This window comes from Apostichopus japonicus, chromosome 9, assembly GCF_037975245.1.
Source record: "Apostichopus japonicus isolate 1M-3 chromosome 9, ASM3797524v1, whole genome shotgun sequence".
NCBI lineage: Eukaryota > Metazoa > Echinodermata > Holothuroidea > Aspidochirotida > Stichopodidae > Apostichopus > Apostichopus japonicus.
This window is the reverse complement of record NC_092569.1, coordinates 16,930,064-16,993,276: the sequence shown is the minus strand read 5'-3', so window position 1 is coordinate 16,993,276 and position 63,213 is coordinate 16,930,064. Positions and strand designations below refer to the sequence as shown.

General features: G+C 34.9%; 5 protein-coding genes across 6 annotated transcripts; 2 read left to right on the top strand and 3 right to left on the bottom strand.

Moving 5' to 3' along the window:
- Window positions 1–5,420: 5,420 nt before the first annotated feature.
- Window positions 5,421–12,990, bottom strand: LOC139973646 (uncharacterized). The gene is made up of 8 exons (XM_071980464.1): window positions 12,856–12,990; window positions 10,381–10,426; window positions 9,662–9,831; window positions 8,916–9,180; window positions 8,472–8,686; window positions 8,062–8,370; window positions 7,352–7,616; window positions 5,421–6,130 (listed from the first exon to the last, which is right to left on the bottom strand). Exons 1-8 carry the CDS (start codon window positions 12,934–12,936, stop codon window positions 5,823–5,825), a joined length of 1,659 nt encoding a protein of 552 aa, XP_071836565.1. The 5' UTR covers window positions 12,937–12,990; the 3' UTR covers window positions 5,421–5,822.
- Window positions 12,991–17,103: 4,113 nt separating this feature from the next.
- On the top strand, window positions 17,104–48,064 carry LOC139973647 (uncharacterized). 2 transcript variants are annotated; one of them, XM_071980466.1, is made up of 8 exons: window positions 17,104–17,183; window positions 43,334–43,379; window positions 43,944–44,113; window positions 44,387–44,651; window positions 44,895–45,109; window positions 45,264–45,566; window positions 45,924–46,194; window positions 47,427–48,064. In XM_071980466.1, coding segments are annotated over exons 2-8 (1,530 nt in total). In that variant the 5' UTR covers window positions 17,104–17,183; window positions 43,334–43,378; the 3' UTR covers window positions 47,732–48,064. The 2 variants fall into 2 exon arrangements, with proteins under 2 accessions (XP_071836567.1, XP_071836566.1); XM_071980465.1 differs by lacking the exon at window positions 17,104–17,183 and adding an exon at window positions 39,792–39,916.
- Window positions 18,650–19,846, top strand: LOC139974444 (angiopoietin-1-like). Its single transcript, XM_071981608.1, has 3 exons — window positions 18,650–18,798; window positions 18,954–19,259; window positions 19,559–19,846. The coding sequence occupies exons 1-3, from the start codon at window positions 18,727–18,729 to the stop codon at window positions 19,649–19,651; spliced, it is 471 nt and encodes a 156-aa protein (XP_071837709.1). The 5' UTR covers window positions 18,650–18,726; the 3' UTR covers window positions 19,652–19,846.
- LOC139973644 (uncharacterized) lies at window positions 24,546–31,999 on the bottom strand. The gene is made up of 8 exons (XM_071980462.1): window positions 31,842–31,999; window positions 29,398–29,443; window positions 28,770–28,939; window positions 28,029–28,293; window positions 27,604–27,818; window positions 27,195–27,503; window positions 26,492–26,756; window positions 24,546–25,223 (listed from the first exon to the last, which is right to left on the bottom strand). The coding sequence occupies exons 1-8, from the start codon at window positions 31,920–31,922 to the stop codon at window positions 24,904–24,906; spliced, it is 1,671 nt and encodes a 556-aa protein (XP_071836563.1). The 5' UTR covers window positions 31,923–31,999; the 3' UTR covers window positions 24,546–24,903.
- A 4,694-nt stretch (window positions 48,065–52,758) lies between the features above and the next one.
- LOC139973645 (uncharacterized) lies at window positions 52,759–60,592 on the bottom strand. Its single transcript, XM_071980463.1, has 8 exons — window positions 60,467–60,592; window positions 57,814–57,859; window positions 57,091–57,260; window positions 56,353–56,617; window positions 55,934–56,148; window positions 55,524–55,832; window positions 54,814–55,078; window positions 52,759–53,476 (listed from the first exon to the last, which is right to left on the bottom strand). The coding sequence occupies exons 1-8, from the start codon at window positions 60,545–60,547 to the stop codon at window positions 53,166–53,168; spliced, it is 1,662 nt and encodes a 553-aa protein (XP_071836564.1). The 5' UTR covers window positions 60,548–60,592; the 3' UTR covers window positions 52,759–53,165.
- Between the last annotated feature and the right edge of the window lie 2,621 nt (window positions 60,593–63,213).

Below are 63,213 nucleotides of genomic sequence, written 5' to 3'. Positions count from 1 at the left end.
TAACAGAACCATAAATTAATCTACGTGTGAAATTTTGCCTCATAACCTTTTCTTCCTAGCTTCATATTACCCAAAAAAAATCGTATTATAAAATCCGTGGCCGTCGATCATACCTCATGTCAGTCTCATCCTGTTTGTGTGTTTATTATGTCAACTATTATTTCAAACATTTAGTCCCTGGACTTTGTGCCAAAGACAATTCGTAACAGATTGGTAAAGAAATCTCCAACCCTCAATGTCCATTGAATACTGTGGTAGAGATTACTTTGAGTTTAATTTTGATTGCACGGTACAATGATAACACATCAGTGTATATAAATATTATGGATATTTTTGGGAGGATTGTTACCATCTCTTTCTTTAACCTTAAATATGGAAGTTAAAGTTATTTCTCCTTTAATGAGTGTGAGACTCGCGCATAAAGAAACGTCTAATGCCGGTAATCTGAAATAGTTTCGAATGAGGTGTAACAGAAGTATTAGACACCACCATCGATCCCACAAAATACACACATCTTGCTACCGTCGGTTATTAGACACTAGTGTACAGTCAGTACATACAGCTGCGGTCAATACCCACAGCACAGTGAACAAACGATACAGCGATGGACATCTCAGGTCCAGCTAATGATAACAAGGTATCACGATTCATTACTATCTGCATTTTGTAGCGACAAGAGAAAAACTTCGCTTGCAAGCAACGGAAAGTCAACTTGTTAGAGATGGCGGCTCGCTGTTCGGGGAGAGTCTTCAATGCCTTTAAATTTCGTGCAGTATATAATATTTTATTCATAGCCAAGAGGGAGCGGGGGGGGGGGGACGTCGGATTATTTATAAAATGTTTATGTATTCTATTACATCGATGCTTACAAAGACCCATAAAATCAAAAGCGTGGGAGTGGATGTAAGTCGGATTACTGTAATGTAACCACGTATTGGTGCGTCCTGCTTTTAGGGAATCTTTAGCGAGCCGCAAGCTCTGTCTTAACCGACATTATAGTAGAAAATAAGACTAGAACCTGACAAACCATAATTAACCAAACATAGAGTGGTACTTTTGAAAATATCTCGATTATGTACGACACACAAAATAATTACCATCTTATAACATACTGTGAGACGAGCGAGTGTACATGACTCAATGTCAATCCTCTAATACTAATTATTCACATTTCACGTTGAATGATGAAACCGGTCATCTAGACGGCAGAAAGATATGAACACATTTTTGTGTATGACAATCTTCTTAGAATCCCTGGCCGTCTGGCTATAGACGAGATATCGTATCATGTTCTTCGAGAGATGAGGGGCAGGCTGGTGGAGGATCCAAATCTCCCATTGTCAGTGCAGATAAAATGACTCTTTGTATTTTTCCAGGAAGACTCACATCATGCACTTGAGGGGTGAAACTGCCCCCCCCCCATACCCACTCAACCTAGGCCTAAGCAAAGTTTCATTCGCACAATTTTACGTGGGTATTTTGTAATAAAGGCTCAACATTTTGAGATTAAATGTCGAAACACTCGCTCCATCCCTCATTCCCGATCCCCTCACCTCCTACTTCCAAATAGATTTATACATTTGCCATAAGACCTACATTTAATAACACACACATTAAATTAACACTTGTATAACACATAAGTAGTTAGAATTATGCGACATATAGGCTTTCTTATCTATACAATAATTTCTTTAAAGAGGAAGGGATATCCTACCTCTTAGACTCAGCCAAGGGTGGTAATCAGCCAGCATTATCGCCCAAACTTCCTAGAAAAAATAATTTCTGGCCACGAGCTTGGTAGAACTATTTGGGGGAAAATGATGATCTGATATCGAATAAAATGATAGTTTTAAACCTTCAATTAACGATTTTAGATTTTACAATTGCAGCGATTGTCCTCAACGTCTCATTATGAGCTATAAAATTACCAATTCGTTCCCAAAACACTGGGCAAGCCAGAAACTACTCGATCAGAAACCTGGTTGGATCATTTTACATGTTTTCGATAACTATTTTTCAAACTGTTTCACGATTATATGATCAAGCGCAAGTTGGATCGACAGGCCTTCCACAATCTTAGCGATGTTCCTGGTTGTGGATGTGGTAAAGTGTCGTGGATTTAACGGAAATAACTAGTTTGAATATGCCGTATGTTTTTCATGATGAATTGTTTAAGCAACGGTTTGTAGAACGGAATTAAAATAATTTTGAAGTAATTCCACGAAAAAATCGTATACCGGTTCTAAGGACGAGTGGATAAAAGCGGTGGCATGTAAAGCAACGAGGCTTAGCAATTGAGAGGTTCATGGTTCGATACCCAGCTGGGTTAAAGGAAGGAGCAATCTACGTGTCCCATCGAAAAAGACTTTATAATTGCAAATGTGAGTTAAATTGTTGAATTGGAAGCCACCCGACGTCATCATCATCATCGTCATCGTCGTCATCGTCGTCATCGTCATCGTCATCGTCGTCGTCGTCTTCGTCGTCGTCGTCTTCGTCGTCGTCGTCATCGTTGTCGTCATCGTCATCATTATTATTATTAGTAGTAGTAGTAGTAGTAGTAGTAGAAGTAGTAGTAGTATTATTATTATTATTATTATGATATTTTTGGCAAGAACATGATGCATCTATCTCTCTGAGTATTACAAGCATTGTGCTCCATAACATGTGGTATCCGTACGAAATCCATGCATGTGTTGCTTGATACGTCAAATATTATTAGTTTTATTGCATATAATAGTAACATAATACATTGAAAATGCATATTCTTGGTGCAAGATGTTTCAATAGCAATCAATATATGAATTTTATTAGGGAAATAAAAGCAAGGTATGAGCTGACCTGACAATATTTTAGTTTTGTCGCAGTTCCGCATATACTTAAACAACTTACAAGTCATGGACGTAAAACTCCCCCCCCCCCCGTCCGTCTTTGCCAACATAGACGCTACAGAAAATACAAATGGTTCTTCAAGCCGTCTGGCTTGATAATGTATATTTCACAGAGTTGGACGTAGAACACTGACGTTAAACATCTCAGCAATCTTTAAATATTCAAAACTTTGCTAAAACAAATATGAATCACCTGTAAATAAACGCCAATCAGCCTAATTGAGGCCAAAATGGTTTATTTTTAATTATACAGTTTAACCTACTGCATCTTACACTAGCTTTATAGCCTAGCCGGTAACTGAAGACCAACGAAAAAAACATGTTCATAAAGAAGAACAAATCATACCTTAAATTTATCTACAATGTTTCTTAGTTACTCTCAGCCTTCAGTCACCAATGAAAATATTTGTGAACAATATGTCTTAGCTGTAATGCTCTTAACCTCGGGATCATGACAAATTTTTCTTCGAACATGTTTACAAATTGTCCTTATATTTAACGTTACTACTTTCCTTGTCTATAGTCAACACACGATGCATGGTAAACATGTTAGTTTTGCGTATTTAAGAATCAACTTTTAAGGTTACTATAAAGCGGTTTGTCATATCCAATGGTGAATGACATTCATTTCTACAATTGCAAACGTTTTTTTATTAAATGTATTTTTCGTACGTTCAAAGTGTACATCGACAGACATAAAACATAGAAGCCAATGGCCTATGTTGATAATAAATATTGTATTTTACATCTCATTTCCCTCCCCCATCTCACATCTCCTCCCAACCAACCACCCACATAAACAATTATTACAGCAAATTTGCGTTCCAAGTTTGAATTCTGACCAATGTACGGATTTAAGTACAGAATCTCCAATCGATAACGCAATGAGGGACTGTACTGATTACTAATTTCGCTTCAAAATATTTTTTTAAAAGGCATTTATTTATGAAAGCTACCCCGTATTTCCTTCCATGCAGTGTATCACATGAATAGAAACTAACAAAAGAGTTGATATATTTTTATTCCGGTAGAAACAACATTGTTCTCACAAGTAATCTCTACGGGGTGGTAAATGCCACCTCTACCCCACTCCCCCTCCCCCTTGGTTTTTATTGTCCGGTCTGGCTACATGACTGGACGTAACTTGGGTGATGTTTGTTGGAACTATTTGAGATTATCTGCAGACAAACAATGTGTAGATTAGTCTAGATCAGGGGTTCCCTCACTGGGGTGCATGAACCCCCAGGGGTGCGTGAGTCCATCCTAGGGGTTTTGTGAGACGTTTCTGAAAGTCAAAACTCGGGTACTTTTTGTTGATATAAAGTCTGATATATCATATAATTTAGTAATGTACAAAAGTCGTACCTATTGAAAAACTGTTTTCGCGTTCCATACGCAAATTTTGCCATAGAAGTACCGTACCATACATGTGATAAATAACTGAATTATGAAACAGACACAGCACGCAAGACTCTGGTGAAGTTGGTGTACGCATGACAGTACAATATTACACTATGAACTTGATCTTTATGCGCATTATAGTAAAATGATGACTCAGGTGGTGTCGAAGCGTTGGGGGTTCGTGGACAACTCTGATATCCACATGGGGTTTGTGAGGGGATAAAGTTACAGAAACCCTGGTCTGGAAGGTTTCTTAACGTATAGGCAGTGTCATGTATATTATTTATTCCTTTTCGAAGGGCCTCGTGATACTCCAATTATCATAATAATTGTCGATCACCTGTTTAGGGTCTCACTGTGAAAGGACGTTGGTTGAGGGTGAATCATGTTGTTTGGTATTTCGTGCACATGCTCTATCTTGGGTGACTTTAGTATTTAAAGGGGAACCATGGCTGAACAATTCACTTCTCAATTATAAAAACTTGATTCCCCAATGGGCCCTTCAATTTTACATTGAGGGCAGTGTCATATCGGTCCTATACTGTGCGTTATATGTACGTTTAAGGATCTTTGAGTCAACAAAATCAGTTAAAAGACGTGACAGTTATACAAAGATGCCGTGTGACCTTTCCTAAAAACACGCTGTGTGATTGATTAGTTCAAGTTAACACGTATGCAGTTTAACCGAACAAAAGAGAAGTGCACAAGAAAGCACCAAGATAAAATGATTAGACAGGTAGTTTGATTTGCAAGCTTGACCATACATACTTCAAAGATTCCTTCTACCAATAACTACGAACCGAATTTTGTTAGCTATAGAACTGATGCTCAACTCCCGATACCTTCACGAACGGTACTATAGATAGGAAATATATGACAGCGCCCTCTTTTAAGTTTGACCACACGGTCAATACAAAACAGGCACGGTTGCAACGTAAGTGTTTGATATCTGAGTCTGATAATCTAAATCATGAGTAGTTCTTTAAAAACAATTGGCCACCAAATAATTTAATATACCTGTTGTACTGAGGAATACATTGTAATGACTCCATGTTAGAATTTGCGATAGTATCGTAAACAAAGCATCATTTCAGCGGTATTCTAGTAAAAACAAAAGAAGATACTTGCTGCTACTAAACGTTTTTATTTAAGACAACATTTCGCATATAAAGAAAATTACATGTCTGTTTTTATTTATTCATATGTGACACAAAAGAGGAAATCATAACATGCTTCAATTGTTCTAAGATGGCTTCATCATGTTTTATATGCACCGCTGTTTCTTCGAGCGTTATTGTCGAACATAAGGAAATGCGTTGCTACTGCTGTTTATCGGTGTATAAATAAATTAACTTTTCACTAGATTTAAATAATTCATATATTTCTGATACGACTGTGATATGTACTACGTCGACTTTCATAGCATCCAATTTTCCATAGTGATCGTCCACTCTTCTTTTCAATTCGTGTTCAGGCTCTGAAATCAGTTGTTGTGAGTAAAATCCGATGGTCCGTATAGGTTTCCTCGTCTCACGAAGGTCGAATTTTCATTTCGACGGATCCGATGTTACAGTTGTAGATGTAATCAGTGAAAATCTGTGTTCCCCGTTCACCGTTATAGACTCCATTGAGGTTGTCATCGGTACAAATTGATTGACAGCTGCTGCTGTATTGAAAATGATGACAATAATTTGAACTATAACAATAAGAGCAATGATTATTAGAGTGCCACCAGCCGCTTCTATGTAGCTGTGCACAGTGGAAGTTACCGCAAGCATCGTTGTCTCGGTCATGTGTACTGAATTGTTTACCTCTGTTGTAATTAACAAAGTTACCACCTGAAAGACAAAAACAGGAAAGTCGGTTGGTACATTGATTACGGTAACGTGCAGTAACAAATAATCCCAATGTTTTCTAATTGCTATAAGTTTAGATTATAGTTTACCTTAAGTCGACATTACTGCAATTTACGCAGTGGTATTCTTATTCTTATTTAAATATGTTATACTATGTATTAGCATATTACTTCAGATTTGAATGTATTGTTTGATCTATATGTATCAGTTACGTGGCTGTGAGAACTACGCATAGTTTTAGTGATAATTTGAATGAATAATTCCAGTATTTACCATTTTGGTATAACATAGTGGACAGGAAACATCTAACTATTCGAATGACACACTAGTATAGGATTCTTAATTATACTATACAAATGACCATTGAATCATGTTTGTAAGGTCAGTTTTCTTGTGTGCATCTCATAATGCATGTATGTTTTGTACGGTTTGATGATTCGAGCAGGGTGTGTGTTTGTGTGTAAGCATGTTTCACTTGTGAAAATGTCAGCCGTTTGCTGTAGTCGTTTTCCGATCATGAGTTTGTGTGAAGATTGTAATTTGCTATCAACGAATCTGATGTAGCATAATTGTTTAGTGTTTAATCTCCATCTGCTTCGAGATGATTGAAAAACGAATCTTTTGTGAGTCTTAACTTTAATCAATCAAGCTGCCAAATGTTAAACACTTATAACTGTATTAATATTGTGATGAACTAAATTGCTTCAGGCTATGTTCATGGTTGTATGTTAAATTAACGCAGACTCCAAAGCTACTGTGTTAACATAATCAGCCCGTCCTTTACATGATGACTCTAACTTTAGCTCCCGAACCGGTTAAATGTAACTTTTGTGTAGGATAACTGGTATTAATTCATTACCAGTTAAAAATCGAGAGAAAGTAAAATTAAAACTCGGTTTAAAATTAAAACAATGTGCCACTGCTTTCTCTCACACGAAAAGAACAGTGTCGAACTCATGACCCTTGACCCATATCAGCTCTTCCTCAAACAGCTGTACTTCCAGGGTTTAATGTTTGAAGCGTAAGAATTACACATAATGGTTACATATCGTTTATTGAAATTGATTACATTTGTTATGCACAGAAGGGGTATTAACTATAAACATTGCAGATGATCAGCCAGCACGTGCTTTTATATGAATATAATACGCACCAAACTCTTGAAACCGAAAGGCTAAGAGAAGAGGAAGAGCATTTACAAACCTGTATTGCCACTACTCCTATCTCCGAGTTTATTCAATCTGTAGTTGTTGCTTTCAGACTCAACTTGAAACTCTGGATATTCAGCATATTTAGGTGTCCCGTCGGAGGTAGTGACGTCAAAGCGAAGCTTGTAATTTTTCCGATTTGTCATGTAATGAAGCTTTTCATTACCTAGCCAGAAGTTTTCACCGTCACCAAATCCTTCCTTGTAAGATGTCCAGTCCTTATAGAAACTAGTAGAATTATCAGTGCGACGTTGAAATACCTGAAAGTGTGTGAGCAAATGTGTAAAAAAGTGAAAACCTTTTATTACCGAGCAATCAATGGGTTTAAAGAAATTGTAAGTTTTGATAATGCAATATCAGTAAATGCATGACATTTAACCGTATGAAACAGCAAAGCAGTTCATTTTGTGTTTATAAGCTGTTCTAGAGGACGCATTAGAATAAGCTTGTATGTAAAGTTCTTGTCTCTTACTTTTATAGATTACTCTGGACTGAGTAAGTTTACTATTATTCAGAGTTCCTTTAGTATTTTCAATAATGTATTCGAATTGTATCTTGTAAATTTAAATATTGTAAATAACTCGGAAATGTAATTTCTGTAGCGAAGTGTATATTTTGATAATAAATATTAGACAGATCATCTGCTAAAATTAAAACTAATACCTCTTAACACGTTTCAACAGTCAGAAAGAACAAAAGACTTACTGTCCATCCTCCACCATTATCCATTTTACAGTACACACTAAATGATGAACCCGACCATCCAGACGGAAGGATTGTATAAACACCATCTTGTGTATGGCCGGCGTCGTAAAGACCTTTACAGTCTTCATATAAAGGTTCACAACTTAGTCCGTCACCTCCATAACCTTCATTACAAGAACAATGTCTCACTCCAGCGTTAATATCACATACGGCATTAGCACTGCACATGTAGTCATCTTCACAGCTTAATCGGTTATTGCTGCACGAACACTTCTGTGTGCAGTCATCGTTGACATATGTTTCCCCATTCTAAAATACAAAACAGTAACAATATATTAGACCAAAAATAGTCATTGCTTTCGTGAGTAGTCGCAATAGTAATATATAGTTAAATAAAATGATGCACTCACTGGTATAACCAAGTTCTCATCTCTTATGAAACAACCACAGTCACTGGTAGGGATGCAGTCACTTCCATGCATTAAGAACCCTGTAGGACAGTTACAACCTTCACTACCCAGGCAGTTATTATTACATCCACCCGCTCCATTGGGATCATCGCACGTTGCTTGGCAACTGCAGGTGTTGTAGATCATATTCGAAGGACAGGTTGACAGTGCTGAGCCTGGATGTGAAACAAATATGTAATATTTCTTATATTATATTATATATATATATGGCAAAACCAGAATTTCCGGGCTAGAAATAACGCAATAAAAATGTGTACACAATGATCAAACGAAGGAAACGTGTTTGCATTGTATTGATGGGAACGAATGTAAAATACTTGGAGATGAATGTAAACGATCGGTAGTTCTTGATTTAAGACTTTATCAATCATCTCAACCACTTACCTAAATTGCTTTCCAATACTCCGATACTGGATATCATATATTGACTCCATCCGTCAGTGATACGGAAACCTTTGTAAATAGCATACAAGGCTGACCCATTATAAAGAGTAATATCCACACGAAGTTCATACACTTCCTGATTCGTCAAATACGACAACCTTTCATTCCCGAGCCAAAACTCAGAGGACAGGAATCCAAATCCATCTTCATACTGTGACCAACTCCTGTTAAAATTCACAAAGCCACCCTCACGTCGTTGAATGACCTACATAAAGAAACGAGTTTTAATACATATTCCTGTTGCTTGTTGTTTTTTCTGGTGGTTGCAATTGATAGCTAGTGAAATTGGTAAAATATTGACATCGTTTGGTCAAACTATATACTCATAACTCTCTGTAAAAATAATTGTTCACGTTCAGTGTTATGATATGAATGCAACAATTATGTCATCTTGGTAACTGAGATAAAACTATGTTTGCTTCTCTTTACAAATCCATTTCATTTCATCTTCATGAGAAACCAAATATTTTTACAAAAAATATGTACTAATGAAATCCAAATAGTTACACAATAGTTACATATTGATAGCTAAGTAAATATTTCAACTGTAATATATTACAGTGATAAATTAATCATCAAATTGTTTGAAAAATTGACATGCATTATGTATCTCCGAAAATAGCAGCACGACACTTATTTTAAAGCAAACTCTTGGCAGCATTTGTTTGAAATAGTCATGGACGTACCGTCCATCCTCCTGTGTCTACATCGTTGTTGCAGAATACTTCAAATGGTTCTTTATAACCATCTGGTTTGATGAGGTATACTCCACTGGAACTTGATGTACAACACTGACGTAGGACATCTCGACAGTCCTTGGGATATTCAGAACTTTGATAAAAGAAATACGATCCACCTGTAAGAAAAGCGACATAATTTCTGCACTAATTTTGCAGGTGATAATAATAATTGCAAAAAATGGATATATTTGAATTAAGTTATAATCCTCACAATGAATATCTCAAAAACATACCGTTAAATGCACATTTTAATTTCCACTTGTTTTGGACATTAAACCGAAAAGAATTTCTTGACAAGGACGTCGTCCAAATACAGTTTGACTAATAGGAAAAACGCCTTGCATGTTATTGACTCTCGTTAATTCGATATGTTTTTCTTATTATTTTTATTATTTATGTTAATCAAGGTTTAGCCACTTGGTTAATATGTCTCTCACATGTGTAAATTAATTATAATATTAAACTTAGCTAAGCTGCCGTTTTCAACTGCTCTTGCCTCTTTGCATTGCCAAGAGCATTGCTATATTGAGATATAACATGATGATTAAATTTGTAGCATCATGTACTCTCAATTACTGAAAAAAAATAGTGTTTCTCACCTAAGCAAAATTAAACGTACTGTAAACATAAATAAAGTAACTTATAAAAAGTAACATATATCTCACTTTGAGTGTCATCTGTAGTTGAAGGCAGGCTGTGCTGATGATTACTCTGCAAATAAATAATATATGATATCTTGTAGATATGGAAAAAAAACAATGCACGTGTTCTCTCATAGTGGAAATCGTGAGATACACCTGACCGTTATTAAACGTGCGAACATTATTGTCAATGCAACCAAATTCGTTCTTTGCATCCTAACATAACTTTCTGTTACCTTTGTTTGAAGACTACATTGATCCGGTGGTAGCCTTACAAAATGAATACATTGATCAATTGAGTGATATATACTTAAAATGTCCATAGAGAAATCTTACAAGTGTAACTTTATTGAATATTGACAAATTCGAAGAAGCACCGTTCACGTTTATCCATGGTGTTAAACGTTAACAAGATCGAGCTTGTTGAATGTAACTACTAGTAGTCTGTTTTAAAGACATAATCATTGTAAATTTTGTTATTTCACATTTCGCCCTAACTTTTCAGGATACTAGCATGTTTAAAAACGATATTTTTGTGCCCATTAGTATGGTTATAGAACTTATCCATTTGTCTGTATGCTAAAAATCTAGAGAGAGATAAAGTCAGTAACGTCAAATTGTTAGCACTATTAATTATCATTGCGTAACCTCATCAGAGTAAGATACTTTACAACTCAATCCTCTTGGAAAACAATGTAGTGTACTAACTCCAAATCCGATCCATTATATTACCGGCCCATCAGCCTTATCCCTGATCCAGGTATTCATTTATATCTTCTTAACAATTATTTGAGCACTTTTATAACAATATTATCACTCTCTCTAACTCTTCCAAGAGAGGCCTCAGAGACAAAAAGTATATTTTACGTCCCACATTTTGAAAGAATCAAAGAATAAAAGAAAATGGCTTTCAGGAAACCCCATACAAATTTGATACTGTCGCTCTTTTCTAAGTTTCGTTGTTGTATTTTAATTAGCAAAGTGGATGACATAATGCATAATATGTATCCAACGACTAAATATGTAAATGTTATTCGTAACAATAAGTTGAATTTAGCCAGTTCGATGACGATCTCGCTAATTAGTATTCTGGTATGATTGAAATAAACATAATGTTACAACTGAATATTTTTTCCCAGATTACTGTTTACATCTGAGGTTGGTAATTGCTTACTCTTTCAACTATTTTGTCGACAACTTATATTACCATAGAACAAGTTTATCAACCCAATATTCAGCCAGTTGTATGCTGAGTTCATGATGGCCGTGAACACCAGTTCATAGGAAACATATTTCTAGCAAATAAACGTATATCAACATATTGCTAACGATATAATGGAGATGAGTTAACATGATATTTTGGTTATCATTTGTAAAGAGTCATTATAATTATTTTACTTCTTTCTAGTCCGACTATTTTATTCAAAAAATTGTTTATAGTGATTTTAACCGAAAGTTGAGTTTACGTCGTTAAAGTTGTTACTGGAATCATCAGAGAATTTATATAAAATAATTTAGATGAAAACCATGAAAACATAACTTTATTTATATATAAGACAAGAAGTGAACTTATTTGTTTCTAACTCTACTAGGAAATGCACGAGGCTTTTTTTTTTAATGAACAAATGAAAGCAATGTCTTATTTTTGAGATAAATACATCATTTGACTCATTACATAAATTAATATGAAATTTATACAACCATATAAAGCTTTCTTTGCGTGAATCAAGAAACAATAGCAAAAAATGTTTTCATCTAAATCCTCCTTGCTCTTGCTAAGTTTAATAGGGATATGAACGGTACATTTTAGTAAACAAATGAAAGTAAATACATTTGTTCGACTATGGAATATTAGTAGTAATGGTAACTTAAGAAAATCTAGGTATAAATATATATATTTTAAACATGTGAACATTTTTTGACATTTCAATGTGTCAATCTCAATGTGTGCTTTACGTAAAATTATATGTTCACGATATCTTAGGTTGAATTTTATTAATTTGCGGTACTCTGTTAATGAATACAATATATTCTTTTATTGTTAAGAAAAAAATATGTGGACAAAATGTGTTACATTTAACATACGAACAAATGCACAAAGTGAAGAAAAAGCAATAATGGCAATTGGTGTAAACGGTACAAACTACTTTTAGAGTAAATAATAGAATTTTCCATTTTTCTTTTGTTTGAATTAAATGAATGAAAGGAAAAAAATCAATTACTCTAATGCTATTCACATTCAGATAGTAACAATCTGTTTTGCCCTATGAGTTGTAATATAAAGATCATTTACTATGCCTTCAACATTGTGAATAAAACAACTTTTGAAAAGTGAAACGTTATCGTTCGTATCAACCAATAATCATATTCCTTCTATACATTATCTAGAACACCTTCTCTTGTAAATACAATAATTACAAACTATTTGGATCTTGAAAAATATATGTAGAAATTTCATATGATGGAAAATCAAATACTATTCTAGATTATGTAACTCACCGTTTGATCTGACGACGCAACGTTGACAATCGTTGTACACGAAAATGCAAAAACTGCGCTTACAAGCAAGAGAAACTCCATCCTTATGACTTTCGAAGAAGATCAGGAATGACAGCTCGGGTAGAACGTATCAATGGTTCCCAAAATTATACTGAACTGATTTTTGCTTCGAGAAACGACGGATGACTTGATGTTTCTTTCTGATAAATTGACAAGTTTACTGTAAGCTCATTCTATATCGCATTTTATATAGTTTATTTAAAGTTTTCTAATACAATAAGCTGATGGTGTTCGTCGAGATGGATCAACAGGTATCCGTCAATCAGATATTGAAATGTTATTGATTGTTTTTTGAACTTTCACTAGCGTGCACGTGATTTCACGGAAATACATACTCACGTGTAAGACACCGATTCGCGACCGTTGTAGATGTAGACTCCTACAGGGATGACATATTATATTGTAGGTTGACGACAGTCCATTGTTTCATTCTAACAATTTACACCTTTCTTTTTTTAACGTTTGAAGGTATTGCGTTAGTGAAAGGTATTCGGCTCTTGGTTCCAAATGTTTCGCGGCAGTAAAAGACATGCCGAACATTCTTCCAGACATGGGAGGTTGAAAATAGGATAAACATATACTACCAAGTAGTTTAAACATTTGTGTTTGTGTGTATATTTTTTTTTTAATTTTAATATTACTGAAAACAGTTAACTGTGAATTACACCACTGGATACATGTAAAGTAAGCACATATGGAATTTTAATGGTAGGCGTTTTAATGAAGGCCTAGCTAAAGAAACAAGTTCATTGCACCTCTTAAAGACAATAATCACAAGAACCAGAATGTGATCTTAAAGGGGTCTTAAATAAGTCTCGTAAAAGTCATATCAATGACATCAAATATGTAATATTATTACTTTGATTATAATGAAATGTTGCATAACGGTATTTCGTGTGAAGTCCCCATTTAAATCGATATTTGTGGTGTGTACTACCTTAGGTCGGCGATTTTTTGATGAGTAATTGTCCATCACTTGTAATATATTGGATGTTTCAGTCAATGCTTCATTTTATTTGCATTTTTTTTTTTGTTTCTCGTCAGATTTATCAAAAGTAAGGTACAACTAAAACAATGGAGCTATACACCATATGAATTTAAAATATATACTTATTCTCATACTAGCATATGCAAACAATTAATATTATGTTATGTTATAATTACAAATGAAACTGCACGTTTAGTTTGTGGGTAGTTTCATGTCTTGTGCCCGTCTTCATCTTGCAATGAGTGACTTTATTCAGCAGTACTGGCTCTACTCTGTTGGGTTAGTTTAACACATCCAAACAGACTGTAGTACGGAGGAAAAAGCGTGCCGTCGGATGAGGAAAATACGGTTTTCTCATTCAGAGATGATTTTCAAGATTTTTGTTACCAGTTAACAGGAAGAAACATGTTTTACTTTTTTTTCGCGTTCCGCATACTCACTGCAGAGTAAAGTTATTTGTGTGTGTGTGTGTGGTGAGGGGGGGGGGTGGGGTACATTAAATGCTCAACTGCGATCTGGCTATCCCAATTGTAGGACCAAAGTACTGCAAATGTTAATTAAGTAACAAGCGCTCGAAAATTTACTACAAAACTCTTAAATATGCATTCAATGGATCAAAGAATCATGGTGATAGGTGGCGTATAACGTTCTCTTTGGTTGAGTATAGTTTAATCAAATTGATCACGGAGATATTTTAGCGATTTCTTTTGGCCTCGTTGCGTATTTTATCATTCGGTTTTCATATCCTAAGAGCCTGAACGAATTAACGCAATTACACGGCACACCGGGAAGAAACATTTTCTAGATACCGTAAAGATGTGTCTAGACTTCAACATATACTAGTTAAAATACCACTGTTATTGTTCGGAAGTTTTTATTTGTTTACGCTTGTAATTCTTTCCGCTTATTATGAACTTTTCCAAAACAATAATCTGTACAATGTAAGGAACGTAAGAGTAAATCACGATTGAAGAGAGACAAATTTATAAATTTCAAATATGCAATATATTTTGGAAAACATAGTTAATTTCACGGCTGTTAAGTAAATATATTTTACAATGTAAGTATGCCAGTTTGCAGGCGTTGGCATATATAAAAGTAGCATAAACGATAGTGCAATATTACTATGCACGTATGCAGATGTTGGTATCTAGCTACATATTTTGTGTTGTCGAAGCTGCGAATTTTCGCTTTGGTGATATCGATGCGATCATGTATAGCCTAAGCGCGACAGGACAATACACGGATAGGGTTCAGTTGTACACAATCTAGCAAGGTGCAAGCACACTTGTTGTATGATGTTTAAGGGTTATATAATTGATAGTATCCAAGAAAGCAGGTAGCCAGCGTTATATGGTGTGAGGGAACAATACGGAGTGCCAAACGTTCCATAAATGTCGAAAAAGAAAGTGAAGTGTCCAAGTTAATATATATATATATATAGCCTATATATGTCCAATTCAACATGTTACAATTCCATATGAACATGTCGAAACAAAATACCAATATGTCATCAACGTGATCCCTGTGGCTTGAATATTTTATTTCCTTCTCTCAACATGCTGACACAAGTTTTGGACATTCTCATATAAATCTCGACATATATATACAGTTTTGGGCATTAACGAAACGTTGGCGCGCGCCGACGTTCCAAAATTATAGCACGACATCAATATTGTATCTAGCAAGCAATGTTGACATGACCAGTTTAGTACGTGTCATGCTGTTACAAGTTTTCGACATGCTGATGTTGAATTTGACATATTGATAGACGCAATTCATATTGTATTTTGTTTCGACATGTTCATATGGAATTGTAACATGTTGATATCGAATTGTAACATGTTGATATCGAATTGGACATATATATATATTAACTTGGACACTTCACTTTCTTCTGCGACATTTATGAAACGTTTGGCTCTCCGTAGAACAAAACAAATTTTGTCACCACTCTAAGAGTCCGACAACTAAAGTTTCATGATGCGATTAAGGTTCTAACCTAGCGGCGCAAGGATATTTTTTGTAGTGGGAGGATATTACTTTTGGTGGTCCAGAGTGGTTCAAAGGGGACGTTTGTCACCTTCCTTTGGGATTTTTTTGGTAAAATCGAGGATCCTTAGATGCAACACGGTGCAATATTTTGCAACTTTGCACAAAAAAAAGTATTGAAGGGTTTTCGACTGCATATATTTACTATTAAAGGAATACTTCAGGATATGTTGTAATTGTCTGTGTGCCAATAGAGATGGGTTGGTTGGTCCTCCAGGTTTCTTCTGGGGATTGAAAACACCAAATGGGTGCGTGGTTGCGCCCTTGCTCTATCCTCTGTATCGCTTTCAAATTTTAGATGGGGCACCAGCACAAAATTTGGCTTACATTCGTTATGGGGAAGGATCTAAGGAACATGTTTACGTTGTTAAATGGGAAACGATATTTTTTCGATCATCTATCATAAATTTTGTAGTAGAACTCCAAATCTTCTTAATGCACCTTCGCAGCTTCGTCCCCGAAATGTTATGTAGGGAAACACTCAATAAATCAATAAATGGATAGAGTAGAGGAGGTTGATTCCACGAAATGATTTGAATAAATTTAGTAAAGCTTGTATACCAATTGAGTACCGTAAATTTAGCAATTTTGCATGCTGATAGTATAGACTGTGGCAACTCAAGTTTAAATAAAATGGAATTTCATTGTTGTTTCCTTACATTGTTCAACTTTTCAATTGATCTAGGATCAACTGAATGACAAAATTCTACACCATATTTCGTAAGAGCTGCTTTTTGTGACACTTAAAGACGTATGGTTAAGTGTCTTATAAAAGAATTGAGCATAATCTTGTTATACTCAACCCACACTTCTATACATTGAATACACACAAGTCATCTACAAACATGTAAATTGCAAATTCCCGTACAATGTATAGATATCTCGGCAACGTGACGTAACGAATCCCCCTTTCTTGACCGACTGGAAGTTTCCATAGTGGATGGATGCCTTTGAATACTTCTATGTTACAACTGACAGACGGTAAATCACAACGTACAAGTACAATGCGATCTGGCTGTGAGACATCAAAATTTAACAACTTTATAAATGCACTTCGGGTCGTCCGTTGTTTTTAGGAATATTTCTTACCTCTAGAGATACATTTCATTTGAATTGTCATTCGTATTTTACCAAGACATTCATAAATATGGAGCTTTCCGTGGCTGTTCGAGCAGTATTTGCATTCTTGTTCACAACAACCAACGCCTTTACGTCCTCGTAAGAAACGGTGAGTTAAACATTTACAACAATACTTGCATGGGTAAACTTCAATGGCTATACTTTACTTGCAATAATATACCCTGAAATTGTTGTTTAGTTTAAACTAATAATATCTATGTATATATGTTTATCTCGTTTGTTCAAATATGTCCTTCTTGTTGCCTTAAAAGTACTTAGAAGTTACAAATACCGGTCTCCCAGACGTTTAAGACTAATTCACAATTATTAAGTTAATTTCTTAAACTATCACAAAAGTAGTTTTTAACTTGACAATAAACCTTTAAGTACGATATTTTGATATTCTTGGAATTTGCAAAGTATCTGCATTGGTACTATACTATAAACCTAGTTCCCAAAGACTTCAAGTTATGACGTTTACAACAATTTCACCCTTAATTCGTTTGACTATTTCTTTAATGTAACTTTAATCTGTTTGTAACTCAGATATATCGATATCAAATATCCCTAGATACTTTCACATGTATTATTTTTAGTTTATTTGCAATTTAAAGCATATTTTTTTGTTTACACCGGCCAATGTCTCATGTAAACCTATTGCATGCATTTGGTACATTCAATACCGTGCCGTATTTCAATGTCAGCCAATATACTCAATTGCATAAGACATAACGTGTTTACTGTGGTTGTTTTACACATTAACTCGTATACTTTATTCATTGAAAAAATGTATATGTTTTATCAAGCTAAAAACACTGGCAAAAACGTTATAAACAATAGGCTTAAGTTATTGTTAGTAATTGCTATTTAAAATATAGCAAATAAAGATGATTTGATACGTTTTCTTCATTTACTAAAGTTACAACTTGTACAAACAAATTACAGACAAATGTCATATCGAACTTTATGATATGCTGAGACGACTGTTAATATGAAAATTAATGTATACAAACACATTTTGTTCACATTTTTCGTTAATGTAAAAAAGTAAAAGTAAAAGTCTTCATTAAGTTTTCATCGCTAACATAGTTTTGCAAACAATATATTTTAATTTGATCTGTTTTCCCTGAATGTAAAACCATTACCTTTGCAAATATTTCTGGTGCAAATAAGAAGAAGGAAAACTTCACAAATAGATTGAGTTTAAATTCTAGTTAAGGTTTAGTCAACCAACCTAACTCCCCCCTTCCCCCTTAAAAAAATATATATATATGTATACATATATAAAATTTATTATGGCAAATATTTACAGTCATTTCTGATTGTTTTTTACCCATTTCACCAAGTTGGGTACACATTTCAAAATTAAAATGGAATAATTGTATAACTCTAATGGATGGAGTTCTCTAACATCATGGCGTAGGTAGGAATGTTCTTGAATAGCCATTCAGATTATTAATCATTTTGATTTTTACAAAATGCTTAATATGCCTGTAAATGATTATTTGATAAATGAAATTGAGAAAATTTGATAGTTCTTTACGAGCAGCTACAATCAATAAACAGAACATTTTGAAAATCCCAACGGACAATCTGGTTGTAATAGTGACTGCTTGGGTACTGAGGGTTGCACCTGTCCAGCTGGTTTCTTAATGCAAGGGAATGACTGTATCAATAAGAGTGAATGTGGGTGTTTCGTAACAGAGGCCAACCTGGTTGTACCGGTGAGTATTTTGCACCAGTAATTTCAATATCAAGTGACAATGCAAACGAAACAGAAATAAAACTTAAGTTAAATAACGTAACGATGATGCAAAGTGTAAGCACAATCACCAATTGAAATATATGTCTTTTTATATGTTCATCTATTTCATTTTAGAATGGAGAAGCATCCGTAAACGATGAATGCACGCAAAAGTGTTCTTGTAACGATAACCAACTGACCTATGCAGTCTACAGCTGTAGTACCAATGCTTTGTGTGATGTCGAGAATGAAGTACAACAGTGTTATTGTAATGCGGGATATGAAGGTGGCGGTGAAACTTGTGAGCCCTTGTATACAGACTGCCAGGATGTTTATGACGCTAGACAAAGGCAAGATGGCGTGTATACAATAAAGCCTACTGGATGGCCTGGTATACCATTCGACGTAAATTTTAAAATGGAAAACGGAGGAGAATGGACCGTAAGTCTTCATTGAAAAACACTATAAATGTTTCAACTATGTTTCTGTGATTTGTTTATGAATAATTCTTTTTGAGGTACGTATATTAAGAACACTTGAGTAGATGTAAATGATGACAACCCTTAACATTACCCTCCTCCTAAGAGAAACAGCGCAAAAATATAGCTTAAGTTTATCAGACTGAATATCATTTTGTATATATATATAGTCGGTATTCTTCGATTGAGTTTGGTTGTTAGCATGCTTCAACTACTCCCATTATTATCTTTCCTTTATTATCTTTTCCGATATTCTTCCAGGTGTTTCAACGTCGTAACGATGACTCTACGAACTTTATCAAAACTGGACTGATTACAGAGACGGGTTTGGTGACAACAGGAACTTTTGGCTAGGAAATGAAAAACTTCATTACTTGACGAATCAGAAAAAACTACAAGCTTCGAATTGACATCACTACTGCTAGTGGATCGGCTAAATATGCTGAGTATACAGAATTTCAAATCGAGTCTGAAAGCAGCAAGTACACAATGAATAAACTGGGCACTCACAGTGGAACTACAGATTTGTTTCATATTTGATATTTGCGCCTTGCCTTGGTAGGTCAAGTTAAAGTTACTACAGTGTTCGTCAACACATCTTGATGATAAATATTACCTAAAAAATATGCTCTAAATACACTGGATCATAAACCCTCACAAAGAGGGTTTGGTGTTACACCCCGGGCCGCCCGCTCCTGCCCACCACCCCCCCCCACTTTCACAATTCACGCACACTGATATACTTTATGAAGTTTATAATCCATTTCTGGGTATATATGATAATTTTCACGCATTAATTAGAACACAAAATAGATAGAAACAGTGAAGAAATAATACCACGCATAATCAGGTTATCTTTATTTGTTGCGATTGATGTGAAGAACCTTCTTTGCATTCGCTAGTGTTGGCGTTATAAACTTTAAAAAGGCAAAGAAGGTTTTGTCTTGAACGTGATTTGAGCCAATGCTCTGAACAATTGCAAAATGATCGTCCCATCTAGACCATTTACTGTAAAGAAACAGTACAAAATTATCGTACTATCTGGATCTGTTACTTTTAATAAACAGCACAGTGTTAGATTTTACTATGCCACCGTACCAGCTGGATACCGTTGGTATCATAGACAAAACATTGAGGTAGTCTGACTAGCCGATGAAAAAGAACATATGCTGAATGAGCTAGCATCAATATTAGAACAGGAAATATTATGGAAGAGAAATACGACCTTATATCTTCACAGAAAAATTGTAAGGCAAATCAAACCCGATTGAACACACACTACTAACAAAATAATGTTTCTTATAAGATCTGTGAAACAATAACACCAAAAAGAGCCACACACTGTGTTTGAAGACAAAGAAAACCTTAGGCATAGACTGAAATTACAATGTGAAAATAATAGCTAAAAATTAGTCAATGGAAAGACAAGGATTTAGTTCTCATTAACAATCAAACACAATAGTGACTAATTTAATGATCATATTTAATATCATTAAACAATAATTTCCCGTAGGCAAGCCTATTTTTTTTATATTAAACATCATTAATTTAAATCCATATAATCGTCATCTCCTTTGAGTAGTAATCCTGAATAAAACAAAGATCAATACAGAATAAATATGCAACAAGAAGTATATATAATGATCACGGAATTACCCCATTAGTTTTGAATTATGAATCTCTATCAAACCCCTTCACCCCCCCCCTACTCTTCCCATTATACTGTAAAACGTATTCTATGTCCCAACCAAAGTGTGCAATATATCAGGGTACTTACGTTATAGTTAAATGGCCAAGTCTTTACCACTGGTGGTCCTCTCTGTTTTACTTCGCAGGTTATAATTTCTATCTTAACAAAGGAAAACAATTTAGCACGCATGACCAAGACAATGACGCATGTGGCAACTTCGACTGTGCAGAGAAGCACAGAAGTGGCTGGTGGCGCACGAACACCTACTGCTCTAGCTGTTATGGTGCCTATTGTCATTATTTCCAATACAGCAGCAGCTGCACGTCTATTTGAACTTACGAAAACCTCAACGGGGACTACAATGGAGGCAACGGAGAGAGGATCTTTTCTCATTATTATAATAACTGCAACCCCCAAACTGTTGAGATGAAAATTAGACCAATCTCTTGAGTTGATGGCGTATAATCTATCACGTGGTTTCTATCGAAACCATTGTGGAAAATATCAGCTGTAAAACGAACATATATTTTTCGTTATGAGAAAGACATGCCAACTAGTCTACACGCTCCTTTTGTATTTTCGATAGATAATGTATCATCTTTGAGAATTAAAACCTCTCGAGGAAACTTGAATGAGGAGATTATCGTTTCAAATGTGGGACGCAGACTGCAAAAAAAAAATATATTCATTAATCTTTAGACACATTGTTGAATATTCCTTTAACTGCTATGATTACCTAAACTGATTGTGCTTGAACTGTAATAAATATGAATAAACGAAATGATCATATATGTGTATTTATTTGGTTTATTGCGTAACCAGCAGGGGTGGGAGGGGTTGGGGACAGGTGACGAGAGCTGTCATTGCGTTTGAATGAAATTACCTCGATAGATGTGCAGCGCATCTCTTCCCTTTGGCTGCGTTTCACTACAAACATTTCTTTCTTTTAAAATTAGTTTATTGTTTTTGGCAATCATTCCCAAGAGAAAGCACCATAAATTGTTCTAAGTTTGAAATTTTGCCTGATGACTTTGTCTTCCTAGATTCATTTTGGCAAAAAATATCGTATTATAATATCTGCGGTCGTCGACCATATGCTTATGTCAGTCTCATCCTGTTTCTGTTTTTTTGTTATCAACCAGAGGGGTTATTAACCAGAGGGGTTAAAAAGAAAACATTATATACTGCACACGAAATTTGAAGGAGGAGCAACTTTAACTTTCATATTTAAGGTTAAAGATAGAGATGCTTAAAAATCTTCCAAGCAAATTGCAGAGGCGTGGTGAAATAATATTTTGATATATACTATTGTGTTATCATGGTACCGTGCAATCAAAATGCCTCTCAAATAAATCTCTACCACATTACTCACTGGATATGGAGAGCTAGCGGTACTTTTTCCTTACCATTGCCTTACGAATTGCCTTTGGCACAAACTCAAGGAACTAATTGTGTGTAATAAAATTTGAATTGAAAACCATCCGAGGTGTATGTTGTAAGACCTAAGCCTTTGCCGGTTTCCCCCACATTGTGGTCGCTTCAGCGTCGTTAAAAGAACTGCTGATTACTAGTATTATTCTTATTATATCGGAATATCCAATTTTATCCACCACATTATCCAATTATAGCTGCCATCTGCAGCTTAATGCCCCAATAGTACACGAATGCCACTAAAAGCTAATGTGTCTCTCAGACACAATGTGTCACTGTTATCGCACGAGCCATTGTCACGGTCATGCGGGCTAAAGTATTTGCCATATACTACCAGAAGGAAATTCTAGCATAAAGAATTAGAGATTCTTCAAAGTTATAGGTAATTGAATTTCAAAGTTTCGAGTGTCCATTAGAAAATGTAGTATCCGCACGAAATGCATGTTTGTGTTGCTTGATTCGTCAAATATTATTAGTTTTAATTGCCAATTCTAGCTACCTGATACATTCTTGGTTTAAGATGTTTCAATGTTAAATAAATGCATTAATTTTATTAGAGAAAAAACTATTGAAAAAAATCGTATGTTACTTTGCCTTATGAGCCAACATGACAATATTTTAGTATATTTAGCAATTCCGAATATACTTGAACAACTTTAATAGTCCTGGACGTACGACCCCTCCCAATTTGCCAACATAGTCGTTACATAATATACGAATGGTTCTTTAAGCCGTCTGCCTTGATAATATATATTCCGCAGAGTTGGACGTAGAACACTGACGTTGAACATCTCAACAATCTTTAAAATAATCAGAACTTTGCTAAAACACAGGACGTACTAAACTTTTTGACCTTTGACAGTCACACGCAGTAAACGGTAAACATGTCAGATTTGCGTTTTTTAGAATCAACGTTTAGGCTACTATAAAGCGGTTTGTCATATCCGATGATAAATGAGAGTCATTTCTAGAAATGCAAACGTTGCCAAATTATGTTAAGTGAACCACGGTATCGTGAACCAAGTGTCTCAGTTTTGTTTTAATTTTTCTTAAACGTATTTTGATCGTACGTTTTAATTGTACATCGACAGACATCAAAAATGAAAGCGAATGTCCTCTGTTGATGATAACTATCACCCTGGATTGTACACCTTCTTTCCATCCCCTATCTCACATCTCCTCCCAACCAACTACCCACATTAACAATTACGTTCCAAATTTGAATTCCGATCTATGCACGGTTGTAAGTACAATGTCGCCAATTCATAACGTGATGAAGGATTGTACTGATTGATAATTTCACTTAGATGGCTTTTGTAAGAAAGCTACCCAAAATTTCCTTTTATGCAGTGTACCACCTGAATAGAAACTAACAACAGAGTTGATATATTGTTTTATTCCTAGCAGAAACCACATTGTTATCTTAAATAGTCAGTACGGGGTGGACAATGCCACATCCACCCCCACCTTGTTTTTTATTGTCCGGTCTGGCAACATAACTGTATCTATCTTGGGTGACGTTTGTTAAAACTCTTTGAGATACTCTGCAAACAAACAATGTAGATCAGTGTAGAAAGTTCATTAACCAACAGGCAGTGTCATGTTTATTATTCATTCCTTCTCGAAGGGCCTCGTGATAATCCAATTATCATAACAATTGTCTGTTTAGGGTCTCACTGTGAAGGGCGTTGGTTGAAAGTGAAACATGTTGTTGGGTATTTCGTGCCCATCCTCTATCTTGGGTGACTTTAAGTATGTAAAGGGGAACCATGGCTGGACCTATTCGCTTCTCAATAAGAAAACAACTTAATTCGCAATGGGGCCCATCAATTTTATATATAGGGCACTGTCATATCGGTACAAAATCAGTTGAAAGACGTGATAGTTATACAAAGACGCCGGGTGACCTTTCATAAAAACATACCTTGTGATTGACTAGTTCAAGTTTTACACTTACGCATAATAAATATACCTGTTGCACTGTTAAGTACATTTTGTACTCACTCCAAGATCAAATTTACTATGGTATCGTAAAGAACCATTCTTTCAGCGGTCGTCTAGTAAAAGAAAATAAACTTGCTGCTACTGGACGATTTCATTCAAGACGAAATTTTACATTTAGAGAAATTTACTTGCATTTTTATTTATTCATGTATGACAAAACAGAGGAAATGATAACATGCTTCAATTTTTCTAAGATAGCTTCATCGTGTTTTATTTGCTCCGGTTCTTCTTAGAGCGTTATTGTCGAGCATAAGGAAATGCATTGCTACTGCTGGTCATCGTTGTATAAATGAATTAACATTTTACCAGATTAAAAGAATTCATATATTTGTGATATATTTTACGACTGGAATATATACTACGTCGACTTTCATGTCATCCAGGTTTCCGTAGTGATCGTCTACCCCTCTTTTCAATCGTGTTCAGACTCTGATATCAGTTGTTTTAGTAAAATCTGATGGTCCGTTTAGGTTTCCTCATCTCATGAAGAAGGTCGAATTTTCATTTCGACGGATCCGATGTTACAGTTTTCATAGTAGTCAGTGAAAATTTGTCTCCCCCGTTCACCGTTGTAGACTCCGTTGAGGTTGTCATCGGTACAAATTGAATGACAGCTGCTGCTGTATTGAAAATGATGACAATAATTGTAACGATTGTAACTATGACAAGAAGAGCACTGAATATTAGAATGCCACCATCCGCTTCTGTGTAGCTCTGCACAGTTGAAGTTACCGCAAGCATCATTGTCTCGGTCAAATGTACTGAATTGTTTACCTCTGTTGTAATTAACAAAGTTACGACCTGAAAAACATATACAGGAAAATCGGTTGGTACATTGATTACGGTAACGTGCAGTAACAAATAATCCCAATGTTTTCTACTTGCTTTAAGTTTAGATTTCAGTTTACCTTATGTCGACATTACTGCAATTTACGCAGTGATATTCTTATACTAATTAAATATGTATTAATATGTATGAGCATATTATTTCAGATTTGAATGTATTGTTTGATCTGTATGTTTCAGTTACGTGGCTGTGAGAACTACGCATCATTTAAGTGATAATTTGAATGAATATTTCTAGTATTTACCATTTTGGCATAACATAGTCGAAAGGAAATATGTAACTATTCGAGTCTAAAAGAATCGCACACTAGTAAAGGATTCTCAATTGTACTATACAAATGACCACTGAATCATGTTTGTAAGGTCAGTTTTCTTGTGTGCATCTCATAATGCATTGATGTTTTGTAGGGTTTGATGATAAGAGCAGGGTGTGTGTTTGTGCGTTGGCATGATTCACTTGTGAAAATGTCAGCCGTCTGCTGTAGTTGTTTCTCGAACTTATGTTTTTGTGTGAAGATTGTTATTTTTATCATCGAATATAATGTAGCATAGTTGTCTATTGTTTTAATATCAGTCTGCTTCGAGATGATTAAGCAACAAATCTTTTGTGATTTTCAACTTTAATCAATCAAGCTGTCAAATTTAAAACACTAATAACTGCAATTATATTGTGATAATAAAATTGGTTCGGGTTATGTTCATGGTTGTATGTAATATTAACGCTCACTTCAAAGCTACTGCGTTGTCATAATCAGACCGTCGTTTAACATGATAATTCCAACTTTAGCTCCTAAACCGGTTAAATGTAAATTTTGAGTAGGATAACTTGTATTAATTCATTGACGGGTTAACATCGTTTTAATCCATTACCAGGTAAACATCGAGGGAAAAGAGATTTGAACTCGAACTTAAATTAAAACATTGCACCACTGCTTTCTTTCACATGACAAAGACAATGTTGTTCACAAGACCCTTGACCTGTATCAGGTGTGCCTTAAAACTGACGTACTTTTAGGGTTTAACGATTGAAGCGTAATAAATTACATATAACTGTGACATATCGTTATTTGAAATTGATTATATTTTTATTGCACGGAAGAGGGTATAAAATATAAACATTGCAGATGGTCAACCAGTACGTGCTTTTATATGACTATAATTACGCCTCGGAACAACACTCCCGAAACCAAAAGGTTAAGAGAAGAGGAAGAGTCTTTACCAACCTGTATTGCCACTACTCCTATCTCCGAGTTTATTCAATCTGTAGTTGTTGCTTTCAGACTCAACTTGAAACTCTGGGTATTCAGCATATTTCCGTGTCCCGTCGGAGGTAGTGACGTCAAAGCGAAGCTGGTAATTTTTCCGATTTGTCATGTAATGAAGCTTTTCATTACCTAGCCAGAAGTTTTCACCGTCACCAAATCCTTCCTTGTAAGATATCCAGTCCTTATAGAAACTAGTAGAATCATCAGTGCGACGTTGAAATACCTGAGCAAATGTGTAAAAAAAAAAGCGAAAATCATTTATTAACAAGCAATCAATTGGTTCATAGATATTGTATGTTTTGATAATGCAATATCAGTTTATGCATGACATTTAACCGTATGAAACAGCAAAACAATACTTTTGTGTCTATAAGCTGTTCTATAGGGCGCATTAGAATATGCTTTTGTATATAAAGTTATTGTCTCTTACTTTCATAGATTACTGTGGACTGAGTAAGTTTACTATTATTCAGAGTTCCTTTAGTTTTTCAATAATGTATCCGAATTGTATGTGTAAACTTAAATATTGTAAATAAGCCGGAAATGTAATTTCCGTAGCGAATTGTATATTTTGATTATATATATTAGACAGGTCATCGGCTAAAATTAAAACTAATACCTCTTAACACGTTTCAACAGTCAGAAAGAACAAAAGACTTACCGTCCATCCTCCACCATTATCCATTTTACAGTACACACTAAATGATGAGCCCGACCATCCAGACGGAACGATTGTATAAACACCATCTTGTGTATGGCCGGCGTCGTAAACATCTTTACAGTCTTCATATAAAGGTTCACAACTTAGTCCGTCACCTCCATAACCTTCATTACAAGAGCATTGTCTCACTTCAGCGTTCATATCACACACGGCATTAGCACTGCACCTGTAGTCATCTTCACAGCTTATTCGGTTATTGCTGCACGAACACTTCTGTGTGCAGTCATCGTTGACATATGTTTCCCCATTCTAAAATACAAAACAGTAACAATATATAAGACCAAAAATAGTCATACTTTCGTGAGTATTCGCAATAGCAATATATAGTTAAATAAAATTAAGTACTCACTGGTATAACCAAATTCTCATCTGTTATGAAACAACCACAGTCACTCGTAGGGATGCAGTCACTTCCATGCATTAAGAACCCTGTAGGACAGTTACAACCCTCACTACCCAGGCAGGTATTATTACATCCACCCGCTCCATTGGGATCATCGCACGTTGCTTGGCAACTGCAGGTGTTGTAGATCATATTCGAAGGACAGGTTGACAGTGCTGAGCCTGGATGGGAAACAAATATGTAATATTACTTTATGGCAAAACCAGAATTTCCGGGCTAGAAATAACGCAATGAAAATGTGTACACAATGAACAAACGAAGGAAACGTGTTTGCATTGTATTGATGGGAACGAATGTAAAATACTTGGAGATAAAGGTAAACGATCGGTAGTTCTTGATTTAAGACTTTATCAATCATCTCAGCCACTTACCTAAATTGCTTTCCAATACTCCGATACTGGATATCATATATTGACCCCATCCGTCAGTGATACGGAAATCTTTGTAAATAGCATACAAGGCTGACCCATTATAAAGAGTAATATCCACACGAAGTTCATACACTTCCTGATTCGTCAAATACGACAACTTTTCATTGCCGAGCCAAAACTCAGAGGACAGGAATCCAAATCCATCTTCATACTGTGCCCAACTCCTGTTAAAGTTCACAAAGCCACCCTCGCGTCGTTGAATGACCTAACATAAAGAAACGAGTTTTAAAACATATTCCTGTTGCTAGTTATTTTTCTGGTGGTTGCAGTTGATAGCTTAGTGAAATTGGTAAAAATTGACATCGTTTGGTCAAACTATGTACTCATAACTCTCTGTAAAAATAATTGTTCACGTTCAGTGTTATGATATGAATGCAACAATGATGTCATCTTGGTAACTGAGTTAAAACTATGTTTGCTTCTCTTTACAAATCCATTTCATTTCATCTTCATGAGAAACCAAATATTTTTACAAAAAATATGTACTAATGAAATCCAAATAGTTACACATCATATTGATAGCTAAGTAAATATTTCAACTTTAATATATTACAGTGATAAATTAATCATCAAATTGTTTGAAAAATTGACATGCATTATGTATCTCCGAAAATAGCAGCACGACACTTATTTTAAAGCAAACTCTTGGCAGCATTTTTTTTTAAATAGTCATGGACGTACCGTCCATCCTCCTGTGTCTACATCGTTGTTGCAGAATACTTCAAATGGTTCTTTATAACCATCTGGTTTGATGAGGTATACTCCACTGGAACTTGATGTAGAACACTGACGTTGGACATCTCGACAGTCCTTGGGATATTCAGAACTTTGATAAAAGAAATACGATCCACCTGTAAGAAAAGCGACATAATTTCTGCACTACTTTTGCAGGTGATAATAATAATTGCAAAAAAAATGGATATATATTTGAATTAAGTTATAATCCTCACAATGAATATCTCAAAAACATACCGTTAATACACATTTCAATTTCCACTTGTTTTGGACATTTAACCGAAAAGAATTTCTTGACAAGGACATTGTCCAAAGACAGTTTGACTAATGTGAATAACGCCTGGCATGTTATTGACTCTCACTTGTGTAAATTAATTATAATATTAGACTTAGCAACTGCTCTTGCCTCTTTGCATTGCCAAGAGCATTGCTATATTGAGATATAACACGATGATTAAATTTGTAGCATCGTGTACTCTCAATTACTGAAAAAAATAGTGTTACTCACCAAAGCAAAATTAAACGTACTGTAAACATAAATATAATAACTTATAAAAGGCAACATATATCTCACTTTGAGTGTCATCTGTAGTTGAAGGCAGGCTGTGCTGATGATTACTCTGCAAATAAATAATATATGATGTCTTGTAGATATGGAAAAAAATCAATGCACGTGTTCTCTCATAGTGGAAATCGTGAGATACATCTCACCGTTATTAAACGTGCGAACATTATTGTCAATGCAACCAAATTCGTTCTTTGCATCCTAACATAAATTTCTGTTACCTTTGTTTGAAGACTACATTGATCCGGTGGTAGCCATACAAAATGAATACATTGATCAATTTAGGGATATATACTTAAAAATGTCCATAGAGAAATCTTACAAGTGTAACTTTGTTGAATATTGACAAATTCGAAGAAGCACCGCTCACGTTTATTCATGATGTTAAACGTTAACAAGATCGAGCTTGATGAATGTAACTGCTAGTAGTCTGTTTTAAAGACATAATCAATGTAAATTTTGTTATTTCACATTTCGCCCTAACTTTTCAGGATACTAGCATGTTTAAAAACGATATTTTTGTGCCCATTAGCATGGTTATAGAACTTATCCATTTGTCTGTATGATAATAATCTAGAGAGAGGTAAAGTCAGTAACGTCAAATTCTTAGCACTATTAATTATCATTTCGTAACCTCATCAGAGTAAGATAAAATCCTCTTGGAAAAAAAATGTAGTGAACTAACTCCAAATCCGATCCATTATATTACCGGCCCATCAGCCTTATCCCTGATCCAGGTATTCATTTATATCTTCTTAACAATTATTTGAGCACTTTTATAACAATATTATCACTCTCTCTTAATCTTCCAAGAGAGACATCACAGACAAAAAGTATATTTTACGTCCCACATTTTGAAAGAATCAAAGAATAAAAGAAAATGGCTTTCAGGAAACCCCATGCAAACTTGATACTGTCGCTCTTTTCTAAGTTTCGTTGTTGTATTTTAATTAGCAAAGTAGATGACATAATGCATAATATGTATCCAACGACTAAATATTTAAATGATATTCGTAACAATAAGTTGAATTTAGCCAGTTCGATGACGATCTCGCTAATTAGTATTATGGTATGACTCAAATAAACATAATGTTACAACTGAATATTTTTCCCAGATTACTGTTTACATCTGAGGTTGGTAATTGCTTACTCTTTCAACTATTTTGTCGACAACTTATATTACCATAGAACAAGTTTATCAACCCAATATTCAGCCAGTTGTATGCTGAGTTAATGATGGCCGTGAACACCAGTTCATAGGAAACATATTTCTAGCAAATAAACGTATATCAACATATTGCTAACGATATAATGGAGATGAGTTAACATGATATGTTGGTTATCATTTGTAAAGAGTCATTATAATTATTTTACTTCTTTCTAGTCCGACTATTTTATTCAAAAAATTGTTTATAGTGTTTTTAACCGAAAGTTGAGTTTACGTCGTTAAAGTTGTTACTGGAATCATCAGAGGATTTATATAAAATAATTTAGATGAAAACCATGAAAACATAACTTTATATATATATATATGACAAGAAGTGAACTTATTTGTTTCTAACTCTACTAGGAAATGCACGTGGCTTCTTTTTTTAATGAACAAATGAAAGCAATGTCTTATTTTTGAGATAAATACATCATTTGACTCATTACATGAATTAATATGAAGTTTATACAACCATATAAAGCTTTCTTTGCGTGAATGAAGAAACAATAGCAAAAAATGTTTTCATCTAAATCCTCCTTGCTCTTGCTAAGTTTAATAGGGATATGAACGGTACATTTTAGTACACAAATGAAAGTAAATAAATTTGTTCGACTATGGAATATTAGTAGTAATGGTAACTTAAGAAAATCAAACATGTGAACATTTTTTGACATTTCAATGTGTCAATCTCAATGTGTGCTGTACGTAAAATTATATGTTCACGATATCTTAGGTTGAATTTTATTAATTTGCGGTACTCTATTAATGAATACATTATATTCTTTTATTCTTAAGAAAACAAATATGTGGACAAAATGTGTTTCATTTAATATAAGAACAAATTCACAAAGTGAAGAAAAAGCAATAATGGCAGTTGGTGTAACTACAAATTACTTTTAGAGTAAATAATAGAATTTTCCATTTTTCTTTTGTTTGAATTAAATGAATGAAAGGAAAAAAATCAATTACTCTAATGCTATTCACATTCAGATAGTAACAATCTGGTTTGCTTTATGAGTTGTAATATAAAGATCATGTACTATGCCTTCAACATTGTGATAAAAACAACTTTTGAAATGTGAAACGTTATCGTTCGTATCAACCAATAATCATATTCCTTCTATACATTATCTAGAACACCTTCTCTTGTAAATACAATAATTACAAACTATTTGGATCTTGAAAAATATATGTAGAAATTTCATATAATGGAAAATCAAATACTACTCTAGATTATGTAACTCACCGTTTGATCTGACGACGCAACGTTGACAATCGTTGTACACGAAAATGCAAAAAATGCGCTTACAAGCAAGACAAACTCCATCCTTATGACTTTCGAAGAAGATCAGGAATGACAGCTCGGGTAGAACGTATCAACGGTTCCCAAAATTATACTGGACTGATTTTCGCTTCGAAAAACAACGGATGACTTGAAGTTTCTTTCTGATAAATTGACAAGTCTACTGTAGGCTCATTCTATATCGCATATTATGTAGTTTATGTAAAGTCTGATGGTGTTCGTCGAGATGGATCAACAGGTATCCGTCAATCAGATATTGAAATGTTATTGAACGATTTGTGAACTTTCACTAGTGTACGTGATTTTCGAATCACGTCATTTCACGGAAATACATACTCACGTGTAAGACGCCGATTCGCGACCGTTGTAGATGTACATTCTTACAGGGATGACATATTATATTGTAGGTTGATGACAGTCCATTGTTCTATTCTAATAATTCATACCTTTCCTTTTTTGGGGTTCTGTTTGAGATATGGCTTTATTGAAATGGTATTCGTCTCTTGGTTCCAGATGTTTCGCGGCAGTAAAAGACCAGCCGTATATTCTACAGACATGGGAGGTTGAAAAAAAAAGCATATATTCTACCAAGTAAATTAAACATTTGTGTTTGTCTGTGGATTTCCTCATATGTTAATGTTACTGAAAACAGTGAGTCGTGAACTACACCACTGGATGCATGTAAAGTAAGCACGTATGGAATTTCAATGGTAGGCGTTCCAATAAAGGGCTAGCTAAGGAAACAAGTGTATTGCACCTCTTAAAGACAATAATCACAAGAACCAGAATTTGATCTTAAATCGGTCTTAAGGAAGTCTCTTAAAAGTAATATCAATGACATCAAATATGTAATATATTACTTTGATTATAATTAAATGTTGCATAACGGTATGTCGTGTGAAGTTCACATTTAAATCGATATTTGTGGTGTGTTCTACCTTCGGTCGACGATGTCTTGATGAGTAGTTGTTCATTACTTGTAATATATTGTATGTTTCAGTCAATGCTTCATTTTATTTGCAGATATTTTTGTTTCTCGTCAGATTTACCAAAAGTAAGGATAAACTAAAGCAATGGAGCTACCAAACCATATGAATTAAAAAAACACTTATTCTCATACTAGCCTATGCAAATAAATAATAATATGTAATGTTAGAATTACAAATGTATGTAACTACAGGTTTAATTAATGGATAGTTTCATGTCTTGCGCCCGTCTTCATCCTGCATTGAACGACTTTATTGAGCAGTAATGGATCTACTGTGTTGGGATAGGTAACACATCCAAACAGACTGTAGTACGGAGGAGGAAACGTGCCGTCGGATGACGGAAATACGGTTATCACATTCAGAGATGATTTTCAAGATTTGTGTCCTCATGTCAACAGGAAGAAAAATGTTTAACTTGTGTTCGCATTCCGCATGCTCACTGTTGAGTAAAGTTTTGTGTGTGTGGGGGGGGGGGGTACATTAAATGCTCAACTGCAATCTGGCTATCCCAATTGTAGGACAAAAGTACTGCAAATGTTAATTAAGTGAAAAGCGCTCGAAAATGTACTTCCAAAACTCTTAAATATGCATCCAATTGATCAAAGAATCACGGTGATAGGCTAAGTGGTGTATAACGTTCACTTTGGTTGAGTAGCTTAATCAAATTGACCATGGAGATTTTGGGGCAATTTCTCTAGGCTTCGTTGCCTATTTTATTATTCGGTTTTCATATCCTAAGAGCCTGGAAAAATGAGCGCAATTACGCGGCACACCGGGACGAGGAGACAAATTGCTGAATAAACGTTCGAGAGGAAAAGAAGCCTACGTCAACGGTCATTTATGTTAGCTGTGGCCCTATCCGTAATGCCATATAAAAAAAACCTAGGAATAGAAACATTTTGGTGAAACCGAGAAGCTCTGCCGTTTGTGAAATATGTTTCATAATTTTACAGACACAGATTGGAAAGAAAACTCCCGAGTCGATCGAGAAACAGTTTCATTCCTTTTGATTCACTTTGGGCATGGACCTATATATCCAAAAGCGGTCCACAGTAATGACAAGACCGATTCTGTATGAATATGAGTGCCACTGTGGAATTCCCTGTGTATACACATATATACATTGTTGATATGTACACTAGATAAGACCGGTAATAGCGTCAATCGCTCGCCACCACAGCGCATCAAGGCATAGTTTATTTGCACACAGCAGGGGTTTCTGCGAGCAAGCAAATCTCAATCCACCTTCCTTCGGAGGGCTATTAGGTCCAGCCCTATCCCTAGTCCCGTTCCCACGCAAGGATAAACCTTGCTTTTTCGGAGATTATCAGGGCTGGGTCAGAGCTTGTCCGGGTTTGTGGGAACGCATTTCCAGAGTCTTTCCATTCATCTAAAGCACAGATCAGTCACGCGTCTGCAGGCAACCGCAGTAAACAATGTCCACGTGACAAATATGCCTAAAGCTATCTATAACAAACAACCACTGTATAGAACCTGTTGTAAAACAAGTTCCTTGTTGATAATTCTATCTACGTAATCGAGACTAAAGTAGCAATTTTATTAACGAAAGAAATAACGAAAAGGATATGTGTATGTTAGTGTATATACTGCTGCATGGACGATATCGTTGGCGTATTAAAGGGTCTCAAATCTTAAACAATGTCAGTGTCGGCAACAAAAGGGAATATTTTCAACGATACAAACAGTGCAAAGTTGTGAGGGTGACGGTTGTGAATTTGTATTGTAACAGGCATGGGTATATGAAGAAAGGTTTTGATATCGGTAAACTAACATGGTAAACCATATTGCGTAAAGTTTCTCTAATATATTTCAGGACAACAAGACACATCATGAGAGGCTTGGCATTGTTTGCATGTATTCAGCTGTTTATTTATTCCATGATAAAATTCCAAAAACATTAACCTTTAAAGGGTGTGGAGACTCGCGCAAAAAGAAACGTCTAATGCCGGTAATCTGACCTGGTTTCGAATGATGTGTAACAGAAGTGTTAGACACCACCATGGATCCCAGAAAATACACACACAGCTTGCTACCGTCGGTAATTAGACACTAGTGTAAAAAAAAACTTATTGCTGTTCCTTTCTTTGCCTCTTCGACTCCTTTTATCTGCCCAGAATTGAACCTTTAGGCCGACGCTCTAAATATGATACCCTTTGTATTGTTTCATGGGATACACCATCATTAGCTGAACCGAGTCAGTGTGAAATAAAGTGACCAATAGTTCGAAATAGGGTATTTAAAAAAAAAGGGTCAGTGCACAGATTAGATCATACAAAAGAGCAATACACAACATTTTAAAACAGAAGCCATACCAGTACAAACATCATGACACCATTTCATTTAATGGAACGAACGTGAAATTGACCTGAACCGACTAAATATATCTGCAGAATGTTCCAATAGGTAGATACAAGTGTTTATGCAATTTATCAGACGACATTTTCCTTATTGCGTTGGACCACGCATTATGCTCAACAGATCAGACAAAATGAGTTGAAGAAAGGCCAGCAGCTATATATGTATGTATACATATATATATATATATATATATATATATATATATATATATATATATATATATATATATATATATATAAACATCGATGATTCTTATTATTAAATTACGCATCGTCCGTTTGACTTTTCAAAATATCCACTTTTAATTATGTAATACTTAAATTCTCAATACCCATTTGCTGATGAATTTCGGAAAACAAACTTCCGAAGCAGATTCAATGTTTCTTATCCTAAATGCACTCTGACCAGGTAGGATTAATAAAGAAGAGCTGTCGGAATCGATTGTTTGTTTTTTTTTTTGCCATTATGGCGCGAACGATTCACCGTACAATCAATGCGACAGACCATATAAGCATGTTCATTACACAAATGTAAACAAGGTAGTCTACACCTGCGGCCCGATGAAGATTTTAACGCAGTCCTTTATTATTCACTTTTTTTCACACAATTCAACGGAGGAAACTTCTGAAAACACCTGTTTATTCATTGTAATGGAAGGAAATGACACAAATGTGCACGCTACGTCGGTTAGACCTAGAAAGAGATATTATTCAAGGGATGAGACCTAACACAGGCTAGCCACGATAGTGAGTGCAGTCATAGGCCTAACTTCTTCACAGGTTATTATTTCTATTATAACAGAGGAAAGCAATTCAGCACGCATGACCGAGACAATGACGCATGTGGTAACTTCAATTGCGAACAACTACACAGAGGCGGCTGGTGGCACTCTGATATATATTGCTCTACTTGTGATAGCTATAGCCATTGTTTTTTTTTTTCTTTTCCAATACAGCAGCGGCAACTGCAATTCACGTTGAATGATTGACAACCTAAATGGTGTTTACAATATAGACAACGGTAAGAGGATTTTCTCGTATTATTATGATCATTACTACGGCAACCACCAATTCGTTGAGATGAAAATTCGACCGTCGTCTTAAGTTGAAGACGGATAGTCTATCACGTGATTTCTCTCTAAAACATAGAGCAAAAATGATGGCATAAGAAGGACAGATAATACTCGTTCTGAGAAAGACAAATCAACTAGATGCAAAGAGCCCTTGGTAGTATCTAAAAAATACATTAAATTTTGTATCATATTCGAGGATTGGAACCTCACAGTGAACCTGAAATTAAAATTAATAAAAAGATTATTTGTTCGAATGCGAGTCGCAGATTGAAAAAGATAATATTCATTAATCTTCAGACACATTGTTAATATTCCTATATTTGCAATGATTACCTAAACTGATTATGTTTACAATTGTAATGTATATGAATAAACAAAATGGAACAGGATCATAATGTGTATTTCTTTATTTTCATGTGTTTCTATCTCTAAAGTGAAGTGGCGTAACCAGCGTGGGCAGTAGAGGGGAGCTCCCCAGTCAATGTCTTGTCGTTCAATGTAAAATATTATCTTATCATTTAGCTATTTGTAAGAGGCCTCCCATCCACTTCTTTCGTCACACATACACTACCCAACGAGGTAATCTGCTACCATGCTTATTAAACCGATTAATGTAAAAAAAAAAAAAACATGAACAATGGCACTAGACTGACTGTTTTGTAGTGACTGAATGTATACGAATAAACCAAATGGAGGAGGACCTTACGTGTGTTTTTTGTTTGTTCATTGTGTTGTACTAACGTACAGTGACGAAACAAGCGAGGACAGGAAGCGGGATCCCAGCCTCCTCCAGTCAAATGTCTTTCCCCAATCTCCCACCCCCCCCCCTTCTCTTACCAAAAAAGTGATATTGGTTGACAAGAAAAGATTGGACCAAAATTACAAAGTGCAATAAAAGGCTCCATTAAAACAGTTTGCAATGGACGTTATCCGTAATTGACGGGAATTGCGTCTCGTGTTAAATAGTATCCTATTATTCTGCTTTCTGTTAACGCTACGAGGCCCCGCCCTCCATTCGTTACACATTGTAACCAACGGGATATCCGGCCACCATGATTGTTATAGTATATGTACGTTTATAACTTTATACCATCATTGGACAAAGGTTTTGTATTTGCTGAATGTAGCCTCAACCGAAACTGAGCTTTTATGTACAAATGTATTGATATCATAATTATAGTAACGCATAAACAATGAGGTCGCTTAAACTGTACTGTTCAATTCATAGTCCAAACCAAAATGAGAACTTCAAACAAAACAGTTGAAAGGACAAAAACTGAACCTTATTGTCAAAATCCGAACGCTGTACCATCTTTTACTTTGTATATTAATTCTAATTTCGATTCGGAAATTTCTTATTAAAATAATACACCAATTATAAAGATATACATAGGATTTATAAACTAAGTGTGAGCAATGTATTTATGTACTGTAAACAATATGAGAACAGAGCACCCAAGGCCTCATAAGATTTATGTTATGAGAAAACAGTTTTAACATCATATATAATATGCTCGTTATGCTCCAATAACAGTCAGACAACCCATTTATCTAGATACCCTAAAGATTTGTCAAGACTTCAACATATACTAGTTAAATAACCACTGTTATTGTTCGGAAATGTTCATTTGTTTACGCTTGGATTTCTTTCCGCTTATTATTAACTTCCCCAAAACAATAATCTGTACAATGTAAGAAACGTAATAGTAAATCACGATTGAAAAGAAACAAATTTTTAAATTTCAATTATGCAATATATTTGGAAAATACGGTTAGGTTCAAGGCTGTTAAGTAAAGATAGTTCACAATGTAAATATGCCAGTTTGCAGACGTTGGCATCTGTAATTATATCTTTCGATATGCCAATGATGCGACATTGCTAAATTATGAAGTAGCCAAACGATATTACCATATTAATATGCACGTATGCAGATGTGGGTATCTAGCTTCATCTTTCGTGTTGTTGATGCTACGAATTTTTGCTTTTGTAATATCGATGTGATCATGTAATACTAGCATAAGCGCGACAGGGCAATACCGGATAGGATTCAGGTGTACACAATCTAGCAACATGTGGGAACACTTGTTGAATGCTCTTCAAGCGTTGTGTAATTGATAGTGTTCAAGGAAGCAGGTAGCCAGCCTGATTTTATGTGAGGGAACAAACAAAAAAATTTTCACCATTTTTAGAGTCTGAGAACTAAAGTTTCATGGTACGATTAAGGCTCTAACCTAGCGGCGCAAGAATACTTTTTGCAGTGGGAGGATAATTATTTTTGTCGTCCAGAGTGGTTCAAAGGGGACGTTGTTACCTTCCTTTTGGGATTTTCTTTTTGTAAAAAAGGAGGATACTTAGATGCAACACGGTGCTTTTATTGTAACTTTTGCACCAAAATATATTGAAATATTTTCGGATGCATATATTTAATATGAAAGGAATACTTCAGGATATTTAGTAATTGTCCGTGTGCCAATAGAGATGGTTTGGTTGGTCCTTCTGTTTTCTTCTGGGGGTTGAAAACGCCAAATGGGTGCATGGTTGCGCCCTTTCTCTACCCTCTGTATCGATTTCAAATCTTAGTTGGGGCACCAAATTTGACTTATGGGGAAGGATCTAAGAAACATGTTTAATTTGGTAAATGTTAAGTGATGATATTATTTCCATCATCTATCATACATTTTGTAGTAGAACTCCAAATATTGTCAATGCCCTTCCCCGCTTCGTCCCCGAAATGTTATGTAGGAAAACACTCTGCGCCTGCCCTCTCCCTATGCAGACCACTTGTGTATGTGGTTTCGTTTGTAGGTGTGTATCAAAAGTACACATACTAAATAAGAGAGGGTAAAGAAATGAAGAGGGTATAGAACGTTGATTCCACGAGATGATTTGAATAATTTTAGTAAAGGTTGTATACCAATTGAGTACCTTATATTTAGCAGTAAAAGCACGTTGCATGCTGAAAGTATAGACCATAGTACCTAAAGTTTAAATAAAATGGAATTTCATCGTTGTTTCCTTACATTTTTCAACTTTTCAATTGTACTAGGATCAATTGAATGAAAACAATCTACACCTATTTCGTGGGGCAGCTTTCTGTGACACTTAACGTCGTCTGGTTAAGTGTCTTATACCAGAATATTATTGTTATACTTAACCCGCTTCTATACATTAAATGCACACAAGTCATCTACAAACATGTAAATGGCAAATTCGCGTACAATGTAAAGATATCTCGGCAACGTGACGTAACGAATCCCTCTTTCTTGACCGACTGGAAGTTTCCACTGTGGATGGATGCCTTTGAATCCTTATATGTTTACAACTGAAAGACTGTAAATACAACGTACAAGTACAATGCGATCTGGCTGTGAGACATCATAATTTTACAACTTTATAAATGCACTTCGGGTCATCCGTTGTTTTTAGGAATATTTCTTACCTCTAGAGATACATTCATTTGAATTGTCATTCGTATTTTACCAAGACATTCATAAATATGGAGCTCTCCGTGGCTGTTCGAGCAGTATTTGCATTCTTGTTCACAACAACCAGCGCCTTTACGTCCTCGGAAGAAACGGTGAGTTAAACATTTTAAAGTTCCTGTTCTTATTTCTCATCAATCTTTGCGTCCACGTTTCTGTGTTGCTTGTTAGATGTTATAATTTAAACAAAATATCATGTAGAAAATTCAACTACTGGGAATTTTTTTGACATGTATTTTTCATGCCTGCTTGATTATAAATTTTCCAACATAAAAATGGAAACTTGTTATAACTTGATGATCTGTTTTACAATTTTTAATACAACATTCTGAGTTTTAGTAGCTCATGCAGTTTTAATATGGCCACTAATAAAAAATTAAATGTATTTTTCGAAGTCTTCTTATATATAAATTCCTTCTTTCCAAATGAATAATCTATCTTCAGCAGCCTACATAAAAGTGTGTTTTTGTTTTAAAATTTGCATTGCAACTTATAAAAGAAATTGCATAACAAATTATATTTTCTGTTTAGTTATATTTCAAATTTTACATTGCCTTGATGAACTTTCTCTCATATTTTCAATTAATATCGCACCTTATTGCCTATGTATCTGGCTAAGTGTATTTATTTCCCATTCGTCGCTTATTTATGCAATAACACTAAAGCTGAAAACGACATTCGTATATTTTTCTTTATGGTTAGGTACATAACTGTTAATATTTTCAAAATAAAATAGAACATTTGATAAAGTTATTTTAAGACAGTTGAACAGTTATACTCTATTCATTTTAGAAACTGTAAACTTGCAACGTAGATCTCACTAAATGTCATTAACTATGATCAAGACGCTAAAAGTTTTATATAGATATGTATAACTGCCTAGTAACAGATTGATTTGACTACATTGGTACGCTAAGAATTGACAAAGTAAAGTATAGGTAAATCGTACTCGAATAAAAAACAAGCTTTAAATTTGATTAATTCAATTATCCAACTTTTGCTTCTTATATCAAGTGTAAAAAATATAATATTAATAATAATAATTGCAGTCCGCTTTCTATTACATAAAATTACTGCACTTCTTGTCCAATTGGCGCGTTCGCCGTTACGCGTTTGCACTAGTCAAATAAAGTCTTATGAATCGAATCAATCTAAACTGAATTATTTTAATAATATATTGTTTAATTGAGAAAATTTGTAAATTCTTGAAAATTCTTGATCATTTCATTACTTAATCTCTTTGTCAAATAGGTCTTAAATTATGTTTGAGCATTGATAGCAAAGGAAAATCATTGTCAATATAATTATATCATACTCAAAGTATCAACAAAGTTATTGAAATATTATAGGCGGGCCTGTAAAATGATAAGGTTGTTTGTTATTAGAAAAACATAAACTTCCATGTAGTAACTTTGGAAATATGTGTGCTGAAAGCTTAGACATAAGAAATAACCCTTTTTGATAAAGTTTGTAATTAAAATTCGTCATCTTTGTCCTTGTTTGTCCATCAACGTCATTTAACGAGACTGGGTATACTTTCGGTCTAGATTACTTAATTTTAAATCAGAAAGAAAATCTGTTTAAAAAACTTGCTACTATAACTTACTAATATATTTCCCAATTAGTTTTATTCCATTTCTTCTTAGTAAGCATTGGTTAATATATGAATGAACCTTATTTTTACCTTGCATAATGTCATGGGTAAACTTCAAAGGCTATACTTTACTTGCAATGATATACCCTAAAATTGTTGTTTAGTTTAAACTAATAATATCTATGTATATATGTTTATCTCGTTTGTTCAAAATTTTCCTTCTTGTTGTCTTAAAAGTACTTAGAAGTTTCCGGTAAAATACCGGTCTCTCCTGACGATTAAGACTAATGCACAATTACTGAGTTAATTTCTTAATCTATCAAAAAAGTCGTTTTTAAGTTGACAATAAAACCCTTAACTACGATATTTTGATACTCCTGGAATTTGAAAAGGATATGCATGGGTAATATACTATAAACCTAGTTTTCGGTGACTTCAAATTATGACGTTTACAACAATTGCACCCTCAATTCGTTGGACTGTTTCTTTAATGTAACGTTAGCTCAGGTTGTAACACAGATATATCGATAAAGAATATCGCTAAGTACTTTCACATGTATTATATTTAGTTTTTTTTTGCAATTTAAAGCATATTTTTTATTTACATCGACCAAAATCTCGTGTAAACCTATCGCATGCAATTAGTACAATTCATACCGTGCCGTATTTCAATGTCAACCAATAGTGTACTCTCATTATGTAAGAAAGGTCTTAATTAATAAATACAATATACGGTGTATAGAACTCTTAATTTCCTTTCATATACTCAATTCCATTAGACATAAAGTGTTTGCTGTGGTTGTTTTACACATTAACTCACGTCGTATACTTTATTTATTGAAATAATTGATACGTTTTATCAAGCTAGAAACACTGGCAAATATGTTATAAACGATAGGCTCAAGTTATCATTTAATTCAGAGTCGTTTCGTTAGTATTCAAAAATATTACTTCTTTCACAAGTAGGTTTTTCTTAATTCCAATCGTCATTCATTGATCATCCCTGAAAACGCTACGATAGCACCGCATACGATCTCTGCGTCAATGGACTAAGAAGTTTATTTTTATGTCATTTTGAGGATCTTTACCTATACAAAAATCATTACTTTAATCCATTTCCTACCAAAACTTCCATTGTAAAATATACCGGTCTAAACATGTTGCGACGATGTACAAATTGCCATTTTGAATATAAGAGACAAATATTATTTGTTACGTTTTCTTCATTCACTGAAGTTACTACTTCTATAAACAAAATACAGGCAAATGTCATATCGAACTTAAAGAACTGTTTATATGAAAATTAATGTTTACAAACATATTTTGTTCACATGTTTCGTTAATGTAAAATAGTAAAATTCGAAATTATTCAGCCTTCATCAATATTTCATCGTTAACACAGTTTTGCCCAAAAATATATTCTATTTGCATCTGTGTTCTTTGAATGTATAGCCAATACCTTTGCAAATATTTATAGTGCAAATAAGAAGAAAACCTTAACAAATATATTGAGTTTGAAATCTAGCTAAGGTTAAGTCAACCAACCCACCCACCCCCCCCCCCCTTAAAAGAAAATATATATTTATAGATTTTATTATGGAAAATATTTACAGTCATTTCTGATTGTTTATTACTCATTTTATTAAGTTAGGTACACATTTCAAAATTAAAATGGAATAATTGTTTAACTGTAATGGATGAAGTTATCTAACATCCTGGCGTAGGTAAGAATGTTCGTGAATAACCATTTAAAATATTAATCATTTTCATTTTTTTTTATCCAAAATTTCTAATTTGCCTGTACAAGATTATTTCATAAATGAAATTGAGAAAAATTGATAGTTCTTTACTGGCAGTTACAATCAATAAACATACCATATTGACATATATTGTTGATGACTCTTCTTCTCATTAATAGACTGTTCATCGGAGAAGTTTACCTTCAACTACAGATGACACTCAAAGTAAGATTTTTCACCCATTAACCTCAATTGATCTGTTTTGTCATTCCATCTAATATAAAACACGTAGTTAACCAATATAAATGAGTTTCGTTATTTTCAAGATAACTTTCTTTTTTTTAATTCTGTTTTTGTTTCTGTTTCATTGACAGTATATGTGTGAGACAGTATTTAGTGTGTTACTTTCGACAAATTAACAAAAATGCAAACATTACAACATATATTTTTGACAATTGTTTTATAATATATATAATATCGCCCTACCCCCTAAACAAAATAAAGAAAAAATAGAGAGGGAAAAAGAGAAAGAGAAAAAAATAGATAAATGCAACGTATTCTTACACAGGGAATGACATATGTACCCAATTTGATGTTAGGTGTCCATGTTACTTTTCAAAACAATTATCTAGTTCAACTTTCCTGCTGCGGTTTTAGCGATCTCCTAAAATCACAGAAAATTTTCTTTATCGGTTAAGTATCATTATACGGTGACACGTTTTTATTAGAAATTGAACACAAAGCATGCATATGATATAATTTTTCAATATTTTTATTTCTTTATTACAGTGGCTCATTACTTCTTTTATCAACGTTCTGAATATCCAAAGGACTGCCGAGACGTTCAAAGTCAATGTTCTACGTCCAACTCTAGCGGAGTATACATTATCAAGCCAGATGGCTTTGAAGAACCATTTGAGGTGTACTGCAACAACGACGTTGGCGGAGGAGGCTGGACGGTACGTCTAAATGGAAATGTGTATGTCATATTTTAAACGTGATAAAGCCTTATGTTAGCATGTAGGTGTTATAACTTAACAATGTGTAGGGATCGTCAACAAGTGGCATCCTCCATCCAGTAACGTCGATATTGGGCTGTTATTTTCGGAAATGATCTGTGTTAATAGCAACATGACTGGATAAAATCTATTGTCCGTTTCATATTTGTGTGCAATTAAGAGAGTGTATTTAAGTGGTGATAGTATTCTCAATCTGTTTCTCTTCTATCGTAGGTCATAGAACGCCGCGACAGCGGTTCTGTGAATTTCAATAGGAGTTGGTCACAGTATGAAGATGGATTTGGTTTTCTCTCAACTGAGTTTTGGCTCGGCAATGAAAAGTTATCATATTTGACGAACCAAGCAGACTACGAACTTCGTGTGGATATAGAATTATCTAATGGAGCTTCTTTCTATACAACATACCGAGGATTTCGTATCACTGATGAATGGGGGCAATATAAGGTTACACATATTGGACCACTCGAAAGTAATGCACGTAAGTAAAAAAAATAATAAAAAGTACAAACAAATGTTAATAATAATACAATCATAACTTTATTATTTCAAAAATATATACCTCAAAGCCGTATTCTTCACTCTGCATAATCTGTTCAATGTTGCTTCTTCTTATTTAACTATTTTACTTTAAAGTTTGGAAATGATAATATTTCATGGCAGAGGTATTTGCAATGATTCTTGTCAAAATTGGAAGTATTTTGTTGGTCTTACAAACTGACAGGTACATTGATCTCTACATGTCCTACGAACATGATCTACGGAATATGTACATGCCAAGCAACATGTGAAGATCCCAACGGACAATCTGGTTGTAATAGTAGCTGTTTGGGTACTGAGGGCTGCACCTGTCCAGCTGGTTTCGTCATGCAAGGCAGTGACTGCATCAGTGCGAGTGAATGCGGGTGTTTCGTAGCAGAGGCCAACCTGGTTATACCAGTGAGTATTCGCATGACTAATTTCAATATCAAGTGACAATGCAAACGAAACAGAAATAAAACTTCAATGTAATAGCGTTACAATAACACAAAATGTAAGCACAATAGCCATTTGAAACATTAGTCTTTTAATATTTTCATCAATTTAATTCTAGAACGGAGAAACATCCGTTAACGAAGACTGCACACAAAAGTGTTCTTGTAACAATAACCGACTGATCTGTGACGACTACATATGTAGTACCGATGCTGTGTGTGATGTCAGGAATGAAATACGACAGTGTTATTGTAATGAAGGATACGAAGGTGACGGTGCAACTTGTGAATCCTTGTATACAGACTGCCAGGATGTTAATGACGCTGGACATGGCGATGGCGTATATACAATCATGCCTTCTGGATGGACAGAGTCCCCATTCAGTGTTCACTGCAAAATGCACGGCGACGAAGGATGGACCGTGAGTCATTTCAACGCTGCTCATGTATTCTTATGAGTAAATGCTCTGGATACATTCCAGTTATATACATTAAACCAGCAAACTACATTAGATAAACATTCAACAAATTAACATGACTGAAGGTTCCAAATATGACAATTAATATCTTAAAATACCTTGAACATATGAATACTATTCAGTTATGTTCCATCGATTGTAATCCAGAAAGTGACAACAATTTAAAGGGTAATTCACTAAAATATTATTTATGATGTAATCTTTAAGACGATCTGTAGAACTTTGCTTCTTAATCATGTTTAAACCGTATGGATTTCCCTTCGTTGATATCAATGCCTCTTTCTATTGTTTCAATGATAGGTTTTTCAACGTCGCACTGATGACGAAACTAGTTTTCATCAAAACTGGACTACATACAAAGAAGGCTTTGGTAACAACAGAAACCTATGGCTTGGGAATGAGAAACTCTATTACCTGACCAATCTGAACCCTACCAAACTACGAGTTGATATTACTACTTCAGATGGGACGAGTCTATATTCTGAGTTTACAGAGTTTCAAATAGAGTCCGAGGACACCAAGTACAAAATGAATAAACTGGGAAGCAGGACCAGTCCCAGTGGAGCTGCAGGTTTGTTGTTAATATGTCTGCAATTCATATTCTTTCTCAGAATGATACATCAAACTTCAAACTTACGTAAAGAATTGACTTTAAAATTGTGACAAATGACATGTTAATGTTAAATATAAACATTGTTAGTTCCTGAAATGCTGTAACACATTATGTTATTGTATAAAACCTCCCTCCCCTTTCCGGCTCCGACAAACGTCCTCACTCTGTTTAGGTCAATAGTATGACATCTAGCTTCGAGTCCATTTTAGTAGTGCGAACAATAAAAGCTACTATTACTTTATTTAGCCCAAGCACCAATTATGGAACAAGAAAGAAATAATGCAAAAAGTGTAAGCCAAAACGTGATGGACTTAAAATGATATTCCTCTATACTGGCAGCATTAATTAATATCAAGGAACGTGTTATTTTGTCTTGTGTATATCTGTGTATGACATTAATAAACTTAATAAACACAAAGGTCGCATTAGTAACATTTGAAAATTTACTTTTAATTCTAATCAAGACATTATTGTCATTAAATTTTGCTAAACATTATACAAGTATCTATCTAGTAGGAGAGATTACAAGGTCAACATAAAGATCATGAGATTTGTTTTCACAGTTATAAACAAGCACACATACATTGAACAAAAGCACACAAGTTCCTTGCCAAATATGTAACGTATAATAATATATCAGTCGATCAGTTCCCGGCAATGTTTGAGAACATATGACTTATCCGATACGATTACTTTTACTTTAGCTGCATTGCTCAAAACAACAATAGTATGACTACCAAAGAAAACATGATGCGTACTCACGTGTAACATGTAGCGTGAGTATGCAACTTCTCAGAGCTACTGGAAACCAATAAACACCATTCAAATATAAGCCTGATTTCAAGCTCTATGAAACTCGGCACTTCTCATGAGGAAATGATTTATACAATCTATATATTTATGTAAAAAAAAGTCTCTCCTTGCAAATGATTTCGTTAAAATACAGGAAACTAAATGTTAATATTCCAGTTCTTAAAATGTGCTTGAACTAAAATAAAGATATGAAAAAAGACATTGTTTCTTACTCTCCTTCAATTAGACAACTGAGACTTCCCACCCCCTCCACCCTTTTTGGTGAAAATTTAGTACGTTTTCTGATTCATAGAAAGGTGTGGAAAAGGACAACATTGCTTACCTTAAATTTTGTTGTTCACAAATTAACCACTGATGGATCTGTTCTTAATTCGCAGGTTATTATCTCTCTAATAACAAAGGTAAGCCGTTCAGCACATACGACCAAGACAACGACGCATGCGATACATTCAACTGCGCAGAGAAGCACAGAAGTGGCTGGTGGCACTCGAATAATTGGTGCTCTACTTGTACAAGTGACTATTGCTATCATTTCCAATACGGAAGCAGCTGCCATTCAATTTGTACTTATGAAAACCTCAACGGGGACTACAATGGGGGCAACGGAGAGAGGATCTTTTCTTATTATAATAATTACTGCAACCCCCAAACTGTTGAGATGAAAATTCGACCATCCTCTTGAGTTGATGGCGGATAATATATCAAGTGGTTTCTGCCGAAACCATTTTGGAAAATATGAGCTGTAAAACGAACATATATTTCTCGTTATGAGAACAACAAATCACTTGGAAGACACGAGCCCTTCGTAGTATCGATAGATTATGTATCATCATTGAGGATTGAAACCTCTCAAAAAAATTTAATGAGGAGATTATTTGTTCAAATGCGAGACGCAGACTGCAAAAAAATATTCTTTAATCTTCAGACAGATTGTTTAATATTCCTTTATCTGCAATTATTACCTAAAGTGTTTGTGCTTCACCTGTAGTAAATATGAATAAACTAATTGATCATATACGAGTATTTGTGTTTATATCAATGAAGTACAGTGGCGTAACCGGAGGGAGTGTGGGGGTGGGGTCGGGGGTCAGGTGACGAGAGCCCCAATCAAATTTCTATCCCTGTCATTGCGTATAAATGAAATTACCTCGATAGATGTGCAGCGCAACCCTTCCTTTTAGCTGCGTTTCACTACAAACACTTCCTTGTTTAAAAAATAGTTTAATTTGTTTTCAATATATTCCACCGAATACAGATCTAGCGAAGTATTGTTAAAGCACCATAAATTATTCTACGTGTGAAATTTTGCCTGATAACCTTTTCTTCCTAGCTTCATATTGCCAAAAAAATCGTATTATAATATCCGTGGCCGTCTACCATATCCTTATGTCAGTCTCATCCTGTTTCTTTGTTTATGATGTCAACTATTATTTCACACATTCAGTTCCTGAACTTTGTGCCAAAGACAATTCGTAACAGAATGGTAAAGAAAAAGTATCCCCAGCCCTCAATATCCATTGAATAATGTGGTAGAGATTAATTTGAGATTAATTTTGATTGCACGGTACACTGATAACACAACAGTGTATATAAATATTACCACACCAGGCCTCTGGATATTTTTGGGAGGATTTGTTGCCATCTCTATCTTTAACCTTAAATATGGAAGTTAAAGTTGCTTCTCCTTTAAATTCCGTGTGTAGTATAGACTGGTTTTTTTTCATAACTAGGGGGGGGGTGCAGACGTCGATTATTTTCATAATGTTTATGCATTCTATTTAGTCGATGATTAAAACAATTAACGAGCCATAACATCAAAAGCGTGGGGGTGGGGGGAGGGGGGTAGGTCGGATCATTGTAATGTAACCACATGTTTGTGCGTTCTGCTTAACTGAACCTTTTAGCGAACCGCAAGCTCTGTCTGAACCGAATTTATAGTAGAATATAAGACTAGAACCTGACAAATTATTACTAGCCATGCATATTGTGGTACTTTTGAAAATACCTCGATTATGTACGACACACAAAATAATTACCATATTATCACATACAGTGAGACGAGTAAATAATGCTATCAGATCGCTATCTACTTTAAGAGAGAGCAAGTGTAAATGACTCGATGTCAATCCTCCAATATTAATTATTCACATAATTGAATGGTGAATGGTGAACCCGGTCATTTAAACGTTAGAATGATACGAGCACCTTTTTGTGTATGACAATCTTCTTAGAATTCCTGGCCGACTGGCTTTAGACGACACATCGGCACATGTTCTTCGAGGAGTAAGGGACAGGCCGGAGGGGCAACCAAATATCCAATTACCTTTGTATTTAGCCAGGAAGTATAACACCATGCACTTGACGGGTAAAACTGCCCCTGCCCCCCCCCCCCCTTCAACCTAGGCCTAAGCAAAGTTTTTATTAACACAACTTTATGTTGGTACTTTGTAATAAAGCCTCAAAATGTCGAGGTAAAAAGTCGAAACACTCCTTCCACCTGTATTACATATACGTAGTTAAAATGATGCGACATATAGGCCTCTTATTTATACAAGTATTTCTTTAAAGAGGAGAGGATATCCCTCCTTTTAGATTCAGCACAGGACGGTCATCAGCCAGCATTATCACCCAAACTCCCGAGAAAAATCATTTCTGGCCACGTCTCATTATGAGCTTAAAAGTTACCAATTCGTTCCCGACAAACTGGGCAAGCAAGATCCTACCCGATTGGAAACCTGGCTGGATCATTGTACATGTTCTCGATAACTATTCCCAAACCGTTTCACGATTTCATGATCAAGCGCAAGGTGGATCGACAAGTTTTCCACGTTCTTAGCAATGTTCCTGGTTGTGGATGTGGTATAGTGTCGTGGATCTAATGGAAATAATAAGTTTAAATAAGCCGTATGTTTACCATAATAAATTGTATAAGCAGCGGTTTGTAAAAACGAAGTTAACATAATTTTGAAGTAATTCCACATAATATCGTATACTAGTGCTGTGGCCGAGTGGATAAAGGCGGTGGCATTTGAAGCAACGAGGCTTAGCAATCGGGAGTTTCATGGTTCGATACCCAACTGGGTTATAGGAAGGTGGGGTTTCATCCAAGAGCAATATACGGTGTTCCCTTTGGGAAAGACTTTATTAATGAAAACAAGAGTTACAATGTTGAATTGGAAGCCACCAGACGTGTAAGTTGCAATCCATGAGACCTTGCCGGCTTCCCCACATCGTGGTCGCTTAAGCGTCGTTAAAAGAACTGATGATTATTACTATTATTATTATTGTCATAATTATTTCGGAATATCCAATGTTATCCACCACATTATCCAATTAGAGCTGCTCTCTGTCACTTAATGCCCCAATAGTGCACTAATGCCCTCAAAAGCTACGGTGTCTCTCAGAACAGTGGGAGTTATCGCACGAGTCATTGTCACGGTCATGCGTGGTGAAGTATGTGCATTACACTTTCAGAAAGTAAGTCTTGCATAGAGGAAGTAGAGATTCTTCATAGTGAACACGCTAAGATATAATAATACACAAGGCACTTAGATTTATGACAGGGATGCATAGGTTTATGAATTTAAATTTTCGAGTGTCCATTAGAAAATGTGTTATCCGCACGAAATGCATGTATGTGTTGCTTGATTCGTCAAATATTATGAGTTTTAATTGCAAGTTTTAGCTACATCATACATTGAGAACTCATATTCTTGGTGTAAGATATTTCAATGGCAAATCAATATATTAACTTTATTAGGGAAGTGAAACTATTAAAAAGCATGGTATGAGCTGACATGAAAATACTTTAGTTATGTCGCCGTTCCGCATATACTTGAACAACTTTAATAGTCATGGACGTAAGACCCCTCCACCCATTGCCAATATAGTCGTTACAGAATATTTCAAATGGTTCTTCATACCGTCTGGCTTGATAATGTATATTCCGCTAGAGTTGGACGTAGAACACTGACGTTGAACATCTCAACAATCGTTAAATATTCAGAACTTTGCAAAAGCAAAAATGATCTACCTGCAAATAATCATCAATCAGCCTAATCGTAGGCCAAACTGGTTTATTTTTAATGATACATTTTAACCTACTGCATCATACATTAGCCCTATAGCCTAGCCTGTAACTGAAGACCTAGCAAATGAAAGTTCATAAATGAGAACAAATCATCCCTTAAACTAATCAACAATGTTTCAACTTTTAAGGTTACTATAAAGCGGTTTGTCATATCCGATGGTGAATTAGAGTCATTTCTAAAATTGCAAACTTTTTTCTTTTCTTAATCTTTTTTTTCGTACGTTCAAAGTGTACATCGACAGCCATACAAAATACAAGCGAATGGTCTCTGTGGATATTACCCTGTGTTTTACATCTTCTTTCCCTCCCCCATCTCTTCCCAACCACACCCACATTAACAATTATTAAGGCAAATTTACATTCCAAATTTGAATTCCGATCAATGTACGGTTGTAAGTACAGAGTCTCCAATCGATAACGTAATGAGGGATTGTACTGATTAATAATTTCACTTCAATTTTTTTTTTTAAATGGCATTTTTTTTATGAAAGCTACCCCATATTTCCTCCCATGCAGTGTATCACCTGAATAGATACTAACAACATAGTTGATATATTTTTATTCCGAGCAGAAACAACATTGTTCTCAAAAGTAATCTGTACGGGTGGTAAATGACACCTCCAACCACCCCCCCCCCCCCCGCCCACCATCTGGTTTTCATTGTCCGGTCTGGCAACATGACTGGATTTATCTTGGGTGATCTTTGTTAGAGCTATTTGAAATTCTTTGCAGACAAGCAATGTGTAGATTAGTCTAGATCGTTTATTCACTTATAGGCAGTGTCATGTATATTATTTATTCCTTTCGAAAAGGGACTCGTGATACTCCAATTATCATCATAATTGTCGATCATCTGTTTAGGGTCTCACTGTGAAGTGAATTTGGTTGAGAGTGAATCATGTTGTTTGGTATTTCGTGCCCATGCTCTATCTTGGGTGACTTTAAGGTTTTAAAGGGGAACTATGGCTGGACATATTCGCTTCTCAATTAGAAAAACTTGATTCGGCAATGGGGCCCATCAATTTTATATATAGGGCACTGTCATATCGGTCCTATACTGTGCGTTATATGTACGTTTAAGGATCTTAAATAGGTGACAGTAATACGAAGACGCAGGGTGACTTTTCATAAAACACGCAGTGTGATTGACTAGTTCAAGTTAACACTTATGCAGTTTCGCCGAACAATAGAGAAGTGCACTAGAAAGCACCAAGATAGAATGATTAGACAAGTTGTTTGATCTGCAAGCTTGACCATACATATTTCAAAAGATTCTTTCTATCAGTAACTATTAACGGGATTTTGATAGCTACAGAACTGATGCTCAACTCCTGATACCGTTACGAACGGTACTATAGATAGGAAAGATAGGAAATATATGACAGCGCCCTCTCTTAAGTTTGACCACACGGTCAATACAAAACAGGCACGGTTTCAACATAAGTGTTTTTAATCTGAGTCTGTTAAATGTAAATCATGAGTACTTCGTTAGAACTTGGCGACCAAATATGTTAATATACCTTTTGCAATGTGGAGTGCTCACTCCATGGTGGAATTGTAATAGAATCGTAAAGAACCATTCTCTCAGCGGTATTCTAGTAAAAAAAGAAGATACTTGCTGCTACTGAACGATTTTATTCAAGACGAAATTTCTCATTTGAAGAAATGTACTTGCATTTTTATTTATTAATGTGTGACACATCAGAGGAAATCATAACATGCTTTAATTTTTCTAAGATGGCTTCATCGTTTTCTTTTTGCTGCGGCTTTTCTTCGAGCGTTATCGTCGAACAAAAGGAAACGCATTGCTACTGCTGGTCACCGTTGTATAAATTAATTAACATTTCACCAGAATTAAAGAATTCATATATTTGAGATATATTTTTACGACTGGAACATGTACTACGTCGACTTTCATGTCATCTAAGTTTCCATAGCGATCGTCCACCCTTTTTTCAAATCGTGTTTAGACTCTGAAATCAATTGTTTTGAGTAAAATCTGATGGTCCGTATAGGTTTCCTCATCTCATGAAGAAGGTCGAATTTTCATTTCGACGGATCCGATGTTACAGTTGTAATAGTAGTCAGTGAAGATCTGTGTCCCCCGTTCACCATTGTAGACTCCATTGAGGTTGTCATCGGTACAACGTGATTGACAGCTGCTGCTGTATTGAAAATCATGGCAATAACTGGAACTATAACAATAAGAGCAATAATAATCAGAATGCCACCAGCCGCTTCTGTGTACCTGTGCACAGTGGAAGTTACCGCAAGTATCATGGTCTCGGTCAAATGTACTGAATTGTTTACCTCTGCTGTAAATAACAAAGTTACGACCTGAAAAACAAAGACAGGAAAATCGGTTTTGGTACATTGTTTTACGGCAACGTGCAGTAGCAAATTATTCCAATGTTTTCTATTTGAATTAAGGTTAGATATCACTTCACCAAATTTCGACATGATAGTAATTTACGTAGTGATGTTTTAATTCCTTATATAATATGTTAAAATATGTGCTAGCATATTATTTCAGATTTGAACTTATTGTTTGATCTGTATGTATCAGTAACGTGACTGTGAGAAGTACGTAGAATTCTAGTGATAATTCGAATGAGTATTTCCAATATTTTCCATTTTGCCATAAACATAGTGGGCAGGAAATATCTAACTATTCCAATCTAAAAGAATAACATCCTAGTACAGGATTTAACTACACAAATGACCAATGAATCATGTCTGTGAGGTCAGTGTTCTTGCGTGCTTCTCAGCATGCATGTATGTTTTGTAGGGTTTGATGATAAGAGCTAGGTGAGTATGTGTGCTTAAGCATAATTCACTTGTGAGAATGTCAGCTGTTTGCTGTAGTCGCTTCTCGAGCATGAGTTTTTGTAAAAATTGTAATTTGCTATAAAAGAATCTAATGTAGCATAATTGTTTATTGTTTTAATCTCAGTCTACTTCGAAATGAGTGAGAAACAAATCTTTTGTGAGTTATAACTTTCATTAATCAGGCTGTCAAATGTAAAACACTTACAACTGCAATTATGGTGTTCCTTATTGCTGCCCTATACTGCCTGATTATATAGGCTACTCCCAAAATTTGATGAACGATTCACAGATATACTGTGAAATTTAAATTGCTTCGGGCTATGTTCATGGTTGTATATTGAATTAACACATACTACGAAGATACTGCGTTGTCAAAATCAGATTATCCTTTAACATGACGATTCCAACTTTAGCTACTAAATCGGTCAAATGTAAATTTCGTGTAGGATAACCGGCATTTATTCATTACCAGGTAAACATCGTATTAATTCATTACAAGGTGAACATCAAGGGAAAGGAGATTTGAAGTCGGTCTTGATCAAAACAATGTGCCACTGCTTTCTTTCACTTGACAAATACAGCGTCGTACTCAAGCCCCTTGACCTATATCAACTCTGCCTCAAACAGCTGTACTTCCAGGGTTTAACGTTTGAAGCGTAATAAATTACATACAACGGTTACATATCGTTATTTAAAATGATTACATTCTTAGTGCGCAGAAAGGTTATTAACTCTAAACATTGTAGATGGTCAGCCAGAACGTGCTTTTATATGAATATAATTACGCATCGGAACCAAACTCTTGAAACTGAAAGGCTAAGAGAAGAGGAAAAGCATTTACAAACCTGTATTGCCACTACTCCTATCTCCGAGTTTATTCAATCTGTAGTTGTTGCTTTCAGACTCAACTTGAAACTCTGGATATTCAGCATATTTAGGTGTCCCGTCGGAGGTAGTGACGTCAAAGCGAAGCTTGTAATTTTTCCGATTTGTCATGTAATGAAGCTTTTCATTACCTAGCCAGAGGTTTTCACCGTCACCAAATCCTTCCTGGTAAGATGTCCAGTCCTTATAGAAACTAGTAGAATCATCAGTCCGACGTTGAAATACCTGAAAGTGTGTGAGCAAATGTGTAAACAAGTGAAAACCATTTATTACCGATCAATCAATGGGTTTAAAGAAATTGTAAGTTTTGATAATGCAATATCAGTAAATGCATGACACATAATCGTATGCAATAGCAAAGCAGTTCATTTTGTGTTTTTAAGCTGTTCTAGAGAACGCATTAGAATAAGCTTGTATGTAAAGTTATTGTCTCTTACTTTTATAGATTACTCTGGACTGAGTAAGTTTACTATTATTCAGAGTTCCTTTAGTATTTTCAATAATGTATTCGAATTGTATCTTGTAAATTTAAATATTGTAAATAACTCGGAAATGTAATTTCCGTAGCGAAGTGTATATTTGGATTATAAATATTAGACAGATCATCGGCTAAACTTAAAACTAATACCTCTTAACACGTTTCAACAGTCAGAAAGAACAAAAGACTTACTGTCCATCCTCCACCATTATCCATTTTACAGTACACAGTAAATGATGAACCCGACCATCCAGACGGAAGGATTGCATAAACACCATCTTGTGTATGGCCGGCGTCGTAAACATCTTTACAGTCTTCATATAAAGATTCACAACTTAGTCCGTCACCTCCATAACCTTCATTACAAGAGCACTGTCTCACTCCAGCGTTAATATCACATACGGCATAAGCACTGCACCTATAGTCATCTTCACAGCTTAATCGGTTATTGCTGCACGAACACTTCTGTGTGCAGTCATCGTTGACATATGTTTCCCCATTCTAAAATACAAAACAGTAACAATATATTAGACCAAAAATAGTCATTGCTTTCGTGAGTAGTCGCAATATTAATATATAGTTAAATAAAATTAAGTACTCACTGGTATAACCAGGTTCTCATCTCTTATGAAACAACCACAGTCACTCGTAGGGATGCAGTCACTTCCATGCATTAAGAACCCTGTAGGACAGTTACAACCCTCACTACCCAGGCAGTTATTATTACATCCACCCGCTCCATTGGGATCATCGCAAGTTGCTTGGCAACTGCAGGTGTTGTAGATCATATTCGAAGGACAGGTTGACAGTGCTGAGCCTGGATGTGAAACAAATATGTAATACTACTTTATGGCAAAACCAGAGTTTCCGGGCTAGAAATAACGCAATGAAAATGTGTACACAATGAACAAACGAAGGAAACGCGTTTGCATTGTATTGATGGAAACGAATGTAAAATACTTGGAGGTAAACGATCGGTAGTTCTTGATTAAAGACTTTATCAATCATCTCAGCCACTTACCTAAGTTGCTTTCCAATACTCCGATACTGGATATCATATATTGACTCCATCCGTCAGTGATACGGAAACCTTTGTAAATAGCATACAAGGCTGACCCATTATAAAGAGTAATATCCACACGAAGTTCATACACTTCCTGATTCGTCAAGTACGACAACTTTTCATTACCGAGCCAAAACTCAGAGGACAGGAATCCAAATCCATCTTCATACTGTGACCAACTCCTGTTAAAATTCGCAAAGCCACCCTCACGTCGTTGAATGACCTACATAAAGAAACGAGTTTTAAAACATTTTCCTGTTGCTTGTTGTTTTTCTGGTGGTTGCAGCTGATAGCTTAGTGAAATTGGTAAAAATTGACATCGTTTGGTCAAACTATGTACTCATAACCCTCTGTAAAATTAATTGTTCTCGTTCAGTGTTATGATGTGAATGCAACAATGATGTCATCTTGCTAACTGAGTTAAAACTGTGTTTGCTTCTCTTTACAAATCCATTTCATTTCATCTTCACGAGAAACCAAATATTTTTACAAAAATTATGTACTAATGAAATTCATATAGTTACACATCATATTGATAGCTAAGTAAATATTTCAACTTTAATATATTACAGTGATAAATCAATCATCAAATTGTTTGAAAAATTGACATGCATTATGTATCTCCGAAAATAGCAGCACGACACTTATTTTAAAGCAAACTATTGGCAGCATTTTTTAAAATAGTCATGGACGTACCGTCCATCCTCCTGTATCTACATCGTTGTTGCAGAATACTTCAAATGGTTCTTTATAACCATCTGGTTTGATGAGGTATACTCCACTGGAACTTGATGTAGAGCACTGACGTTGGACATCTCGACAGTCCTTGGGATATTCAGAACTTTGATAAAAGAAATACGAACCACCTGTAAGAAAAGCGACATAATTTCTGCACTACTTTTGCAGGTGATAATAATAATTGCAAAAAAAATGGATATATTTGAATTAAGTTATAATCCTCACAATGAATATCTCAAACTCATACCGTAAATACACATTTCAATGTCCACTTGTTTTGGACATTAAACCGAAAAGAATTTCTTGACAAGGACGTTGTCCAAATACAGTTTGACTAATAGGAATAAAGCCTCGCATGTTATTGACTCTCGTTAATTCGATATGTTTTTCTTCTTCTTATTATTATTTATGTTAATCAAGGATTACCCACTTGGTTAATATGTCTCTCACTTGTGTAAATTAATTATACTATTAAACTTAGTTAAGCTGCCGTTTTCAACTGCTCTTGCCTCTTTGCATTGCCAACAGCATTGCTATATTGAGATATAACATGATGATTAAATTTGTAGCATCGTGTACTCTCAATTACTGGAAAAAAATAGTATTAGTCACCTAAGCAAAGCAAAATTAAACGTACTGTAAACATAAATATAATAACTTAAAAGGCAACATATATCTCACTTTGAGTGTCATCTGTAGTTGAAGGCAGGCTGTGCTGATGATTACTCTGCAAATAAATAATATATGATGTGTTGTAGATATGGAAAAAAATCAATGCACGTGGTCTCTCATAGTGGAAATCGTGAGATACACCTCACCGTTATGAAACGTGCGAACATTATTGTCAATGCAACCAAATTCGTTCTTTGCATCCTATGATAAATTTATGTTACCTTTGTTTTAAGACTACATTGATCCGGTGGTAGCCTTACAAAATGAATACATTGATCAATTTAGGGATATATACTTAAACATGTCAATAGAGAAATCTTACAAGTGTAACTTTATTGAATATTGACAAATTCGAAGAAGCACCGCTCACGTTTATCCATGATGTTAAACGTTAACAAGATCGAGCTTGATGAATGTAACTACTAGTAGTCTGTTTTAAAGACATAATCAATGTAACTTACAACAATGTAAGTAACGTGCATTTGTCTCATTGAAAACGATCGAAATGTATACCGTCTAAACAAATTTATTCTAATTCTTCTAGCAACCTTCATAGATATCCTTGCTACCCCAGCCGGCCCTGACAACAATATTACTCAATTTAAAGACCGTATTTAATAATCTAGTAAATTTTGATATTTCACATTTCGCCCTAACTTTTCAGGATACTAGCATGTTTAATAACGATATTATTGTGCCCATTAACATGGTTATAGAACTTATAATGATAATGAGTATGATAATGATACAGGGAAAGAAAAAGTCAGTTACGTCAAACTCTTGGCACAATTAATTATCATTGCGTAACCTCATCAGGGTATGATACTTTGCAACTCAATCCTCTTGGAAAAAAAATATATTGTACTAACTCCAAATCCGATCCATCATATTATCGGCCCATCAGCCTTATCCCTGATCCAGGCATTCATTTATATCTTCTTAACAATTATTTGAGCACTTTTATAACAATATTATCACTCTCTCTAACTCTTCCAAGATAGGCCTTAGAGACAAAAAGTATATTTTACATCCCACATTTTGAAAGAATCAAAGAATAAATGAAAATGGCTTTATGGAAACCCCATGCAAACTTGATACTGTCGCTCTTTTCTAAGTTTCGTTGTTGTATTTTAATTAGCAAAGTGGATGACATAATGCATAATATGTATCCAACGACTAAATACTTAAATGATATTCGTAACAATAAGTTGAATTTAGCTAGTTCGATGACGATCTCGCTAATTAGTATTCTGGTATGATTCAATAAACATAATGTTACAACTGAATATTTTTTCCCGGGTTACTGTTTACATCTGATGTTGATAATTGCTTACTCTTTCAACTACTTTTTCGACAACTTATATTACCATAGAACAAGTTTATCAACCCAATATTCAGCCAGTTGTATGCTGAGTTAATGATGGCTATGAACACCAGTTCATAGGAAACATATATCTAGCAAATAAACGTATATCAACATATTGCTAACGATATAATGGAGATGAGTTAACATGATATGTTGGTTATCATTTGTAAAGAGTCATTATAATTATTTTACTTCTTTCTAGTCCGACTATTTTATTCAAAAAAATTGTTTATAGTGTTTTTAACCGAAAGTTGAGTTTACGTCGTTAGAGTTGTTACTGGAATCATCAAAATATTTATATAAAATAATTTAGATAAAAACCATGAAAACATAACTTTATTTATATATAAGACAAGAAGTGAACTTATTTGTTTTCTAACTCTACTAGGAAATGCACGAGGCTTCTTTTTTAATGAACAAATGAAAGCAATGTCTTATTTTTTAGATAAATACATTATTTGACTCATTTCATAAATTAATATGAAGTTTATACAACCATATAAAGCTTTCTTCGAGTGAAACAAGAAACAATAGCAAACAATGTTTTCATCTAAATCCTCCTTGCTCTTGCTAAGTTTAAAAGGGATATGAATGGTACATTTAAGTAAACAAATGAAAGTAAATAAATTTGTTCGACTATGGAATATTAGTAGTAATGGTAACTTAAGAAAAATCGAGATATAAATGTATATTTCAAACATGTTAACATTTTTTTGACATTTCAATGTGTCAATCTCACATGTGTGCTGTACGTAAAATTATATGTTCATGATACCTTAGGTTGAATTTTATTCATTTGCGGTACTCTATTAATGAATACATTATATTCTTTTATTCTTAAGAAAAAAATATGTGGACAAAATGTGTTACATTTTAACATACGAAAAAATGCACACAGTGAAGAAAAAATCAATAATGGCAGTTGGTGTAAACGGTACAAACTACCTTTAGAGTAAATAATAAAATTTTCCATTTTTCTTTTGTTTGAATTAAATGAATGAAAGGAAAAAATTAATTACTCTAATGCTATTTACGTTCAGATCGTAACAATCTGTTTTGCTTTATGAGTTGTCATATAAAGATCATTTACTATGCCTTCAACATTGTGAATAAAACAACTTTTCAAAAGTGAAACGTTATCGTTCGTATCAACCCATAATCATATGCCTACTATACATTCTCTAGAACACCTTCTCTTGCAAATACAATAAGTACAAACTATTTGGATCTTGCAAAATATATGTAGAAATTTCATATAATGGAAAATCAAACACTGCTCTAGATTATGTAACTCACCGTTTGATCTGACGACGCAACGTTGACAATCGTTGTACACGAAAATGCAAAAACTGCGCTTACAAGCAAGACAAACTCCATCCTTATGACTTTCGAAGAAGATCAGGAATGACAGCTCTTGTAGAACGTATCAACGGTTCCCAAAATTGTACTGAACTGATTTTTTCTTCGAGAAACGACAGATGACTTGATGTTTCTTTCTGATAAATTGACAGGTCTACTGTAGGCTCATTCTATATCGCATTTTATGTAGTTTATGTCAAGTTTTCTAATACAATAAGCTGATGGTGTTCGTCGAGATGGATCCACAGGTATCCGTCAAGCAGATACTGAAATGTTATCGAACGTTCTGTGAACTTTCACTAGCGTGCACGTGATTTCACGGAAATACATACTCACGTGTAAGACACCCATTCGAGACCGTTGTAGATGTAGACTCTTACAGGGATGACATATTATATTGTAGGTTGATGACAGTCCATTGTTCCATTCCAACAATTTACACCTTTCTTTTTTTACGGTTGAAGGTATGGCGTTAGTGAAAGGTATTCGGCTCTTGGTTCCAAATGTTTCGCGGCAGTAAAGACATGGCGTATATTATACAGACATGGGAGGTTGAAAATAGGATATACTACCAAGTAGTTTAAACATTTGTGTTTGTGTGAATTTTTTTTATATTTTAATATTACTGAAAACAGTTAACTGTGAATTACACCACTGGATACATGTAAAGTAGGCACGTATGGAATTCTAATGGTAGGCGTTTTCAATGTAGGCCTATCTAAGGAAACAAGTTTATTGCACCTCTTAATCTCAAGGACCAGAATGTGATCTTAAAGCGGTCTTAAAGAAGTCTCTTAAAAGTCATATCAATGACCTCAAATATGTAATATATTACTTTGATTATAATGAAATGTTGCATAACGGTATAACGTGTGAAGTCCCCATTTAATTCGATATTTGTGGTGTGTATTCCCTTAGGTTGGCGATGTTTTGATAGGTAGTTGTCCAAAACTTGAAATATATTGTATGTTTCAGTCAATGCTTCATTTTATTTGCAGATATTTTTGTTTCTCGTCAGATTTACCAAAAGTAAGGATAAACTAAAGCAATGGAGCTACCAAACCATATGAATTTAAAATTTATACTTCTTCTCATACTAGTCTTTGCAAACAGTTAATAATATGTAATGTTATAATTACAAATGAATGTAACTACCGGTTTAATTAATGGATAGTTTCATGTCTAGCACCCGTCTTCATCCTGCATTGAACGAATTTATTGAGCAGTAATGGGTCTACTGTGTTAGGATAGGTAACACATCCAAACAGACTGTAGTACGGAGGAGGAAACGTGCCGTCGGATGAAGGAAATACGGTTATCACATTCAGAGATGATTTTCAAGATTTGTGTTACCAGTTAACAGGAAGAAAAATGTTTTACTTTTTTTCACGTTCCGCATACTCACTGCAGAGTAAAGTTATGTGTGTTTGTGTGTGTGCGTGTGTGTGTGGGGGGGGGGGGGTCATTAAATGCTCAACTGCGATCTGGCTATCCCAACTGTAGGACCAATGTACTGCACATGTTAATTAAGTGAAAAGCGCTCGAAAAATGACTACAAAACTCTTAAATATACATTCAATGGCTCAAAGAATCACGGTGATAGGTGGCGTATAACGTTCACTTTGGTTGCGTATAGTTTAATCAAATCGATCACGGAGATATTTTAGCAATTTCTCTTGGCTTCTTTGCCTATTTTATCATTCGGTTTCCATATCCTAAGAGCCTGAACGAATTAACGCAATTACACGGCACACCAGGAAGAGGAGACAATGTGCTGAACAAACGCTCGAAACATTTAGGAGAACATTATTTGTTCAAAAGTGAGTCGTAGATTGAAGAAAAAATAATGTTCATTAATCTTCAGACACATTGTTAAAAATTCCTATATTTGCAATAACTACCTAAACTGATTGTGTTTTCAATTGTAGTGAAAATGAAGAAACAAAATGGAACAGGGTCATACTGTTTAATTCTTTATTTTCATGTGTTTCTATCGCTAAAGTATAGTGGCGTAACCAGCGGGGGCAGTAGAGGGAGCTCCCCAGTCAATGCCTTGTCTAACTCACTTGCCTACTCACCCAAATGAAATTGGCAGACAGCAAAAAGTATTGGACGAAAATTGCAAAATGCAATCAAATGCTTAGTTAGACCAGTTCGCAGTTCGCAGACGGTCTTCCGTAATTGACGGTAGTTCTAAAATTATTACTAGCCAATTGCATTCAATGTTAAATATTATCTTATCATTTTGCTATCTGTTAGAGGCCTCCGATCCCTCCCTTTGTCACAAACACACTACCCAACGAGATAACCTGCTACCATGCTTGGTCAACCGATTAATGTAAAAAATAAACGACGGATTATGGCCCTAGACCAGGGGTGGGCAACCTTTTTGAATGAATGTGCTATATAGATATCATGAGTGGAAAGTTGACTGAGCCGCACATAACCAAACGACCCGCTGTTGATTTCAAACCGTTGATACCGAGGATATTCAAGCAATAGGTGTGTGTACTTAATCTGTTTCACAAAAACATAATTTTAATACAGTACAGTTGATTATTAACAGGGATAATAGGCATACCTGACAGCATCGTTAGTTCCGATAAATTCTAAGCAGCTAGCTCGTTTTTAGTAATGATGTAAAATAGATCGATTTTTTTATTTTCTTGAGACATCTCACGGGC

What these genes read in the sequence shown, in the direction of transcription:
- LOC139973646 (XM_071980464.1), bottom strand. Translation starts at nt 12,936, where the DNA reads ATGGAGTTTCTCTTGCTTGTAAGCGCAGTTTTTGCATTTTCGTGTACA. An exon ending in TTGCGTCGTCAGATCAAACG is followed by an intron (nt 10,427 to 12,855) that starts GTGAGTTACATA and finishes ATTTATTTGCAG; the next exon opens with AGTAATCATCAGCACAGCCT. An exon ending in ATGAGAACTTGGTTATACCA is followed by an intron (nt 8,371 to 8,471) that starts GTGAGTGCATCA and finishes TTTGTATTTTAG; the next exon opens with AATGGGGAAACATATGTCAA.
- LOC139974444 (XM_071981608.1), top strand. Translation starts at nt 18,727, where the DNA reads ATGCAAGGGAATGACTGTATCAATAAGAGTGAATGTGGGTGTTTCGTA. An exon ending in AGGCCAACCTGGTTGTACCG is followed by an intron (nt 18,799 to 18,953) that starts GTGAGTATTTTG and finishes ATTTCATTTTAG; the next exon opens with AATGGAGAAGCATCCGTAAA. An exon ending in AAAACGGAGGAGAATGGACC is followed by an intron (nt 19,260 to 19,558) that starts GTAAGTCTTCAT and finishes ATATTCTTCCAG; the next exon opens with GTGTTTCAACGTCGTAACGA.
- LOC139973644 (XM_071980462.1), bottom strand. Translation starts at nt 31,922, where the DNA reads ATGGAGTTTGTCTTGCTTGTAAGCGCATTTTTTGCATTTTCGTGTACA. An exon ending in TTGCGTCGTCAGATCAAACG is followed by an intron (nt 29,444 to 31,841) that starts GTGAGTTACATA and finishes ATTTATTTGCAG; the next exon opens with AGTAATCATCAGCACAGCCT. An exon ending in AACTACAGATGACACTCAAA is followed by an intron (nt 28,940 to 29,397) that starts GTGAGATATATG and finishes CTTTTCTTACAG; the next exon opens with GTGGATCGTATTTCTTTTAT.
- LOC139973647 (XM_071980465.1), top strand. Translation starts at nt 39,836, where the DNA reads ATGGAGCTCTCCGTGGCTGTTCGAGCAGTATTTGCATTCTTGTTCACA. An exon ending in TTACGTCCTCGGAAGAAACG is followed by an intron (nt 39,917 to 43,333) that starts GTGAGTTAAACA and finishes TCTCATTAATAG; the next exon opens with ACTGTTCATCGGAGAAGTTT. An exon ending in AACTACAGATGACACTCAAA is followed by an intron (nt 43,380 to 43,943) that starts GTAAGATTTTTC and finishes TCTTTATTACAG; the next exon opens with TGGCTCATTACTTCTTTTAT.
- LOC139973645 (XM_071980463.1), bottom strand. Translation starts at nt 60,547, where the DNA reads ATGGAGTTTGTCTTGCTTGTAAGCGCAGTTTTTGCATTTTCGTGTACA. An exon ending in ATGAGAACCTGGTTATACCA is followed by an intron (nt 55,833 to 55,933) that starts GTGAGTACTTAA and finishes TTTGTATTTTAG; the next exon opens with AATGGGGAAACATATGTCAA. An exon ending in ATAATGGTGGAGGATGGACA is followed by an intron (nt 55,079 to 55,523) that starts GTAAGTCTTTTG and finishes ACACACTTTCAG; the next exon opens with GTATTTCAACGTCGGACTGA.